This window comes from Trachypithecus francoisi, unplaced genomic scaffold (assembly GCF_009764315.1).
Source record: "Trachypithecus francoisi isolate TF-2019V2 unplaced genomic scaffold, Tfra_2.0 Lachesis_group20, whole genome shotgun sequence".
Classification (NCBI taxonomy): Eukaryota; Metazoa; Chordata; class Mammalia; order Primates; family Cercopithecidae; genus Trachypithecus; species Trachypithecus francoisi.
The window spans coordinates 5083327-5154972 of NW_022681466.1; the positions used below are offsets into that span (position 1 = coordinate 5083327).

Below are 71646 nucleotides of genomic sequence, written 5' to 3' on the forward strand. Positions count from 1 at the left end.
CCTTGTGAGAAACCCTGGCCAGAAGACCCAGTTAAGCCATGTCTGGGTTCCTGACCCCAAAGAACTGTGAGATAATAACTGTGGGTTATTATAAGGTAATACGTTATGTGGTAATTTTTTTTTTTTTTTTTTGCAGCAATAGAAAACTAATAAACCAATGAAGAGTATTTTAATGAAGGAAGGAAAATTGGTCCTCATTCAAGCAGTAGGGTAATTGGGGTTGGGTTCACGGCAATGTGGGACATGGTAGAGAACAACAACATGAAGGTGAAACTTGGGTGGGAACAGGGAGTGACCAGATGACTACCAGGGCCCTCTCAGGTGAGGCTGCCCAGTGATGGCCCTGGTGGCAGCTCCTGAAGATCCCTGGGGCCTTGGGTGGGTGACAGCTCTCCTAAGTCTCTGCTCCTGAGGCTGACAAGCCCTCACACTCCACATTCTGTCCATGCAGCTATAAATATTAAAACGTGCCAGAGGAGAGATTGCAAAATAGGGCTGTGGGCAAGATAGAGCTCTGAATTGAGAAGAAGAAATGAGAATGAATTTCTCTCTTCTGATTCCCGCTTCTGTCTGTTTATTGCAAAAGGCGCTGTGGGAGATAAGGAGCAGGCAGCTCGTGCCCTGCAGGCTGTGCAGGAGGCAGTTCCATTGAGGGTCGCATGGAGGAACAGAGTTGGGTGCCACCTAGTTCACGAGGCCGCCTGAGGAGTCAGAGCTCCCCACACCATCCCAGATGCTGCTACTGAGTAGAACTCTGGGGTTCAAGCCCTGCTGGTCCCACACCAGGGCAAAAACAAAATAAAGTAAAATAAAAGCAAACAGAAAAAGTACTCCTGTGTGGGTACGTGTGGGGTGGCTTTGGGGCTCCCCAGCCCAGAGTCTGAGCACTACAGCTGCCAGGCAAAGTCCCCCAGTCCCTCTCTGCTCCTCTGTCTCATACCTCGAGTCTTCCTGTCCATCGATTCTTCATCGATGAAGACTCATACCTCGAGTCTTCCTGTCCATCGATTCTTCTCCAGAAACTTCTTTCCCATCTACTGGCTTCTTTTCCATTCCTGCCACCAGCACTCTCATCTGCTCACTGTTCATGACCTCCCCAACCAATGACTTATCTTCTTTCCTCTATGCCTCTCTAATTCATCCTGCCAGCAGATTCACTTTGAGATACTGCTTTGGACATATCACTTCCCTGTTTAAAATCTTCTAGTTGTCCAAACCAGGGCAGGACCTAGTCTGGAACTGTTGGTCTCACCTAGAAACCCTCAGGTACCCTTTTCTACCATGACCTCCAAGCCTCACCCCTAAGCACCCACTCCTTACACCAGTTTCCCTGTCTGCCCTCTGCCCAAATGCACCCTGATTTCTTGTCTTTTTTTTTTTTTTTTTTTTTTAACTCCTCTCCCAGCCTGGCAGTTCCCAACCAGCTCTTCCTCTCATGTCTTCCTGTACAAGTTATATCCTCCTTCTTCAAAACTCAGGTCCAATCTTACCTCTCAGCAAATCCATCCCTGACAATTGAAGTCCTAAGTGCTTTCTCTGTCCTCTGAACTCTTATATAATTTTAGCCTGTGCAATTCGTTTGTTAATTAATCATGCACTGTGCTGCCTTGAGACATCTTTTTTTTTTCTCCTGTAGCCTTGTGCTGATAGTTAACTCTTCAAGGGTGATTTAAAATTTGTTTGCTTATGTTTTGGCTTCATGTCCCTTTGTGACATCCTTGGGCACAGATGCCACAGCTTTGTACTCCTTGCAGGAACTTCCCAAGGATCCCAGCACTGAGTGAGGCTGGTTCTGGGACTGCAGACTGTTTTTGCTGGTTTTTATTCTCTCCTTCCCTAGGTCCTGGGACACTATTCTCTCTGTTTCCCCATTTATTCATTCATTGATGTCTCCTTTTAAGGGGACTTCTTTCATGCTTGTCCTTGAATGGTATTTCCTTGGGGTTGGTCCTGATCCCCCCGCCTTTCTCACACTCCACTCTCACCCTGAATCATCTCAGCTAAGTTCCTTCTTCCCACTGCTGCTTGCATGCTGGTAGTAATCAGTGTCTCCACCCATCACTGCTTCCCTAAACTGCAGGTCTCTATTGGATCCGTCAAGCTGCACATTCCACAGGAACCTCCAAACCAAGGGACACAAACGGAACCTGCTGTTTGCAGTTGCCGTTGCAAAGTACTACAAACTGGGAGACTTAAAACAAGCGATTTATTCTTTCACAGTTCTAGAGGCTGGAAATCCAAAATCGAGGTGTTACAGGGCAGTGCTCCCTCTGAAGGCTCCGAGGGAGGATCGCTCCTTGCTCCTGGGGCTCCGGGCAATCCTTGGCGTTCCTCAGCTTGTGGCTGCATCGCCTCTGCCTCCGCCTCCGTTTTCACAAGGACTTCTTCCCTGTGTGTCATTCTGTGTTTTCACATGGTCTTTTAAGGACATCAGCTTTTGAGACCCCAGATTTAGGGTCCACCGTTATATATATATCCAATATAACCTCATCTTAATTAATTAGAACTGGAAGACCTCTTTCCAAATAAAGAGGTTCCGGGTGGACCTGCATTTTAGAGGGTCACCACTCATCCTGGTACACCCTTAGCTCTCCCCCTAACAAGTTTTCTTTTGGTAAATTGCATCCCCCCTCCTCCCCCAGCCCAGTTACCCAGACCCAAGAAGCATGGGGCTTATACAGATTCTCCTGTCTCCATTTCTCATCCTCTACCACAGTTGTGCCTGACACTCCTTGGCCACACCTTCCTATCCCTCATCTCCCCTCTGACTTGCGGCGGTGGCCCCAACCTGCACAGCATAGGTCAGTGTCGGCCAATCTTCTTTTCATTATTCCCTGTCAAGAAGTCTTTTCCTAATTGCCTGCCCCTACGAACTTGCAATGCCACAGATAGACTGCGTGTCTGTTTCTATGCTGTGTGTATTTTTATGCCTTTAAACATAAAGGCTAAGATTTCTGGCAGCCCCCACCAAGAACCAATTTTGCCACTTTGGGGGTGATGTCACCCCCTTCTGGAATGCATGGTGTGTGACAACAGCCTCCAAGTGATCTCCCTCCCTCCCTCTGCTCTGGTCCCACCCCTCCTCTCACCCATGCATCTTTCCTACTTTTATAAAACACAAAAAGGAGCTTGCTCCACCTGAAACGGAGAGACTGTCAGCATTGCCCCTGAGAGAATGTCCAGACCTCTTGGGACAGCATCCTTCTGCATCCAGCACAGCCCATGGCCCTTCCATCGCTGCTCCAGCCACACACGGAGCAGCTGCATTCAGGCCAATGTGCCTGGTCCTGGGACACCATCTGCCTGCACCATGCGCACCTCTTGCTTGCATATTCAGTTTGAATTACATTTCAAGATGCAGGTTGAGAGTCACTATGATGAGAAAGTGCTCTCCTACCACGCCCAGGAGACTGGATGCCCATCCATCCCCACTCGCCACACTCTCAAAGGTTAAGGGGCACTTCTTCAAAACCATGTCTCCTCAGGTAGAGCAGGTGCCTGGAGGGCAGTGCAACAGGGAGAGGAAGGGGAGGACAGACCTATTCACCTGCGTTGGTAGCCACTGAACCTGGCCAGCCTCCCACAGTGGAACTGGTAGCACTGCCATCTCTCTGCCTGGCTCAAATATCTGGAAATCACAGACTGTTTCTCACCCATCTCTGTATCTCCAGAGCCTAGCCCAATGCAGTCAGACCCCACTGAGTGTTTTGCTGGATGAATGAATGAATGAATGAATGATTAGTGAATGGGCTTCTCTGGACTGTGTTTCAGCTGCCCAGCCACCTCGCATGAACTCCACTGTTGCTCCCTGTTGCCAGGCACCTCCAAAGGCTGCCTGGTTTCTACCTGCCCATCTCCTCTGCAGACCACCTTTTCCTCCTTCGGGAGGGGTCACTACACAGGCACCTGATCATGCACTCCTGGTTGGCTTCTCTCTATGTTGAACTCTGCTCCTGTGGCTCTGGCCCTCCTTCTCCTCCTATTCCCTCACTCTTCATCTTCAAGCTGAAGATGAAGATGGAGCAATACTCCATCTAAAAAAAAAAAAAAGAAAGAAAGAAAGAGCCTCTTAACCATTGACTGTGTGTGTGTGTGTGTGTGTGTGTGTGTGTGTGTGTGGCAGGTGGGGACAGGCAGGAAAGAAGGGAGAGTTCACAAGACCCTGGGGCTGGTCCTGGGTCTCAGTGGGGCCTTGAGGAAGAAGCAGGTGAGCTGGCTTCACTCACCTCCCATGCAGGGAGGTGGTGGGGAGTGAGGCGGACACTTACCATCCATGTCGGACTTACAATGTACAGTCAGGCCCCCTGCTCCAGGCTTGGGTTCCTGGACAGACTATGGACTTAGCCTATATTGACACCCCGGGGAGAGGGCAGAAGCCCTGAGACCCATGGGTAAATATAGGGTGATGTGGTTTGAATCAGTGTTCCCACCCAAATCCCATGGGTAGATATCGGGTGATGTGGTTTGAATCGGTGTCCCCACGCAAATCCCAGGTTGAAATGTAATCCCCAGTGCTGGAGGTGGAGCCTGGTGGGAGGTGACTGAATCATGGGGGTGGATTCTCATGAATGGGTTAACACCAGCCCCCTGGGTGCTGTTCTTGAGACAGTGAGTGAGTTCTAGTGAGATATGGTTTTTAAAAGTGTGTGACACATCCCTGTTCTCTCTCTGGGTCCTGCACCTACCATGTAAGATGACTGCTCCCACTTTGGCTGCCACCATGAGTAAAAGCTCCCTGAGGACTCCCCAGAAGCAGATGCTGCCATGCTTCCTGTACAGCCTGCAGGACCACGAGCCAATTCAACCTCTTGTCCTTATAAATTACCCAGGCTCAGGTATTTATTTATAGCAGTGCAAAAACAAATACACCAGAGCAGCGGCAAGGTGAAGGCAAGTGGCCTCTAGGGAGGTAGATGGGGTTGGTGGGGAGGAGGCTGGATGAGGGTGAATAGGAGAGGGGGGACTGCCATGTTCAATTGGTACAGGAATGGAAGAACTGTTCATTACCTAATCACCACCTCCCTTCCAGATGTGCAGCCCTCTCCTCTGCATGAGGGCCTCACTTCTGGAACCAGGGCCTGGTCCGCGTGGACAGATCTGCCAGCACCCACGGTCACCACGAGTGCTGCTCTAGTCCCTGGTGTGAGTTTCCTGCAACTGCAGTAACACAGTCTTACACACAAAGTGTGTAAAAAACAGAAATGTATTCTGTCACGGTTCTAGAGGCTGAAAGTCCAAAATGAGTCTTAATGCCCAAATCAAGGTATCAGCAGGGCTGTGCTCCCCTGGAGGCTCCAGGGAAGCGTCTGTGCCTCACGTACTCTGGCTTCTGGTGGTGGCCAGCATGCTTTGCCTTGGGGCTGCTCCATTCCAGCCTCTGCCTCTGCAGGCGCTGCTGCATTCTCCTCTTCTGTCTGGGGTCAGATCTGCCTCTGCCTCGGTCTCGTGATTGCAGATGGGGCCCACTCAGATAATCCGGGATAACCTCTCCATTTTTAGAACTTAAACTTAATCACATCTATAAAATCCTTTTCTTGCCATATAAGGTTAACATTCACAGGTTCTAGGGATTAGAACATGGGTGTCTTTAGAGGGCTGTTATTCTGCCTGCCTCGTCCCCTTTGGCCTCTGAATTATACGAGTACCTGTCAATCACAGATCCAGGGATGGAGGTGGAGATGTGTCTGGCACCCCCTCTCTCCTGCACCTGTGCTCACTGACAACGGGTGCAGCTTAGCTCCTCCTTCCCCTCCTCTCTTCTCCCTCATTTTGGGAGCCAGAGGACTATTTGGGTTTGGAAATAGTGCTCTGCATCACTGGAGGAAGCAAGTATGAAACCTCAGTCCACCCCATCACTCGATCAGAAGAATTCCCATTGGAAAGCTGGCTTGCATGCGGGTGAGTTGTAGTTTGCTGACATGTTGAATCTCTGATCCCTGTCTCTTGGTTGGAGATGATGGGTGCATCATGTTAGGCAGCAGGATGTGGGGAATCAGGACCCAGGCCAATTGTCACATTCACAGGGGAGAGAACTGTGCTGGCCTCAGCTGGCTCCTGGATCTAACAGATCAAAGAAAAGAACTGGATCACTCTAAGCAACCCCCTCATAGCTCCAGCCTCGCTGATCCTGGTTGGTTATGATTCAGAGGAGGGGAGGGCAGACTCGCTGATGATCAATGCCTCTTCGGAGACAACCAAGGGCAGCTACAGAGATGGCCAGTCCCCCAGTCCATGCAGCCACTGAGATGGCCAGACCCAGATTCCATGCAGCTACAGAGATGGCTAGCCCCTCCCTCCATGCAGCCACTGAGATGGCCAGACCCTCCCTCCACGCAGCCACTGAGATGGCCAGCCCCTCCCTCCATGCAGCCACTGAGATGGGCAGCCCCCTCTCCATGCAGCCACTGAGATGGCCAGCCCCTCCCTCCATGCAGCCACTGAGATGGCCAGACCCTCACTGCATGCTCGGGACTAGGTATGGAAAGACAGACAGCAACCGAGAGACACAGTTTGAGGAGAGGAGGAATATGGGGAAGGAAGAATAGCTGCAACATAAGGAGTGCCAGGAGTGCATGATTTAGAGTCGAAAGAACTGGGTGCAGATCCTGACTTCCCTCGACTCTGTGTGACCTTGGAGAACTCACTTAACTTCTCTCAGTCTCATTCAGCTCAACTGGCAACTGGGGAATACAATCCCTGCCTTACAGGGTGGCCATAAAGATCAATGGGATAAGATACATGGATGAATTTTATAAATGCTTTCTACTTGCAAAGAATTTTTGCTATTCCAATCTCCATATCCTACCTGCCAAGGGTTGCATAAACTTATTGTGACATTTAGAGGCTTCTTAAACGGGATGAGGGTTGGTGACTTTTGCTGCTCCAGACCCTGAGGAAACGGACGGGAACTGGCTGGACAACATGGGGAAACCTGAAATCCATTCATCTGTAATGAAGGCATGGCGGAGAAGCAGGGGCTCCCTAACCTGACTTAGCTGCTGTTTGTTATTCTTGGGAGGAAAATCCCCAACCTGGTTCTGCTTGAAGCCAGGCTGTCTGGAGTGATGTCTTGACAGGATGATGGATGGTGGCCAGGCACAGTTTGTGACACCGAAGCACACACTCTGCATTCTTTATCTGGAGCTGCCGCTGGCGGAAGGCTGCAAACAAGCAATCCAGTTATAGGAATCCCTGATAAAATTCCATTATGGGCCCCAGAGACAGTCACGCTGGATTCAATAGCAGGGAGGCTGGGAGGCGAAGCGCATGTTGGGAGCAAAGCGCTGCCACTGGGGAAATTTTGCCTGAGCCCGGAGGCTCTTGCGCTGGGAATTCCATAAAAGTCAGAGACTCAAACCATCTCTGACATCCAACTGTCTTTGCTGTTTGAAATGCGACAACACTTCCACGGGGTGGTAGCTGAGGGCTGTGTTGCAGCCAGTGGGCAGAGACCTCGGGTTGGAGCTGACTTAGTTTTATTGAGATGCTGGTTTCCCCCTCGGACGTGTCTATGGGAAGCCGGCTCTGTTGCGTGGCTCACTTTTTTTGGCCTCTGGCTGATCCAGCTGAAGCCCAGTGGTGAATATAGAATCCCCCACCCCTTGGAGATTTAGGAAAGCTTGCTTCAAACTTCAGTGTCTGCCTGAGGCCACTGGGGACCTTACGTGGGCAGACGCAGATACAAGACACAGCCCTTCACCCTTTCCCCAGAACCATCCATTGGCCTGGAGAATTTTGTGAGTTTAGTGAGACTCGAGGGGTGCAGGGTGGGGACAACCTCCCAACCTTCTGCAATCCCTGGGCAACCTCCCAGCCTTCTGCAATCCCTGGGCAACCTCCCAGCCTTCTGCAATCCCTGGCTTTCCCACCCTCCTGACCCTGGCTCTGTGCTTCCTCCCCTTCCAGTGCAACCAACACACTCCTCCCTTGTCTTTTAGGGAGCAGTTCATCCCCCATCGGGTTATGAAGCCCTAGCTTCTTCCACCAGGGACCGGACCTTACCAACGAGTTTTCAAAAGCAAGGCAGTTCTTTCGATCTAAGAGGAATCTTCTACCAGCTGCTGGGAGGGCAGGACAACATCCGTCCCCTGCACGCACTGACAGCTAACGCTCAGAGGTGCTTGCTGTGGGCCAGGCAGGCTGGGAGGTGTTTGCCTGGGTTGACTCATCAGTGAGGAGGGTGCTGTGTTTATCACATTTTACAGATGAGAAAAGCTATAGGTAAGTAAGTCCCTTGGCCAAGGTCGTGCAGTAAACCCAGGAAGCCTGGCACTGGTCTCATTGTCATCATCATTATCCTGGACATAGATGGGCTAGAGAGAGAAAGCTCACTCATTGGCCTCGGGTCCCCACCCGGTTATTAGTGCCGAGAGGCCGTTCCGGAGGAGATATGTGATCCCCTCCTACTACAGCTCCATCCTAGCTCTTGTTAAGAACTTCCTTCCCGGTCACCCAACAGTGTGTTGCTTCCAAGAGCAACGGCTGGGCCAGGTCAGTGCTGGGTGACCTAAGTTTGCATCTTCAACTGCTTCTTGCTCTCTGCTGTGACCTGGCTGATCCCCGAAGGTCAGTGTCTTCCTTAATTGGGAGAACTTGAGACATTCAGGACTCACTTCTGTGTCTCCTTCGTTTGGACTCAGATCATGCTGCAAGCACAGTTTTGACCTTCGCTGCCTGGCCCAGGGAGCCTGCAACTGCGTGGGGTTAGGGCAGGACCTACTCAGACGCGTTTCGAGAGCACACCTCAGGGCTCCCATGATTGGGGCTTTGACCAAATTAGCCTTTCCTCTTAGATTTGGGAGACCACCTGTTCCTCCCAGCATTCTGTCATCCTGGGTTTCCTGGCTTTGGGCTCACTTCTGACTTCTGGTTTGTGCCGTCCTCTAAACCTTCCCTGAGGTCCTGGATTGCCGATCTGCCTGATATTGACATCTGGTAACCTCGGGGGCTCACCCTCCAGCTTGGGGACCTACCACACAGACACAGCCTGGCAGTGCAGGGTAGGAAAGGCAGCAGAAAGGGAGCTGGCCAGTCGGAAAAACCTGGGTTCAAACTACAAGTCCTCTACCTGCTGGTCATGGTGTTTGAAAGTCACCAGACCCCTCTGGGCCTCTGTTTGCTCTTCTGAAAATGGAGCCACTGATGATGCCGTCCTCATTCATGGTGGTGATGAGGGTCTGAAACACTGGAAGGCATGTGCAGCGCTCCACAGCCGGGATGTGGCAGAGATGGACTCGGTTTCCTTTCTTCTGAGCTTTATCCCTGGCCTTTTCTCCCTTCCTCTTCTCTTCACTTTCGGTGGCTTGGCCTCGAGTCTCCCCAACAATCATTGCCACTTAGGCTGAAGGTCCTGCCCTCTCCCTGCTCCCTGCTAAGCCCTGAAGACGGGAGAAGGTGGAAGGGGGTTGTTGACAACAACAGCCGGGTCCCCTGCTTCTTAGACCTCTGTCCCACTTGCTGCCTGAGACTTAGGGTGGCAGAACACAGCAGGCCCTGCCCAAGCAGGAGGAGAAGGAGAAACAGAAGCCACAGGAGTTATAAATTGGGGTCTACCCGAATGAAGGGCTGCCCACTTTCTGCCCTAGTGACGATTAGCACCATCACTTGAGGGCTTAAAAGAGGGTCTGTTTGTGCAGTTGGCCTCTGCCTCCTTTGTCTTTTCTTTCTTTCTTTCCTTCTTTCTTTCTTTCTTTCTTTCTTTTTCCTTCTTTTTTTTTTTTGAGATGAAGTAACTGGGATTATAGGCGCCCACCACCCTGCCCGCCTAATTTTTTTTTTTTTTTTCATTTTTAGTAAAGATGGGTTTTCACCATGTTGGACAGGCTGGCCTCAAATTCCTGACCTCAAGTCATCCTCCCGCCTCAGCCTCCCAAACCCCTGCCTCTTACCTTCCCCACCCTACCCTTGCTATGCATATCCTCTGCTGGTTGTTGCCATGGGCTGCACTGCAACCCCATCAAATCCAGATGTGGTCACCCAACCCCAGCACCTAAGAATGTGACTGCATTTGGAGATGGGGGTCTTTAAAAAATGATCAAGGCAGGGCACGGTGGTTCACGCCTGTAATCCCAGCACTTTGGGAGGCCAAGACAGGCAGATCACAAGGTCAAGAGATCAAGACCATCCTGGCTAACATGGGGAAACCCCGTCTCTACTAAAAATACAAAAATTAGCTGGGCATGGTGGTGCATGCCTGTAATCCCAGCTACTTGGGAGGCTGAGGCAGGAGAATCGTTTGAACCTGGGAGGCAGAGGTTGCAGTGAGCCGAGATTGTGCCACTGCACTCCAGCCTGGCGACAGAGCAAGAGTCCGTCTCAAAAAAAAAAAAAGGCCATCAAGCTAAAATGATGGTGGACCCTCATCCAGTATGACTGGTGTCCTTCTAAGAAGGGGAGATCTGGACACAGACAAACACAAAGGGAAGACCATGTGAAGACACACAGAGAAGACAGCCACTTCCAAGCCAAGAAGAGAGGCCTCAGAATAAACCAACCCTGCCAACACCTTGATCTCGGACTTCCAGCCTCCAGAACTGCGAGAGAACAAATTTCTATTGCTTAAGCCTCCCAGCCTGTAACACTTTGTCATGACGGCCCTGGCAAACGGATTCATGTGCCAAGCCCCATATCCCACTGAGGTGACCACAGGCTTCTGAAGCTTGAGCAGAAGCACAAGGAACACGGGAGGAAGCCCAAGGAACAGGAGAGAAAGAGCAAGGAACACGGGAGGAAGCAGAGAGGGGCCCCCAGGCAGAGCCAGATACCTGTTTCTACCGAGCAGGAATCCAGTCTGGCGCCTCCTCTCTTAGGATGAAAACACAAAAGAGGGTTGTGGAAGAATTTGGAATGTTATGGGATGTGCCTGGAATGTTATGGGATGTGCCTGGGTTGTGGCAGCAGAGCCCAGACCTGGCCCAGGCGAGGTCTACTCTGCCATCCACAGGCACTCCTCCTCCTCGCTCTTAGACCCTCTGGAACGAAAAGGAAGAAAGAGCCCCTCACTCATGTTTCCCGCTGTGCCCACCTGCAAGTGAGCGGCCCCCTCCCTGCTGGTCTCTTTCCCACATCCCAGCCCCTCCGGCTACAGCCTCCACGCGCTGCTCCTGCTCCTGCTCCGCGGCCCCATCTCCGCCTCCTCCCGCCCTCTCTCGCCCTTGGCTGCCCCTCCCAGGCTCGGCCTCCCCGCGCGCACCGGTTCATACTCACATTGGGGCTCCCCGGCTCGCTGCTGGTGCCGTTTCATTTCCCATCTGCTCACCTCCGGCTCATGAGTAATGAGAGTTTACAAGTTGAGTTTCCATATGTGGAGCATTTATATGTTCTTCTTCAACAAGGATGGGCGAGTTCCTCGGCTTCATGGTCTCCGGCACCCAGAGGCTTCCTAGCCTGTTGTCAAAGGAGCCTCCTTCCCCACCTCCTCCCTCACACAGCCCTGTCCCTTGGGATTGGCAGACCCAGTTGTGAGCATTCAGATACTACTTGTTGGGAGGCCTGGATACGATTTTACATTCTGTGTTTTTCATTTTTAAAAAACACATGTTCAGCAACATTCACACTATTTTGTTCTCAGATGGACTAGGGAAAAAAATCAAACGTTTCCTTGTGTTCTCTCTCAAATATAAAATTTAGCGTAAATTGTTTCTGTTTCCTCTCCCTCCTCCCACACTCTCCCTCCTCCTCTTCTTTCTCTTCCTCTTTCCTTTCTCCTCTCCCTCCTCTCCTTCCTCCTGCTCCTCTTCCTCCTCCTTCTCCTCTTTGCTTTCTCCTTCCCCTTCCCTTCTTCCTTCCCTCCCCGCTTTCTCTCTTCTTCCTCTTCCTCCTCCAACACTCCTTGATTCAAATATTTTTCTGAAGGTCAAAGGCCCTATATGAAAAAAGACTCACCGGCTCAGCAGGACATACATGATACATTTCCACTGGGGAAGGCCTTGCCCCACCCAATGCAGCAACAGCTGTCACTCTGACCTTTCCTACCTTGGAACAGATGGGGCACGGGGAGCAGGTGTCTGGGGGCGAGTGGAGATTGAGGCTGACAGTCACCCAGCTGTGGCTCCTGGGGTGCTCTCACTGGCCCCCCACCCCCGCCCCGTGGAAGGCAGCATCTCTGGGAGTTGGAACCTCTCCTTCTCTGCTTTTCTCATGCCCCCTACTCAAGTTCTAGCCTCTGGGGCTCACAGTCCTCAAGTGCCCTTGTCTAATGCATTGGCCATTGTTCCCTCTTCCCGCCTTTCGCTCTGAGGCAGCCTCACTGCCTGGTGCTCCCCTCCACCTGGGTTTGGTTCTGAGGCAAAACCACCTCCTTCCCCCAGATTGTCCCCCGAGGACAAGCAAATCAGCTGTCCTTCTGGTTCTCCATGGCCTCTTTCAGCCTCTCCATTTTCTCTTGATGGAAAGTGGAGAGGAGTCAGCCAGGAGGACAACAGAGGATGGTCAGCCCTGCTCTGGGCCCAGCCAGTGCTGGGGGATGGTGGTCTGGGCTTCGGACATGGCTCGGTAAGGACAGATAGGGCACTGCAGTAGGATGAGCCCAGATCTGCTCAGATGGATGACCTGCACGCTCCCCCATCCCGTCTCATTCTCCTTGTTCTCACCTGTCCTGCTGTCCTGCTGTCACCAGCTCTGCACAGCACAGGCGCTTGGACAGGGGATTTAATCAGTCTCTTGGCTATTAGTCCCCAAGTAGTAATTGAAGTGGGCTGATTGGACCTATCTGTTAGGCCCAGGGAGCTGTGGGGAGATGGCTTTTGGAGCGTTTCCTCCGCCTGCTAATCTATCTGTCTGGCATTTTATCTGGAGCCCAGAGCTCATGCTTGAGCACTGAGGCATTTTACAGTATTATTATTACTTAACACTTATAACATACTTCATCAATGAGAGGGTTGGCGGCCGCGCCGTCACTCTAAAGCACGGCGCTCCAGATAGAGAGATATGGATCTCACTCCGGGTGTGTAATATTTGATGTCTGTGTCTTTGGGTTGCTTGTGATCTTGTTATTAGTTATGTCTCCTTGAGGAGAAAACCTACCTTCGGTCTCCTGATGCATGGGGGTCAGGTGGACAGAAGGCACAGAGATGGGGGCAGGAAGGATGCACAGGGGAGGGCTTAGCTTGGGTTCCCCCAGAAGCAGACCCAAGACAAGGGGTTGCATGCATTGATTTCTTTGGGAGGTGATCTGGGCAAGTACTAGTAGGGGAGTGGGGAAGGAGACGGGGGCAGGAAGAAGTGAATACAGGATGCTGTGCTACTGAGAATGTTACTGCCATGGGCAGTGGGGCCCAATTCCACTGGGGAACTTGGCAGCTGGAGGTTTCATCCTCTGAGTCCATCTGACATTGGCCAAGGCTGCTTCCAGGGCCATTCACTCCCCAGTCCCTTGAGCTCGGCCCCTACCTGGGCTGAGAGAAGCCCTCAGGTGAGTCCCAGATGCCTGTGCCATGTGCTGCCCGCTGGGTGCCCGGGAGGTGTGGACGGGGCCCTGGCAATGACAGCCATGGCTTTGAAGCTGGACACAGGTGTTCTGATAAGGGAACGAGCCCGGGAGAACAGCCCTTCTCCCTCATCTCAAACCCTGCCAGCTCTGTGTGTCCCCTGCACCTCAGGGCCCGAGGCTGTGCCACAAAGTCCAGGACAGTTTGCAAAGGTCTGGGGACTGTCTCCAGCTGCTCCACCTTCCCTAACCAGAGTGGAACATTCAAAGAGAGGCACAGTGTATGGCATGGATTCAAATGCCGACTTTGGCCCCTTCTGGCTTTGCGACTTTGGGCGAGTGACTTCATCTCTCTGGCCCTTAGTTTTCTCATCTGTGAAATGGGAGTAGCAATGATAACTAGCAGGAAGGTCTTCGAAGGTTAGATGAGAGAGTGTCTATAAAGTGCCTGGTCCCGTGTCCAGCCGTAGAACAGGAGTCCAGGCCACATTCCTTCCTCTTCCCTTTCATCCAGGGCTCTGACCCTCACCCAGGACCCCGACCAGAACACCTGAGTCTGGTTTCCAAGTCTTTTTTTTAGTTTTGAGACAGAGTCTCGCTCTGTTGCCCAGGCTGGAATACAGTGGCATGATTTCAGCTCACTGCACCTTCCACCTCCCAGGTGCAAGTGATTCTTCTGCCTCAGCCTCCCAAGTACTTGAGACTACAGTTAGGTGCCACCACGCCCGGCTAATTTGTTTATTTTTAGTAGCGATGGGGTTTCACCATTTTGGCCAGGCTGGTCTCAAACACCTGACCTCATGATTTGCCTACCTCAGCCTCCCAAAGTATTGAGATTACAGGCACGAGCCACCACACCTGGCTCTTCAAGTCTTTGAGTTACAGGGATTTCCTCAGAGGCTCACGTTCCCAGGGAGTGGGACTCCTGCTTCCAGGACGCTGCATCTTTCCAATGCCGAGGGCAGGTGGGCACCCTGCTGACCACTCCAGCAGCCATGCCTGATGCCTGGGCTTGCAGATATCCCCATGCTCATCAGGCCAAGGCAGAGCTGCATGGCATCCCCTCAGGGGCCAATTTATACAGCAGCTTAAGTATTGTTTAAAACTCCTTCCCCTTACGGGAGATGGGAGAGGCAGCTGCTGCTGCTGCTCCGGCCGCAGGCTCTTCTTCAAAGGGTCTCGTAGGCAGATGGAAAACTTGCTAGGAAAAGCTTTTCCTTTTTTTTTTTCCATATCTATTTTTTCTTGGTTGCAATTCTTGTTCCTGCCTGATTCTCTACCTTCCACAGAGCCAGCAGGTACCTCATGGGGATCAGAGCTCTCAAGGCCCCTGGGGGCACCTCCTGCAGGAAGACTTCCCCAATTACCCTACAGGCTCCAGCAACACTTGTTTCTGCTCCCCCTGGTTTCCCGGCTTCGTTGTGGCCATGTGCTTCATGTGTGGAGCTCCTTTTTGTGGACTGATGAGTGTGTGTACTGGGAACTTGCTGTCTGTCTATCTAGGGGGATAGGACTATCAAAGGATAGGACTTGAGTCTCATCCTTCCTCTGGGCTGGGGGAGCTGCTGCCGACTGGTTGGGGGTGAGACAGTCTCCGAGCCCACCCGAGGGCGCCTGCCTGCCCAGGTAGGCTCTGGTAAGAGCCAGTGACTCTGCTATATAGGGGATCCGTCAGAGCTGAAAGGTCTAGAAGCCCTTCATCATATTAAAGACCAATTCCGTGCAGATTAAGAGGACACAGCATCTGTTCTCTTGGGCTTGGGGAAGCCATCCATCCTCCTGGAGCAGCTCTGGGCGGGCAGAGGAGCTCTGGGCAGGAAAGGGAAAAACTCAGGTGGTGAGATGGTGAAGAGCAGCCTTCTCCTGTGCCCCTGAAGAGAGGCCCCAGGTGCCCCGAGTGTCCAGGCTCTCGTGTGGCTCTGGTTCCCCCCAAGGTGCCGAGCACTCTGCCTCCTGCACGGGGTCATGCTTTCAGTCAGATCACCCAAAATGCTCAGGGGCCCTTGCTCTTTCTTAAGACAGACTCATCTGACTCCTTCTAAGGCTGAGAGCTCAGCTCTGTTGGGGCATTGTCTGCCGTCCTGCCTTCCCCCTTTTCCTGCCTGGCTGCATGGTGGTCCAGGGCCATCTGGGGATCAGCTGCATGGTGGGGAAGGGCCACTGCTTCCTGGTAGGGCTGGCCAGGAACAAAGGCAAGGGGACTGGGGAGGGGACTGGGCTCTGCTCTATTTATACTGTATCTTGGGGGAGGGCACATTGGCAGCCCGGAGCTCTGGATGCCTCCCAGAAGCCTGAGTGGTGGTGGCAGGGGCATCTGTTCACTGAAGGAAGGGCAGAGAGAAAAGAATGGGCATTTATTGATTTTCTTCTATATGCCAGGCACCAGGCCAGGCCTCTTTGATGCATGATCTCATCATGTAAATATAGGATGGTGGTCAGGAGATCAACTTCCAAAATCAACAGAACTGGGTTAGAATTCCAGCTCCCCCAGTTTCTGGCTGGGTAGCACTGGGCAAGTGGGTTCACCAGCCTAAGCCTGACTTCGTTCCTCTGTGAAGTGTTTATAATCAAAGTGTCTTCCTCCAAGAGGCCCTATCTCTAAAGCACACGGCAGCGTGCTGACCCAACAGGACGTACCCCGTGAACATTAACACCTTCTGTTGCGAACGACCACGTGATGCAGAAAAATATCATGTCCTGATTTTTGGAAGACGCAGCAGCCAAAGCCTAAGACGTGAAGAAACTCACCCAAGGCTGCTAAATTGGAAAGTGGCAGCGTGGAGATACAAGCCAGGCCCATGCCTTCCAGGCTCCAAACCCCAGGCCCTTCTCAGACGTCCTCCAGCCTCCACGGGGAAAGAGATAAATGATCGCAGTGCTAGCGAGGGGTCCGGCTGCTCAGCCACGCTGGAAGGGCAGGGAGACCCGGCTGCCAAGCTCCCAGCAGTTGCATAGCTGGGCAGGGACTTTTCCTTGGAGCCGGAGGAGAAGCTGCTCCAAGGTGGGCCCCCGGACATGGACGGTGGCTCTGCCGGGACAGCTGTAAACTCTTTAACCTTGTGTGGGGCTTCGTCCTTCAGCAGCCCGGTGAGGGATCAGTGGCAGGGGCGATGGCGGGGGAGCTGGAGGTGGCGGTGGAGGCGGCCCGGCACTCACTCACTCACGGCAGAATGGACTCTGGATAAACAATTATAGTCTATTTACCTCAGACCATACGGTGCTGGGGAACAGGTGTGCGGGTAATGAAGAGCCCAGCTCCAATTAAGCGTCTGGGAACCCGGCCGGATTCCCGCTGAATCTTGCGCTTGGGTTGAGGCCCACTTACAAATGAGAGCTAAAAGGACTGAGGCTCAGGGAGGCAGGAGCGGGAGCCTGAAGGGTGCGTGGCAGGGCCAGCCAGGGGCCCCCACCCGCCGCTCTGTACCTGCTGGCAAGCGGGTACAGCCCAGGGACCTCATTTGGGCCTTCTCCATGGCAATCTTGGTGCATCTGGGAGTTATGAGGGGGAATGGTTCATGGCCATGCACCTCTTGGTGAGGCTGTCCTGGGACCTGTCAGGGTGGGAAGTCAGGGGGTGATTCCTGTTAAGATTGGGGGGATGGGGCAGGCACCTGTCACTCTCTGTCAAGGTCCTTCCCACCCTGACTCTCCCTTGGCCTTCATTCCCAACCATTCAACACGTAGTTTTGAGTACTTACTGTGTACTGAGCTAGGCACTGGGGACATGCTGATTAAAAAGAAGTAGACAGAGGCCTTGCTCTCATTGAGTTTATGTTTTAGGGGGATGGGAAGACAAACAGTGAGTCACATTCATAAAGTTGTCACATGCATGAAAAAGGTGAGTCACATACGTGGATAAGGTCATCACATGCATGAAGGTGAATCAGCTACATGAATAAGGTCATCACATGCATGAAAGTGAGTCGCAAACAATAAGATCATCACATGCATGAAGAAGGTGAGTCATATACATGAATAAAGTCATTCACATGCATGAAGGAGGTCATTTCTAAGTTTGGTAAGTGTGAGAAAGCAAATCATTTCATCTGCCTGATGGACTCTTAGCCATCCCTGCAAGCCCTGCTCAAGGGGGCCCCCTCTTCTGACACCTCACAAATGCCTCCAGGAGTGGGTCACCAGCTGCCCCGGGCTCCTGGTCACTCTCCTGCTCGCCCCATTGCCCCATTGCAGCCCTCAGAGGTTATGTAAACAGCTGCTTCTGTGCCCTCTCCTTCCAGGGCACTGCCCTTCTCCAAGTCAGGGAGGACGTCTGGCTCGAGTGCTATTTCCAGCATAGCACAGGGTCAGGCCAGCAGATGAGAGGGTTTGGTGAGTGATAGAGCAGCTTCAGCCTCCTGGGAAGACATTGTCCACTCCGGCCTGTCCTGGCCTGAGCAGGTAGGTGAGCAACAACTGTGGAGAGTGCCAGCCTCTGGAAGAGCCCCAGGGGCCTCATCTGACCATGGCACCTGCAAGGTGCCCCTCACAAGTGTTCTGGAGGCTGCGAGCAGAGCCAAAAAGATGAACAGCTCCTGTCCCCGTGGTGGGCTGGTGAGAGTGGAACGAGGGCACATGTTCCAATGAATCTCTCGTGTCAGTTTTCACTGCAGCACAAACAGAGGGAGGTGGGGAGTGCATCGTTTCTTCTAGGAAGCCCGGGTTTCCGTCGCTGATGAGGAGAGAGAGACAGCAATGGGGATTTTTCACACTCCTTTGCCTGGTGAATATTTTTGTTTTCGTTTAATTTTGGATTAGTTCATTGCTTTAGGACTTGACAGATGAAATCAGCACCTTCCCAAACTTCTCCGCTGGGAGACTGTCTGGAATGTCTCCTCTTGACCCTCTGGGGGATGCTGCCCACTCCACAGCGCCCCCTGCAGCTCTGCCTGATTATAAAGGGAATACCTTCCAACAGAAATACACAGCTGGGTTATAGGAAATGGATAACAGACAATTCCCAGGAAAATCAAGGTTTCAGATGAAAAACCTGCACAATTTCGGGGGCGGGGGGGTTGCAAGGTTACCGGAGCCAGGATTCTGGAAGGCTCCAGCCTCCAGCCCTCCCTCCCCAACCCAGAGGACAGGAAGCAAACTAAATGGGTTCTGAAGTGGGAAACAAATTGGATTTTTAAAAAAATGCTCTGGTTCTAATGATCGAAGGGGTTATTCATAATCCTGGAGTAGCAAGTGTATCTTGAAATCTATGTTTTGTGTTGACAGCTTCTCCCTAATGGGCAAGATCTCACACATGATAGAGCCATAAAACGTGGCACTCCTGGCTGGCCCTGCTGCTTGTCTGATAAGGGAGATGGAGGGACTCGCCAGCACAGGCAGAGGGCCCCAGGTCTTACCCTGCCCCCATGCCTCCTCCCCACCCCAGCTGGTCTCGGCTTCCAGCATGTTACCAAGGCCTGTTCTGCAGAACACAAAGCCCATGCTTTGCAATGGCGAGGATTCCATGTTCAAGAAAGGGTGGGAAATGCCCCCAGTCTCTCCCCTCCTAGGCATTCAAAACACCCATGAGCACAGTCACGGCTGTGAGGGGGCTTCCAGTAAAGAAAATCTGGTGAGCTATGCTCGACCCAGTGGTTCTCAGATTTGTTTGACTGCAGAATCCTGTGTTTACACCAGCCCTGTTGATGACCTACAGAACAAATGCTTTCCAGAACCTACGATGGGTCACATAACGGTATCCTTTTCCTAGGGCTACCCTATCAAAACACCACAGACTGGGGGGCTTAAATAACAGAAATTCCTTCTCTCATGGTTTTGGAGGTTGGGAGTCTGAGATCAAGGTGTAGGCAGGGTTGGTGACTTGGCTGTGTTCTCCCTGTGTTCTCCTGTGGTCCTCCCTCTGCACATGTCTCTGTCCACATATCCTCTTCCTATAAGGACACCAGTCATGCTGGATTAGGGCCCACCTCAGTGGCCTTGGTTTACCTTGATTACCTTTTTAAAGACCCTGTCGCCAAAATGATAACATTCAGAGGTGCTAGGAGTTAGTGTGTCAACATACGAATTTGGAGGGGGCCCATTTCTGCTCATAACCGTAGCAGTGGGCCTTGGCATTATGAAACTTGGTATTGGGGGGACCATGAGGCGAGTAGAAAGGTGGTAAGTGGGCAGGGTATGGCTGTTGCCTGCCCCTTGGCATGCTTCCCATCACAACAGTAATGACATTAACACTAACTACATTTTCACACCCATAATCCCAGCACTTTGGGAGGCTGAGGCAGGTGGATCACTTGAGGCCAGGAGTTCAAGACCAGCCTGGCCAACGTGGTGCAACCCCATCTCTACTAAAAATACAAAAATTAGCCGGGCATGGTGGTGGGCACCTGTAATCCCAGCGACTTGGGAGGCTGAGGCAGAAGAATCACTTGAACCCAGGAGGCAGAGGTTATAGTGAGCTGAGTTTACATCACTGCACTCCAGCCTGGGCTAGAGCGAGACTCTGTCTCAAAAAAACAAAAACAAAAAACAAAAAACAAAAACAAAAACAACCAGCAACTGCATTTGCCAGGCATTTAGACATTACCAGTACTTTTCCATCTGTCAATTAATGTGATCCTTTTAACAACCTGTAAGGTTGGAGGTTCTATGGTTATTTCCACTTAACAGAGAAGGATGCCTGCACTCAGAGAGGTTGAGTCACTGGTTTCAGGTCACCCAGTACATAGTGAAATTAAGGACTAAACCCAGGTGGGCTTAAAGAACCAGTCCTGAGGATTAATGGAGGATTGATTCCCTGCCCTCCCTGAGATGGAACCCGCCATTGCTGGCAGCAGAAGCCAGAGTCATCTCAGAACGGCTCTGGGGGCCCCTGCCAGGCAGAGCCTGAGTTCCCACAGGTGGCGTTTACCCTGACGAATCTGGGCCCAGGCTGAGGCCCACCTCACTTCCCGCCAGCTTGGATGGAGAACCGTTCCCTGGAGCTTCCCAAGTGGTTTCAGATGAGCAGATCCTGCCGGCTGCTCTAGGCACCTGCCCAGTTGTGCTGAAAGTCAACCAGCTGTGAAAGGTTGCAGATTTTTCTCAGCTGTCCTGGGTGTCAGGTGTGGTGGAACCAGGGCACAGAGTGAGACCACCCCAGCTTTCCTGGCCTCATCTCAGAGACAGAGGCGGGCCCAGCAGCGAGCTTTCTTCAAGAATGAACAAGCCAGGTACAAGATGACTGTGAGCGGGACCAGAGAATTTGCTACTTGGAAGGCAGGAGAGGGTGGCGGCTGGGTTAGCAGTTCCACGAAACCAGCTGACTCACTTTGACTATGTCCATCCTGGCCTGGCCACTTGCTATTTGCTTCCTTGGTGCCTCTTAAAAAAGTTTGATGACCAGGTGAAACCCTTGCCTGCCAGGCCAGGAGGCTGGCTCTTCATGAATTCTTCCTCTTGGTCAGAAGAGGCAACTCTCTAGGTAACCAGGCCTGTGCCTGCGGGCCTGATGTCTACCCTGGACTCACTGGACACTCCTGCTGCACGTCTAGTCCAAGATGCTTGGCAAAGGAAGAGCAGATCACTGGGAGGGATGGACCCAGAGACCAGTCCTGACCCCAGATTCTGAGCTGTGGAGCCCGGGGCAGCAGATTTGTTGCCTTCACCTCAGGTTCATCATAGTACAATGGGCTCATGAATAAATGTCGAGGTCATTGTGAAGGTCCCATTAAAGGAGGAAGGCTGGGGGACCAGCCATAAGCTCCTAACTGCTGCAGTGCCAGTGGCTACCTGGATGAGGCTGGGTAGGCACCATGCCAGGCAGGACTCACCCTCAGCTTCCAGAGGGGCTTACAAGTGAAGGTCCATGAAAGAGTCTGAGTCTTCAGCGGTGGTCTGCCCAGAAATAACTGGAAAGACCGCAGACCCTGTACACCGGCCAACCCCAGGGGGCACGATCCCTGGATACTCCCATGCACGGTGAATAAGGGGCAGTGGCTGAGACCCTCAGGGAAGGAAACTCTTTACCGTATGCCATTTCTTCTTCCCAGGACTCTCCCTGACTCTGCCCCAGGCAGGGATGGGACTGACCCCCGGGAACCTGGTGTGGCAGCGGTGGGGAGCACCCAGCAGAGGTTCAGGGAGTCTTCCCTCACTCTCGCAGGAAGCTCACTCGTGTCGGTGGGTGGCTCAGTTCTGGAACGTTTCTCCAGAGAAGGGTCCTGGAAGTCCCCCAGCTGACTTCTTTAGGGCAGGCCGGGGCTAGGGAGAGGAGAGCGAGGCCCAGGGAGTGGATGTAAGCACTCACGCTCACGGGCCTGCCTGCATGAGACTGAAAGAGAGCAGTGCCTTAGATTCCAGGCAGCTCTCTTGCCTCACCCACGTCCCAGCCCTGCTTTTGGGAACCTCTTTTTTCAAGTTCTCTACCTAAGTGACACCACCGACTGCCCACCATAGCTCATCCTACCCTACCAGGTTAAAATCATTCAAGTCCTTGGCCAGGTGCAGTGGCTCACGCCTGTAATCCCAGCACTTCGGGAGGCTGAGGCGGGCGGATCACGAGGTCAGGAAATCGAGACCATTCTGGCTAACATGGTGAAAACCCGTCTCTACCAAAAATACAAAAAATTAGCTGGGTGTGGTGGTGGGCGCCTGTAGTCCCAGCTACTCGGGAGGCTGAGGCAGGAGAATCGCTTGAGGTGGAGGTTGCAGTGAGTCAAGATGGTGCCACTGCACTCCAGCCTGGACAACAGAGCAAGCCTCTGTCTCAAAAAGAAAAAAAAAAAGGAAAGAAAAAAGAGAAAAATTGTTCAAGTCCTTTGTCTGAGAGGAGACAGACATTCTGCCCAGGGCCAGGGGTGTCAGTCAGGCTGACAGTAGATCACATGGAAGATCTACGGAACGATTCTGGGATTTGTCTTTGCACGGAGAAGAGGCAATTGGTTGAAAGCGTGCCTTTAAATATTTGAATGGACCTCCTGTGGGTTGATTAGTGGCCCCCGAAAGATTTGTCCACGTCCTGCTTGCCAGAGCCTGTGAATGCGATCTTATTTGGAAAAGGAATCTTAGCAGATGTAACTGAGTTAAGGATTTCAAAATGAGATTCTGGATTCGGGGGGAACCCAAATCCAGTGGCAGGTGTCATGACAGAGGCAGAGAGAGATTTGGGAGGGAGGAGGAGAAAACCACAGATGACAGTCAGTGATTAGAGCTTGGCAGCCTCAAACCGAGGGACGCCTGGGAGCAGGCAAGGAAGGATCCTCCCCGAGAACCTTTGGAGAGAGCACATCCCGCCAACACCTTGCTGTTGGACGTTCAGCCTCCACAGCTGTGACAGGATCAGTTTCTGTTGCTGCAAGCCCCTCAGTTTGTAGCAATTAGTTACGGCAGCAACGGGAAGGAACAGCTGTGTCCTGTGAAAGAGGAGGTGGGCTAATTCCATGTGCAGCCAGAGACTTAACAAGGAAGGGTAAGAGTTCCAGGGGGGTGTCTTGCAGACCAACGTAAGGAAGAATTTCCAAGAACGAGGCCTGCACCGCATGGATGTGGCTGCCTGGGGCCATTCTGCCTCCTACACCATCTGACTGACCGTCTCTTGGGAACATAGTGGGTAGGACCGCTGTTCAGAAGGAAGGGTGGGTTAGTTCTTCCCTCCTCAGTGGACACCTGCTGACGAGGTCCCCCGTGCGTGTGCATCACGACAGTAATTCTCCTTCAAGAAAGCATGTTAGAATGCAGACTTAAGGGTGCTGTCTTGATAGGAATAACTTCGAGTCGGCTCTAATTTCCTTTTTCCAAAATGACATTATTTGCAAATGTTGGTACTGTAACTATTAATAATAATTTACTTGCAGGTAGCTCGCATTTCCCAGGGACACATCGCTGAGGCTTGTCACGGTGGTGAGAGAGAACTGTGGTCTCCTAGGAGGCATGGAGCCGCCTTCCCACACTCTCTGCATGCACACATCCTCTGGGGATCTGGTCCAGGGGCCGGTTCTGACTCCCCAGGCCTGGGCTGGGACTCCGGACGCTGTGTCTCTCAGAAGCCCCCGGGGGACAGTGATGCTGTGGGTCCACAGGCCACAGGGACCCAGAGTGGCTGCTGATGAGTTTCCAGAAGACCCAGAACTACTATTTAGAGGGGGCAGGGGAAGGCATTTCACCTCGCTACAACTTAGGCTGGGCCAGAGGAGAACACAGCTTTCCTTTCTGGGAATGCTGTTGAACAATGAAGTGGGACCTGGGGTGGCCGAGATGGATGTCCTGGAGAAGTGTGGGCCGGGAGACCTAGAAGCCACCTTTCGATAGAATAATCTAGAATCTCAAAACTTCCCGGGCTCCTGTCCTATCTGGGGTCAAAGGACTTGATGAGACGATGCCGAAGGAACCCCACAGCTGACATTGTGGAGCTTGTCTCCCGTGCCAAACTCTTGCCTTAGCTATCTGCTTTAGTGCTGACAGCAATTCCAGGATTCAATAATTCCTTTACTACTCCGTTTTGCAGATGAGAAGACAGAGTATAAAGAGGTTAAACCATGCCTACGGTCACCCCTGTCTGGTGAAGCTGAGATTTGAAGTGGCATTTGGACCCCAGAGCTGAGCTGATTATCGCCATGTCATTCAGCCTTCCAGAATCCTGTAGACGGTCAACAGGGTACCCTGCCCTCCTGTCCAGGCCTGGGCCTCCCAGGCCTAGCAGAGTGGTGTAGGACACTCAGGGACAGGCCAGGGCATCCCTGTACGTGGCCGCTCCCTAGGTCACCCCCTCTCCCTGCTCTGGTTGGCTCCACACTTTTACATGAAGCCCCGCTGCTCCCAGCTGGGGGATAATTTGACCAGGGGCTCCTGTTCAGTTTTTCACGTGGAAAGACTGCTGAGCAGGCGCTGGCTGTGGAAGAGAGGAAAGTTGCCACCCTCTTCTAAAACTGCCAGTGCAGGATGGAGGGGAAGGTTCCTGCACACCCAAGGAGAGGTTGAGGCTCCAGGGAGAAGGAGGAAGCAGCGCTGCCTGAATACACCCCCACAGTGTGTCAGCTGCTGGGCAGACAGCAGCATCCCCATTATTTAGGGCCTGAATAAACAGCCCTGTTTTACTCTGCTCTTTGCTGAGCCAAACAGGGCTCCAAACCCCTCCTGGCCATCCTCAAATCTCTTCCACTTCCCAAATCCTCAAACTCTTGCGACTGTATCCCTTTGGCCTGTCCACCATAGAAAACAAGAGGCTGGTCTCTTTCCAGGCAAGGAGAGCCTCCCTCCTGGTGCTCCTGGGGTCGCCACACACATCTCCATGGCTGACTCTTTATAGCAAGGTGCAGAGACCTGGGATGGGGGTTCAGATGTGTGCACAGCAGGGTCTTTGGGGTCAGGGAGCTCTTCGGAGCAGGCAGGGCACATTCTCAGGCCATTAGCTGGTCAGGCCGGAGTTCACCTGCCACCACCCTGTCCCCAAACCAGCATCATGGCAGGGTCCCTGGTCCCTCAGAGACCCCTTGAGAGAGCAACCCCCACCACGGTCCAGGAGGTAGCTGCATCCCTGGAAAACCAGGACAGACTCCAAGAGAAGCACACAGGCCAATTAAGAGCCCAGCCCAGCCCGGCGGCTCCAGCACCACCTGCTCTCATCTTGCAAGGTGCCTGAGGCTTGGGCTGCTGGGAAGGTACAGTGCGGCCTAATTACATACTCCTCCATGACAGGCGGTGTCAAAAGATTAAAGGAATCAAACCAAGTGGTTCTCCAGTGTCCCCTCCCCCAGGAACCAGAGCTGCTGCGTGAAGGTGATTATGGTACCAACGTAGTGGTTAGAAAGATAATTTTCTCTGGGCCCCATGCCTGCTGCCTCCTCCACTGAGCTGCGCTTCGGCACTGCAACTCTGCCACCTTGTATGGGCTCCACAGATTCATTTTCTTTTTTGTTGGCACAGCTGAGCAGGAAACAAACATATCTGAACCCCCATCCCAGGTCTCCAGGCATGATGGCTCATTCCTATAATCCTAGCACTAAGGGAGGCTGAGACAGGAGGATTGTCTGAGGCCAGGAGATCAAGTCCAGCCTGGCCAACATAGGAGACCTCATCTCTACCAGAAAAAAAAAAGAAGAAGAAAAAAAAAAGAAATTAGCCAGGTGTGGTGGCGCACACCTGTAGTCTCAGCTAATTGGGAGGCTGAGGTGGGAGGATCACTTCAGCCCAGGAGTTTGAGACCAGCCTGAGCAACATAGTGAGACCCCCATCTCTACAAAAAATAATAATAATAAAAAAGAAAGAGGAGGACCACCTGAGCCTGGGAGGTCAAGACTGCAGTGAGCTGTGAGCTGTGCCATTGCACTCCAGCCTGGGTGACGGAGCAAGACCATGTCTGAAAAAAAAGTCAAGATTGATAAGAAGGCACCTCTGCAAGCATCTCCTCCAGGCAGAGAAGACTGACCATCCGTGAGGGAGGGGAGCAGGGTACCAGGACCCCCACTCCAGACTCTGCCATGCCTCTGCCCGACTTTGCTGCAGTGACTTTGGGCAAGCGTCCCTCATTTACCCGGCTATGGGCCGTCACCCCTGAGGAGGGAATGCCATATCCTTCAGGTGAGCAGAAGAAGGGTTGAGAGCTGGTCTGAACCTTCAGTATGCAGGGAGGGGCTGGAGCTTCCGGAAGACATGTGACTTGCTCAGGGTCATTAGCAAGATGGACCCAGAGCTCTACTCTCCTGCCCTTCAGCCTGAGAGTCCTCATTCACTTCTCTGCACCTTCAGTATCTGCAGGGTCTCTGCCAAAACCCAAACCTCCACAGGGGTTCTCTCACATCCTTTCTGTGATGACACAGTGACCATCTGTGAGTGGGAGGAAAGATGCCCGGAGGGGTTGGTGGAAGTGGGCACTGGCCTTGACAATGACTTCTTCTGCTTCTGAGGGTGTGAAGACACGGCTTGGGATTTCAGGTGGAGGGTTTCCTAATGTCACTACAGCACACACCTGCTGGGAACGGTATCTTGGCTGGGGAAGGGGTGCGGAGGGGAAGAGGGGGATGCAAAACCCACCTCTTTCTGGTCTCTTCTCTCCATTTCCATCCTACTGCACTTGCAAACAGAGCATTAGGGAGGGATTAGGGATTTAAAAAGTGGCCATTAGAGGAAGGCAAGAGTGGCCCGCACCAGCTACTGTGGAGTGTCTCCATTACCATAATAACTAACCACTTAATAACTGGCTTCCCCACTAATCCTAATTGAAACACGTAATGATATTTCCAGGCCAAGAGTGGCAAGCTCAAGTCTCGTCAGACATCTCCAGGCGCCCCCCAAGCCAGTTTCACGTGGCGAAAACCATGGGCTCTCCGTGGGTATTCTGTTGGAATAGATTTGGGCAACCGACAGCAGCTCTTGTACGGCGGCCAGGAACCACAGCTGATGATAAAAGCCATTAAAGGTCAGCTGGGAATAGAAAACTATTTATGCTAAATGTCACAGATTAAGCTGCAGAGTGGGCCTCGGGCAGGGAGCAAAGGGTGAGGTGCGAAATGCTGGTCACTGTGCTACCTCTGTATGGTCTGGGGAAGTAGGGGGTATTGAAGGGTGGGGGTGAAGCCAGGGGCAGGGGGAGCACTTGAGTTCCTGCCCCCTCCAGCCCAGGGAGGCAGGTGGATGCTGGCAGGCACAGATGATTGGCCAGGCTGGCTGCCCTGAGGTTGCTAGGTGACCTGAGGGCAAGGTGTGGGGAGAGGATGGAGCGGGTCTGTGTAGCATCATCGCGGAAGGGGACCTGGGCCGTCTCCAGGGGGGCCAATGAGATGGAGGCTGCTTCTACTTACAGAGGGACCCTTGCAGACTCTTTCTGGAGCCACGCTCAGGGGAACAGTGGGGGTGTATCTAATCGTGACTGAGGATGAGTGTAACACAAGCCAACTGCTCTCTGCAGCCAGAGCCAGGAAGTCACAGAGACACAACCACCATGCCCCCTTCACCACCTTCCAACGGTCTCGGAAGCCGGAGTTTGAAGGACACAGGAGGGGCTTGAGTGGGAGGGGCTTCAGGGCTCAGCGGAGCCTGGACCAGGCCATAAAGGGTGGCTCCAAGAGAACTCGGGACTCTGGTTCTATCCCCGCCCCAAAAGTGCCCATGCTCCTTAAACCTGAACCTGAGTGTCCGGCGAGAGTTCCTCTGTGCATCTCGGCTCCGTTCTTTGGCAAAACACATCTGAGAAGCCGGTTTGTTGACAGGTCTGAGAAATCCCCTGGAAGTTCATTAGATCACTCAGATCCCATTGAAACAATGACTACCATCCTTGGTGACCTACCCGGGGAGTGGTTCACTTTGTGGGTTGAGGCAGAAAGACTTCATTTCAGTGTTTCTCCGCCTCCCACCTTGCCTCCAGATTGCCAAGCTGTTGCTGTGTGCACAGGGAATGCAGGTTCATTTTAATACTGGTGCAAGCAGACATCATTGGGAAGGTAAATCTAGTGGGAGAGGGGAGCAGGCAAAATGAATTTCACCCCAAGCCCTGTCCTGCAGCCTTAAGTCCAGTCACAGGAGGGTAGTTTGAAGCCGGGGCATCTTTCCTCCGGGAGTTGGGAATCATTCGTACCATTGGATGGGGCCTGAAGGAGATACTGAGGTTGTCTCCCCCGACACCCCTGCAATGAAGAACAGATCTCCATCAGCACAAGGGGGCCCAGGAAGGCCCTCGCCTTCACTCTTCCTATGAGCTGTTTGCCTGCAGGATGACTGGGCTGGAAGTGACCTGGCCTAGAAGCACTCACAGGAATACGATGGGATGGAGAGGGATCCCAGGAGGCCCTGAGGGTCCACCAGTGGGCACTGTGTCAAGATGGTAGGATGAGTGGGTTTGGAAGGATGGCTGGGGGTGAAGGTGGGATGTTGATGGACACTAGTAAGATTTATACTGATTTCTGCCGTCAATAGATACATATTGGCAACTACTCTGCACCGACCCAGTGGTTGACCATTATCCTTTCTTCTAGAACCTCACTGCGAATAGGGAAGATCAATATGTTCCGGAGTAATTATAGTATATCAAAACTATCTCTGGGAGAGAGACAGTACAGGGACTCAGAGCACCTAGAAGAACAACCAGGAGGATGGGGAAAGCTTCAGAAAGGCAACATTGGAACCACCGGGCCTTCCATAGTCTAAAGGAGAAGGCTGGAGAGGAAAGTGTGAGCAAGATGGTAAAGATCCTCCAATACTGTGGTTTTTTTTTTTCCTTGGAACGGAGTCTTGCTCAGTCGTCCAGGCTGGAGTGCAGTGGCGCAATCTCGGCTCACTGCAAGCTCCGCCTCCTGGGTTCACGCCATTCTCCTGCCTCAGCCTCCTAAGTAGCTGGGACTACAGGCACCTGCCACTGCACCTGGCTCACTTTTTTTGTATTTAGTAGAGGCGGGATTTCACCGTGTGAGCCAGGATGGTCTCGATCTCCTGACCTCATGATCCGCCTGTCTCGGCCTCCCAAAGTGCTGGGAATACAGGCATGAACCACCGTGCCCGGCCTGATACTGTTCTTAAGAAGGGATTTGAAAGTTAATTTTGAAGGCAAGAGAGAGGTATGTGCTGTTTTGGGGCAGGAGAATGAGAGGGCTTGTTCTGGATTTTAGAAAGAACACTCTGGAAGCTGCAGGGAGACTATGCTAGACTCATATTCTCAACCTTGACTGCATCAAAATCATCTGGAGGGCTGGTGAAACTACGGATCATTGGTCCCTCCCCCAAGAGTTTTTAATTCAGCAAGGCTGAGCTGCAGCTGGAGAATTTGTATTCCTAACAAGCTCCCATGTGCTGCTGCTTTGGGTCTAGGGACCACAGTTTGAGAACCACTGTGTTGGAGAGAGGCTCTGTGGAGGAGCTGGAAGCAAGGAGAGCAGGTAGAAAGAAATGGGAATAAAATGAGAGACGATGAGGAGACTGGCTTGAGAGACCACTGACGTCTTAGGGCAGGCAGATGGCATGATGTGGATGGGGAGAGGCAGGGCTCAGATGCAGGGAGCGGGTAGTAGAATCATGATATGGCCTTGGAGGAGCTGAAGCAGCAGAAGATGGTCAGGACAAGGAAGTACAAAGCCAGGAAACAGGAATAGGATCCCAGGCAGGGCGGAGGTCCCAAAGCAGCAAGGACAGAGCCGGAGACTGGGGCTGGGGTCAGAGTTCCAACTCATTTGGCTAAGGTGAGCAGTGGGCCAAGACTCCTACACTCTCTGCTTTTAGGCAATTAGGCCTCATGTCTGGGAGAACAACACAGCTACATACGGGCTTGGTTTTGCAGGTCAGGAGCACACAGGGGTATGAATCCCACAGAGCTGGCCCAGAAATAGCACGGGAGAGACTGATTCACTGTGTGCAGTGAGGTTCCAGGCTAGTTAAAGCACCCTGTTGGCCGGGTGTGGTGGCTCACGCCTGTAATCCCAGCACTTGGGGAGGCTGAGGCAGGTGGATCACCTGAAGTCAGGAGTTCAAGACCAGCCTGGCCAACATGGTGAAACCCTGTCTCTACTAAAAATACAAAAATTAGCCGGGCATGGTGGTGGGTGCCTGTAATCAGGAGGCTGAGGCAGGAGAATTGCTTGAACCCAGGAGGTGGAGGTTGCAGTGATCTGAGATCACGCCACTGCACTCCAGCCTGGGCAACAGAGCAAGACTCTGTCTCAAAAAAAAAAAAAAAAGAGAGAGAGAAAAGAAAAAGGCACCCTGTTGCTGGCCCCTGAGTGGCAGCCCAGCCTGGGAGAACCCAGTCAGATAGCCTTTGTTCAAGACTTAAGCCCCAGTGACACAGATGTGGCTCAGACCTCTCTTTCAGTCCCAAGGCCTGGCTGCTGGTCCAATTGCCTGTGGGAGGGAGACATCTTCCAGGAAGAGTGAAGGATCCAGCCCACAGGCAGAGCAGCTGGAAGTTGATTCCATTTCTTCTCAGCTGCCTAGGTGTAGGCAAGGGGGCTCAAAGGGGAGTGGGTGAGCAGACAGACCCCAGGAATGGGTGCTCCTGCGATTATCAGCTAACAGCCGAAATGATGTCTCCACCAATTTCCTGGTGCTGGGACAACCTTCAGCTCTGCCTCTGACCCCAAGGCTGTGTCCCTGTGTCTTAGTCCTGAAGTCTCTTCTCCCATGGTGGCCTTGCCAGTCTCATCCACTCAGCAGTTTATTTAAAGTACACAAAACATCAGACCATGATTTAAAGGAATCTGGTATCTAGACTTGAGACCACTTAGTTATGTTTTAAGCAGGAGGCCCTGAGGGTCCAGGCAGTGGGTGCTGTGTCAAGATGGTAGGGTGGGTGGGCTTAGTAGGACGGCTGGCGGTGAGGGTGGGATGTTGATAGACACCAGGAAGAGTTATACTGGTTTCTGCCATCAATAGATACGTATTGGCAACTACTCTGCACTGGCCCAGTGGTTGGCACTGGAAATATAATGCTAAATAAGACTATTGTCCTTGCTTCTAGAACCTCACTGTGGATAAGGAAGATCGATATGTTCCTGAGTAATTAAAACACATTAAAACTTTCTCTAGGAGAGAGGCTGTGCAAGGGACTCAGAGCACCTAGAAGAGCAACCAGGGAGATGGCGAAGGCTTCAGTGGGATCTGAGTGATCTCATTAACTTCCGGGGGATTTTTCAGATCTGTCAACAGACTGGCTTCTCAGGCTAGATACGGCCCTGACTCCACATATAGAGTTGTGGAGTGGCCTGACTCCGGGGCCACATATAAAGTTTCATTACCCACTTCATAGTGGAATAAATTCGCTGCTGGGCCTGATGTCTGTCTGTTCATCTGCCAGTCAAGAATGTGTGCAGACACTGCTCTGCCAGATCTCCTGCCCATCTCCATCCCAAAGTTCTCACCCAAGCACGGTTATTCCTGGTTAACCTTCCTGAGCATCTGGCTCCCCCAAGATCCATGTCTTGAATTGTTTCTGCTTCCAAACTCTCTGAACCCATGGCCCCAAGCTCCCTTGCACCTATTCTGCTCCACTCTCCTGCTCATGGCCACTACCGGGGTTTCTCTCCCCTCCCTGCCCCGGGTTGCCAACTCTGCCCCACCTTTGGCAGCTGGCCTGATGGGTGCCTGCACTGTCTCTCCTGGTACCAATATCAGCATGGGCATCTTGTCTCCAATGCCTGATCACAGTTTATGGACCACTCCTTCTAGACTGAGGTTTCTCCCCAGCCCATGGCAATGTTACAGGAGGCTGTTTGGGCTCCCAGGGGAGAGGGGAGTGTCTCTGGATGGGTGGCCTTGTCTGCAGGAGAGCTGGCAGGCAGGAGGCCTGGAAGGAGGAGAGAGAAGACACTGGATGACAAGGATGCTGGGGAGGGGGGCTCTCCAGCACCCACTGTGGGTAGCCTGGAGGATGGTCGGTCCCCGTCAGGATAATGTTCATTGCAGGCCAGGGCTACCAGGATAGCTAGGCAGGACAAAGGGTTGCCACAGGTGGGCGGGGTGGGGTCGGCTCACCCTGGCCAGCATCTGCCTCTGCTGGGGCAGCAGGGAAGTCAGGAACCCTGTGGCTTTCCACTTTCTTCTCTTTGACTCTTCAGAAGAGGCACAATCCCAAGGAAAGGTAGGATTGTGACGAGTTTGGAGGGGAAGAGGGAAGAGAAACCCTAAAACCTTCCTGCCAGGACTCTCCTCTGAGATCCAAAACACGCTCCCAGAAGCTGACACCCATACGCACTGACTATAGACCAGACTCAGCTTCACCCCACGATCCCTGGGCCCTGCCACCATGACCCTGAGAGGAAGGAACCATGATGATGATCAATTTGGAAATGAGAAAATGGAAACTCAGAGAGTTGAATACCTGGTCTAAGATCATATAGCAAGAATGTGGGCCAGAACTGCCTGCCCCCACAGCCCATATTTGCAACTGCAACAGCCTCACAGCTAAGCACAATCATTTCTTGGAGCTCCCTGGGCCTTGGTGGAGCTGGGCTGCCCACAGAGATCCTCTCCCATGGCACCGAGAACCCCCTAAGCCCAATCATTCCAGCTGCATTCCAACAGTTAGCCTTTGACAGGATCAGCAAACTCTGGCTCCAGGGCCACATATAAAGTGTTATTGGGACGCAGCTTTGCTAGTGCATCTCAGTATCATCTGTGACTGCTCTCATGCTACAATGGCCTCGTTGAGTAGCTGAAACAAATGCCTAACATGTTTGCTCTCAGGCTCTTTCCAGAAAGTGTGTTATCGTAGCTCCGGCTGCTATAACAAAATATCATAGACTGGGGGGCTTAAACAACAGACGTTTTTTCCTCACAGTTTGGAGGCTGTAAGTCCGAGCTCCAGCATGGTTGGGTTCTGGTAAGGGATCTTTTCCTGGCGTGCCGGCTGCCAACTTTTTCCTGTATCCTCACGTGGCAGAAAGAAGCAGCCTTGTTCTCTTCCTCTTCTCCAGAAAACATGAATCTCATCTTGGATGTCGACCTTCATGACCTAATCTAAGCCTAATCTACTCCCAAAGTCCCCACCTCCAAATACCATCGCATTCAAGGTTAGGGCTTTAACCTATGACTTTTGGGGCGGCACAAACATTCAGTCCATAACATGTGTCCGCCTCTGGACTTTGATAAAATCACAAGCTTGCCAATGTCTAGCAGAGCCCAGCTGAGGTGGCGGAGGCCTGCGTGTGTGTGTGTACGCATGGATGTAGGTGTGTGTGCGTGTGCAAGTGTGTGTGCGAGAGGCCCCTGACATCCCTCTCAGGTTCTCTCCTGCCTTCTCCCTGGAGAAGGAGGAGTAGGTGTTGGGTGGGCAGTGATCTCCTTTCTGAGGGAACTGGGTTTTAGAGGTTTTTGTAGTCAGAACGGCACAGTGGCTGCCACTGCTGCTGCTGAAATTTAAGTAATTTTCCCTTAATTAAGCAATTATCTCAGAGATAGCTGCTCCCATCCCCGGAAACTTTTTTATGGAGGGCAGGGAGCGGTGAGATGGGGGTGTAGAGCTTGGGAAGGCCCCAGATATAGAAACACGCTTGCTGTGAGCTTCCTGCTGAGCTGAGGGCAGCAGCAGTGGAGGAGCATGTGGACTCCAAAGGTGTATTTGAACATCACTCAACTGGTCCCAAGAGCCACTGTTGCTGGAGCCAAACACACCCATGGCAACAGACTCATTACAGGAGACTGGGGCCCACAGGGGACCCTGAGATCCATTACAGGGACTTACAGTGAGGAAAGAGAGTGAGCAAAGGCTGGGGCATTTTCAAGGCCAGAAAGAGAGGGAGGCTTCATTCTTCCATGGCAAAGGGAGAGCTGGACCACCCTGAACAGCAGCTCATCCCAGAGCACAAAATTTACCCCACCTTACCGTAAAGACTTTGTGCAGTCACCGGTGGGACTAGTTATAGACATAATCCTCTGTAGGCTGATAACCCACAGACCCCCATGATCGCTTCTGGGAGCCTGAGGCTGCAGCCCAGGGATAGGATGCCCAGCTAAAGTGGAACTTCAGAGAAACAAAGAGGAAAAATTATAGTATATCTCAAACATTGCATGGGGCATACTTATGCCAAAACCCTATCCACTGTTTAGTTTCGTTGTTAGGCATTCTGTGGTTTTGCTTGCTAAATCTGGCAGTTCTACCTAGAGCCTAAATACCTTCTTCTCACAATTCCTAAGCAGAGAAATGATCATTTGTCCCCAGGCAATTGCTGGATCCAGTCGAGGCAGCACACGGACTGTAGGCTACAGGCAAAGGATTCCCAGCTCTGAGGATTGGTACGAAAATCCAAAGGGTTCCTTGTAGATCCAGGTCGAGGTGAGTATATGGACCAGGCTACCTATCAAAGTGTTTTTGCCCTGGGATTCAGACACAGGAAAACTAGAAAGGGAAGGGAAAGAGGCCTTTATCTTTTTTGGTGTTAATGATTATTTACTACATGGAGACTTAAAAAAAAAAATGACTGGGATGTTTCTTGGTGAAATGGTGAAAGGGAAATGAAATTGATAGGGCCCTTTGCTGGCTTGTCCCTGCAGAGACTGGAGTTTCTCTCTTCCAACAGAGGATCGACTCAACCCACACACAGATCTTTCTGTGGGAACTAGAACAGAGATGTCCCCCTGCCTTCCTGATGAGAAACATCGTCAGAGTTACCGGCCTTTGATCTCAGACTAGCAAGCAGAGCATTGAGTCCAGGTCCCAATGGGACATGAGCAAGGTGGAGATTGTTCAGCCCTGACTGAAACTGGGGAGGGGAGCTTCACAGCTCCACGGTGGTCACAGACCCCACCACTTACATGAGGGACCCCCTGGAATCACAGGGCATGGTCTAGAAGCCAGACAAAAATATTCTCTGGTGCCCTTCCCTGGGGTGGGAGGGGATTTCAGCAGCTGGAGTCCCCAAACCCTGTGCCCATCAGCCCAGCCTTTATCAGCACTGGGGTTGACCCATTACTGAAATTCAGTGGACATTCCTTCTGCTGCTGCTAATGGCATCACTCTCAAGTGTGGTTACAGGTGCAAGAAGGGGGTGCAGTAGGGGGCAACAACTCCTTAAGGGAGCTTTGGCAGGAGGGGTGCAGCTGTGGACCACGACGGGGACCGTGCCTGGCTGGTGAAGACCCAGGGAGTCCCCACAATAGAGAGCTCTAGGGTGAGACACACAGAATCCTTCCAATGCCCCACCTCGCCACCCCCAGCTGCGGCTGGGGTTCTGGGTGGCTCCAGGCCCTGGGAGCCCTGAAGGCTACAGTGGATAAAGGCTGCTAAAAGTTACACTGTATTTATTTATTCCCTAGAAGTACAGAGAGACCTGCATAAAAGGAAAGGGCAAGGCATGTAGAGACCATAAAAGGAGTTGAGTTTTTATGCAGTGGGAACCTGGGGAATTAATTTCCGGCTATCAGAGGTCCTCGACAATAACTGAGTTTTGAACAAGCACAGTTCAAAACTCCCTGCGGAAGAAGGGAGAGGCCATTGGGCCTTGAAGGCAGGATGGAGATGGGTGAGGTGAGGGGTGGGAGATGGCCAGGGCTGGCCTTGGGGACATGGATGCTAGGACCTGATTTCAAAGCACAGTACGGCTAATAATTAAACGCTCGTCTCATTCAGACCACATTTATTGGGCACCTACTGTGTGCCTAAACCTGATTGAATAACATGGGGATTACAGTGATGGATAAACTGGGGCCCCCACTCTCAATACTGTCTTTGTCTTTCGGGGGTACCAGGAATGATGCTACCTGTGACTGGGCCATCAGGCATGACAGATAGAGCATGACCTGGGAATCAGACCCCATGGACAGGAATTCTGCTTCTTTACTATAAACTCTGCCACTTTGGCAAGATGCTTAATCTCTCTGCCTCAGTTTCCTCACATAGAAAATAAGGAATAATCCTACTTTCTGCCTCCTGAGATTGTTATGAAGATTTATGTGGACAGAAATGGCCTGGCATGTAACACCTTCTATCAGAACACACACTCTGAGAAACAGCTTCATTGAGTTTCAGGCAAAGTATTATGATGTGATCCAGAGTGATTCATCCAGTGGAGGGGTCCGGGAAGGTTTCATACAGGAGGTGACTTCTGATTTAGGTTTTTTTTTTTTTTTTTTTTTGAGACAGAGTCTCGCTCTAGCCCGGCTGGAGTGCAGTGGCCGGATCTCAGCTCACTGCAAGCTCCGCCTCCCGGGTTTACGCCATTCTCCTGCCTCAGCCTCCGGAGTAGCTGGGACTACAGGCGCCCGCCACCTCGCCCGGCTAGTTTTTTGTATTTTTTAGTAGAGACGGGGTTTCACCATGTTAGCCAGGAGGGTCTCGATCTCCTGACCTCGTGATCCGCCCGTCTCGGCCTCCCAAAGTGCTGGGATTACAGGCGATTTAGGTTTTAAAGCATGAATAAGATCTACATGAATGGAGAAGAGAGGCACAACGTCTAGGCAGGGGCTCCAAGGTGTGGCGGGAAGAATAGGAGGGGCCACGTGGCATTGAGTGCTTGATGTCCAGGGGATGTCCTGGTCAACTTTAGGGAGCCCCCCCTTAAATATGTAAGGCGGAGCTCAGGGTGCTGGATGGTGGGCAGGCAGTGACCACATGTGGGGAGGAAGCCAGAGCACCTGGTACAGCGCCCAGTCCCGGTCCTCTCGAGATACTGATGAGGGGGTATGGGGATATTTTGGCTGAAGGCAGCAGCCCTAAGCTCTGGAAGACGCCACATTTACCATGTGAGAGCCCTCGGGATGGGAGCCAATGAGTGTTTTCTAGGACTCAGCGAGAGAACAGGCCTGAGCTACTTGATGGAAAGACACCGCGACCCACACAGAATTACAGAATGTATGTGTAGCCTCACCTTTTCCAGCAGCCATATTTTAAAAACTGAAAAGAAACAGGTGAGATGGCTCACAATAGCATACGTCATTTAACCCAATATATGAAAAATGCCGTGATTTCCTTGCATAATAAATATAAAAGAATTAGTTATGAGGTATCTTGCCATCTTTCTTTCATACTAGGTCCTGAAAGTCCTATGTGTATCCCACCCGTCTGGCACCTCACTAGCCCAGTGTCCAGTGATCAGTAACCACATGTGGCTCAGGGCCGCCATATCCAACAGCACAGTGGTGAAATCAAAGTGAAACCTCTCCAGTCTCCAGTCCAGAGATGGCCACCTCCCCATGGCCTCCGCAGGGCATTCTCCAAACTCACACATCTGTAGCCAATGCCCACGGGCTCCTGGCTGGTCATTCTGTGTTGTCTGATACTGTTCATGTTGGTGACTTTAGTGCTGACCAGGGAGGGAGTCTGGTTGTCTTCTACTGGAAGTAATTGTGGAGTGGCATGGCTGTGGGGCCTCAGAACACCTTGGAGCTCTCAAAGACCCTCTCACATCTTGGCCATTCCCACTTCCAGGACCAAAGCAATGATTCTGGGAAAGAGCTGGGGCTACCATTGGAATAGTATGAGGCAACGGGGAGAACCCAAGTTGGGAAAATGGCAGCTTTGGTGATTGTGGGGGACATGAGAATCACAGAGAGGAGACCATGGGTGCCTCTGCCTGCCGCATATTTGAAAATGCACAAAGCGAGAGCCTCCCCTCTCCCCAGCACATGCAGGCACAGGGAAGTGTGACCATGGAATCAATTTATTTGTCTACTAATGCGCCAAGCACTGTGTTTTATAGGCATGAGCCCATGTCAGCCTCATGACAACCCTTGAGATAGGTCCTCTCAGTGCCTCCGTTTTAAAGGTGAGAAAACAGAGGCACAGAGAAGTGAAGCATCTTGTCTGGAGTCACACAGCTAGTGGGTGGGGTAGCCAGGATTTGGACCTGGGGGGAGCTCCATCCAGGCACCAAGTCCACTGTCCCCTGGAAATCACATCATGACGAAGGGAGAAGGCAGTGGGGAGATGGAAAAGTTGGGAGGCTGTTCAGGAACTGGTGACAAGGAGGGGGAAGGCTGCCGTCTGGCACCACCACGCAGGCAGTCCCAGATGGTGAAGAACCCACATCAACTGCCTGGCCGGGCTGGAACAGGATGGGGTGCAGACAGGCAGGTTCCCGGCAGACAGGCTCTGTGAAGAGGGTCTCATGCTTCCCCCATCCCACCCCAAGGGAGTGGTGAGGGAAGGGAAGCCTGTGACCTCATCATTTGGGCCAAGGCCAATGACATCACCAGGAGGGCAAGGAGCCAGGCCCAGCAAGTTATTTATGGAAACGGCTGGCGGCCAGGCACAGCTCCTGAGCTGTTTCAGATGTGGCTGGGATAAAGCCTCCAGCTGGCCCACTGGGGCCACTGGGGCCAGGCAGGCGGGTGAGGATGAAGGAGGGCTGGAGGGGGGCCGGGGGAGTCAGCCGGCTGATGGGGCAGGGCTTCTCAAAGGCTCACTGGGGCCCTGGCGGGGATCACTGGGGTGCCATGCTTCTCCTTCTTGGTGTCTGCTCATCCATGTCCACCCTTGCTCAGGGTGGACCTGTGGTCTCTGCGGCCTGCCGTCAGGGTCTGAGTCTGGATGAGCTCAGAAAAAGCAGCATGGATATTTCAATCACAAGCCACAGCTCATGTGTGCATCTATACTTGTGTGCATGAGGGGATGTACTGTGTGCACGGCTGTTGTGTGTCCCTGTCAATGGGTAGATATACTCTCTGGTCCCTTATATATTGATCCCATGAGTGGTCATATGGGCAGTTAACTTTGCGAGTTCATGGATATAGGCATCTCTGCATGGTGTGTGTGTGCGTGTGTGTGTGTGTGTGTGTGTAGGAGATGGGGAGAAGAGAGAGAGTGCACAAGAGCTAGCAAATAGGAAGAGAGGAGTCACCAGGGGAGAGAAATCACTGTAGGAAGTTGAGAAATATAATTTCTGTGGAAGATACAGAGGCACTTATGGAAGCTTCAGCAAAAGTAGACAAACCTTTCAATCCATTTATCAAAAATGCCTGCAGCTCTGCCGCCTGAGCAGGTGCAACAAGAATAAAATATTGAGCAGAAACCCGTGATTGTGGGACTCCAGGAGCCCAATAAATAAGAAGTTACTGAGATGCTCACCCTGAGTCCAGTGGGTTTGCTCTGGCACTCCCTCTACTCATCATGTCCTGTGGTCTTCTGGGTGCTGGCTGGAGCAAGCTAGCAGGAACCCAAGTGGCCAGGTCTCTGGCATTTTGACTTTACGACTTCTGGAAGGATGCCTGGGAGAATCAGGGGGAAAAGAGCTGCCAAGCCCCACTCAGGTAAGTTTAGTGTGGTGGTAACACAGGGGCCCTGCTTCTCATGCCTCTTGGCCTTGCTAGCTGCCTTCCCTTTAAAATCCTCCATGAGGGAACAAAATCTACAAGACCCTGAATGGAGCTTTGGTGGTTGATCTATGGGCTCTCGATGGAGCAACAGGGGTATGGGAATGGGAGCCAGGTCATGACCAAGGGGATCCCAAACCTAGACCCCAGCCTGTGCTATCTACAAAGACCTCAGCCTGCCTCCCAGATCTTAGGCCTTTTGAGTGTTGGGCAGAGGGATAACACCATGAAACCTCCGCTGAATGGGAACCCCATCCTTTGGCACATCCTCTTTCATGTCATGACCACTCACCCCAGAAAAGAAAATGAGCACTTTTTCAAATGCCCTTAAACTTGAACTCAGGATGAGTTGAAACAGGATGTCTCATTGATTTTTTTTTCACCTCCAAGTCCACAAAAGAGTAATGGGCATAGCCTTCCCCCTCCTCTCCCACACCCTGGCAACTGCCCCTCAACCCCCTGCCCAATCACCTGCTTCTCTCATACCCCCACAACACCCCCTCAATAACAGAACTAGAATCATTGCATCTTAATGCCAAGAACCATAATGGCAGGATAAACTGCCTGGAAGACCCCATCCAGGGTCATGGCTGTGGGAGTCACATTCTCTGACCTCCTCCCAGCTGCGATCAGCAGAATGGGAGAGGTCCAGCTGAGTGGCTCTCTGGGTTGCCAAGCTAAACACCCAGAAGGCAGGAAATAGGATTAACTCTCAGCAGGAAATAGAGGGATAAAGGTTGACTGGGGCAGTGGAGGTGCCAACTGGCTGTTTCAAGGGACAAAAAGGAGGACCCTGGCTCTGTGGGAGCAGCCTGAGTCACAGGATCCACCCCTCTGCTTTCAGAAACGCAGCAGATGGGAACTCCACTTTTTAAGAGTGTTCTGGAGAGGCAAATCCCCTATCCACAAGTTGCTCCTGGTTCCCCTGCCTCATTGCAGAAGGCCTATCTTAGGACCCAAGCAAGATGCAGTGTTGTTAGGCTAATGGACCTGGAAAAGGTCCTGAGCCCTCCACTGCCCCACAGCCTCCACTGCACTCTCTAGGTATTTATAACCGAGTATGACTGCATGTATATGGGTCTGCCCAAGCATGGGCACCTGTCCCTTCCACAGGCACCCTCCTCCTTGGGAGGGATGGAGGTGGAACAGCAGGACAAACTTCCCAGCAGTCAATCAATCTAGAATTCTAAAGCAATTTCACCCCTAGATGGCAACAGAATGAGCAGGATCAGGGGAGCAGCACTCTCGTTCGCAGGGCTGGTACTCTCTATCGCATTTCTAGAGCCTGTGAAATGCCATTGCAGGCTGCTGGTCCAAGACTGCTCTCCTCTCCTTGTTTCTCAAGCCCTGCTTCCATGCTGGACAGGCCTAAGTGTGTGGGGGGCGGTGGCTGAGGAAAGTGGCCAGGGCAACCATCCCAGCTTGGTCTTTCCTCTGCCTTTGTAAAATCTGTCAGAAGAGGAAGCAGTTGTTTTCCTGGGGTGCTGGGGTATAGCCCCACAGGATTGAAACTATGCAAGGCACAGCGCCGAACAGAAAGACTTGGTTTCCATCCCGTCATCTGCATCCCAGCTGCTCGCATTACTGGCTCCTTTAAAGACTGACATCTGGGCTTTGGCCAGTGCTCAGATTGCAAGAGCAAGGAGCTGTATCTCTAGTGAGATGGTCGGGGGTGATGTCATTGCACCAGCTTTCAAAGGGCTTTTCACCACTGTCATACTTTTTTTTTTTCAGCCTTACTTAAGGAGATGTGTTCAAACAATGATGATGATGATATTGCCGTGTGCTTACTCTGTGCTAGGTGCTTCACTTTCGTTGTCTCTTTAATTCGCACAATGATCCGATGAAGTAGGTATTATTATCTCCACTTTTCATATAAGGAAACTGAAGCTGAGAAAGGCTATGTGACTTTCCAATGGCCACAGGTATCCTGAACTCAAACTCGGGGCTGGATGACTGCCAAGCCCATGATCTCGCTCAGGCACTTTTCTGCTTCTGCAAGGGAAGCGGTTTCAGGCTCTTCTCAGGGTACAGAAGGACCAGAACTTCAGGCAGAGGATGCACAGCCAGTGAGTGACTCATCTCAGTTTGCTTGGAACTTTTTAGCACTGAAAGTCTTGCCTTCTGGGAACCCCATCAATCTCGGGCACACTGAGATGACTGGTACCGTAGATGGAGTGCACACCGAGGACAGTGTGGACCACGTACAGCGGATGGACCCTGGACAACCACTTGCTCTGCATGGTTGAAGGTAGTGGGCTCAAGTCAGAGGGCAGAATGAGATCTGCTGGCGAAGGCTCTTCTTTTTTTCCTTTTCTTTTTCTTTTTTCTTTTTTTTTGGGGGGGGGGCAGATTCTCGCTTTGTTGCCCAGGCTGGAGTGCAGTGGCACGATCTCTACTCACTGCAAGATCTGCCTCCCGGGTTCACGCCATTCTCCTGCCTCAGCCTCCCGAGTAGCTGGGACTACAGGCACCCGCCACTATGCCCAGCTAATTTTTTGTATTTTTTTTTTAGTAGAGACAGGGTTTCACCGTGTTAGCCAGGATGGTCTCGATCTTCTGACCTCATGATCTGCCCGCCTCAGCCTCCCAAAGTACTGGGATTACAGGCATGAGCCATCGCTCCCGGCCAAGGCAAAGGCTCTTCTGAGCAGCTTGTCTGTGGGTCTGAAGGTCACCAGCTTGATCTACTCCTGTCTCCACTGGAAACAATGTACAAATCCTTCACCATGTTCATACCTGGCTACAAGCATGCCCTGTGCCCCTGACATTGCTACGCCTGGCCCTGGGGCTCTGGCCCCATCTGAATCTCATTTCCCCATAGACGGTAAATAAAGAGAATGATGGTTTTCTCAGCCTCTCATACCACCAACAATCTCCACCCTCTGTCAGTCAAGTCATAGAAGGGTCATGGAAGGGCTGAACATTCCAGGAACATTGCCAGTGCTGGGGGCCCACACTGTCAGATGCAGGGTTCCGGGTCACTGGGGACCTAGTGAGATGGGACAAGGTGAGAAGACGAGGAAAAGGAGAAAGGCAAAATTCCCAGCCAAAAAAAAAAAAAAAAAAGTTCAATCAGATTTGTAAAGGGCACAATTTACAAATCCGTCACATATTTTACTAGGCTGGGATTTACGGATTAGCCTGTAATACTTAGGCGGCTTTTTGTAATAAAACTCTGAGCTGAGGCAGCCTTGGGGAAGTGAGGAGGAGGAAGGAGCCTTCTCTCTCTATCTTGCTTTCATTTTCCCAGCATTTTTTGATCTAGGCAGTCCCATTAATCTGTGCTTTATCTGCCTATGGAGAAGGATTGAGCTCTTTATTGGATTTTTGTCAAGAATAAATGATTTAGTTTGGGATATTGTGGAAACGATTTTTGTGGTATTACACCACCTAATAAATGAAACAGCAGGGATCAATTCCTTTCTTGCAATGTGTTCAACAGGCAAGGTGAAATATGCCCCACAATTATTTGGTATTGCACTCTACAGATATTTATAACCGAGTATGGCTGCATGTATATAGGTCTGCCCAGGCATGGGCACCTGTCCCGGACGATGTGATCCATTAGCCCCAGAGCATAAGACAAGAGACCCAAGTGACAGGTCGGTCAGAAATGCAGACCAGGTTCACTCGAACAGTCAAGGCTGAGGGCTGGAGAGAAGGAATCAGGTTGGAGGGTGAGGGCTGTGGTTGGGAGACTGTATTTACCAAGGCCATTGGCTTGAGTGCTTTTCCAGGAGCTTTGGAAGTGAGAGAAACTAACAGAGTGGGATGTCATTGCCACAGCAGACCTGGCAAATGCCTGGTGCGGGGGGACTCTATGCAGAGAACTGAGGTCCCATCCCCCACCCATCTTGGGTACCCCGGTCCATGTCCCACTGGCCTCTCTCCCTGGACATTGCTTCGAGGGAAAATGTCTGGAAGTTCTTGGAGATGGGACCTGGCTTTCTGCCCAGGTAGGCTCATAAGGTTTATATCCCTGAAGACTCACAGATATTTATTGAGAGCCTGTTACATGACAGCGCTTAGCACAGGCCTGGCCTGAAGTAAACTGGATATAGATATTTGTTTACAGATCGACAAACAGAAAGCCTTACAAGATGCCCTTCCCAGGCACAAACCCACACGGCCCTCACAAGCAGAAACAGGGAACAGCAAAGGTGAGGGACAGATGATCACCAGGAAACTGCAGCCTTCCTCCGACCCCTAACTCCAGGGGTAAAAACAGAATGACCATGAAGGCAGGGAGCGGGGACAGGTGGTCATGAGCAGCGTGGCTCTTGCCCTGCTCATGTAGATGCCTGTGTTGGAGATGGTTGCTTACCCAAGTATCACACGCTGGACATCAGCACCTTGGCTCAAATTGTCGAAAACAGTCCCTTCAGTCTATCAGCACCATCAGAGACAATAGCATGTCTGACATGACGCCATTGTGAGCTTTGTACACCTCAATATTCATCAAATGATGGCCCGAAGAAATGGATGTCAGTATTAGCAAGATTCTTTCACCCAGAGCTTCGTGGTGTGATCTCCTTGGCTGGTCTTGCCTCCAAGCTGCGTGCTCTGTAAATGTTTGTAGTGAGCGTGAGACACTACAGCTCTCTGTCTCTCTGCCTTAAGCCCACTCTATTTTTATATTATTTGGTATTATCTTTGCTGGCTGTTTTTTCTCTGCCACAACCAGAATTCTTCGTGCTTGGTGCTGATGGGAGGGGTTTTAACTGTCTTTGGCAGGAAGAATTTCTTCTGTCTGTAGTTCAATCTGAAGTTCATTCACATGCTCCTTGCAAAGAATGGCAGATGCTGTGAGAGTCCCTGTACAAGCGATGAAAAAGGCATTGGCAATCCTTAACACATGCCTACATCGGCAGCTCAGAGGCTTGACTGCTGGAGCAAGACGTGGCCCAAGGCGTCCCGGTGGAGGCTAGGTTCCTCATGGTGCCATTTGCCCAGCTCCCAGGAGGGGGCAGTTAGGAGACGGTTTCCTCCCAACTTCCCAGGTGGCTTTAGGATGTCAACTTGGGGCTTGGCCTGGAGCCCTTAGGGTTCTCTCATGTTTCTCTTGACTTGCTAAGTGTGCTTTCCATCAGCTGGATATGGAATGCATCAAAACAATCATTGCTATTTCAACCACAGCCTCCTCTGAAAACGCTTTTTCTTAGATATAACACCTCTGTCTCAAGTCAGTTATTGCCATTCCAATGTGTTACGCTGCGATTTCATCCTCAGAGGGAGTTGCCACACTCGGAAAGCAAACAGACTCTTCCCACATCTCGGCATAGAGCAACCCTGTCCTTCCAGTTTGTTCTTCGGGCCACACATCTATGAGGCAGGACAGATACATCTCTTTCTCCCACACTCCACATTCCATCTATTGGGAAACCCTGCCGGCTCTACTTCAAACTGTCCAGAATCCCACATAATTCTTCCCCATTTCAACTGCTTTTCCCTGGCTCCAGCTGGGACCCCTGCCCCATCCTGACCCTGGTAGCCCATGCTCAGCACGGCAGCCAGGGTGAGCCACTCACGGCTCAAACTCTTTAGACCTCCTCCTTTTCCAAGAAGAAGAATCGAGTCTTCATCATGGCCTCAGGGCCCTTTGCAATGTGGCCTGAGTGACCGCTCTGACCACGCCTCCCCCGGCTACCCACCCTGCCCACCCCACAGCAGTCACACTGGTTGCCTGGCCCTATGACCAAATAACCCAGGCACTCTCCTGCCTCAGGACCTTTGCACTGGCTGTTCCTTCTGCCTGGAAGTCTTGTCCCACAGAGACCTGCATGGCTGACTCCGTTACTGCCTTGAAATTCTTATTTCAAGGTATAAGGCAGCATTGTGCAGAGGATAAGAGCACAGATGGGAGCCCCAGAGCCTGGCCTTGAGGGCCTTTGCTGACACTTACTGACCACCTGACACTGCAAATGGTATTTCACCTCTCCCTGCCTGTTTTCTTCTCTGTAAAATGGGGAAATAATCACATTAATTTGTACTGTTATAATGAGGAGTAACAATTTAATATTTATAAAGGACTTATAGCCAGAATGCATGTGAAATAAGCAACTACTACAGGAATAAATCAAATGAGCTGACATCAGGCACCCTATTTAAACATGCTGGACAGGGCCAGGTGCATTGGTTCATGCCTGTAATCCCAGCACTTTGGGAGGCCAAGGTGGGTGGATCACTCGAGGTCAGGAGTTCGATACCAGCCTGGCCAACATGGTGAAACCCTGTCTCTACTAAAAATACAAAAATTAGCTGGACTTGGTGGTGCACACCTGTAGTCCCAGCTACTTGAGAGGTTGAGGCAGGAAACTCGCTTGAGCCCAGGAGGCAGAGGTTGCAGTGAGCTGGGATGGCACCACTGCACTCCAGCCTGGGTGATAGAGCGAGACTCTGCCTCAAAAAAAAGAAAAGAAAAGAAAACCAAACATGCTGCTGGCTTCTCACCTCCATCCTACACTCCCGATCTTTCTCCTCTCCCGTGCTTTTGCTTGTATTCCATTGTATGTATCCCCTCCTACTACATAATTTACTTATTTATTTTGCTTGCTATTTACTGTCTCCCCCGACCAGAAATGCTAGAATATAAGCTCTATGAGGGCAGAAACCTGTGTTTTGCTCACTGCGGTACCCACATGCTTACACAGTGCTTGGCCTATAAGAGTTGTTTAGCAACTTTATATCCCCTCACCTTCACATTAGAACTTTTTGCTTAAAAAGTGTGTGTTTTTAAGGAAAATACGTAGAAAGACTCTCATTATCGAAGCCAGGCCTGGTGGAGGCACCATACTGAACATGAGAGAATTAAGTGAAATCTGGGTCTTAGGGTAGATTCTTCCAGAAGGTAAGCTGAGATACGGTGTATTCATTTTCTTTTTTTTTTTTATGAATTTACTAAAAACTATATGAAAAAGAATGAGATGGGCTCTTGCTATTTTGCCCAGGCTGATCTTGAATTCCTGAGCTCAAATGATCCTCCTACCTCAGCCTCCCAAAGTGCTGGGATTACAGGCATGAGCCATTGCGCCTGGCCAGATAAAGTGTCTTAGTTTTCTGTTGCCACTGCAACACAATATGACTTAGTGGCTTAAAACATCACAAATGTATTGTCTTACAGTTCTGGAGGTCAGAAGTCAAAGTGGGTGTCTCAGGGGGCTGAGCTCCATCAGATGTCAGCAGAGCTTTGTGCCTTTCTGGATTCCTCCAGGAAGAAGCCACTCCTTGACTTTTCGAATTTCCACTGGCTGCCTGCATTCCTTGGCTTATGGCCCCTTCCACCAGCAACTGCCTCACTCAGGTCTCTGCTTCCTTCATTGCGTCTCCTCTCTGACTCTGACCCTCCTGCCTTCCTTTTGTAAAAACCTTTGTGATTACATTAGACCCATCTGGATAATGATAGGCCACTCTCCCTGGGTAATACGGGATACTCTCCTTGTTTTAAAGTCACATCTGCAAACCAAAACTTGTGTATTTAGAAAAAAAAGTTAGTCCAGGCACAGTGGCTCAGGCCTATAATCCTGAGACTTTGGGAGGTCAAAACAGGTGGATCACCTGAGGTCAGGAGTTCCAGACCAGGTTGGACAACATGGCAAAACCCTGTCTCTACTAAAAATACAAAAATTAGCCTGGCATGGTGGTGGGCACCTGTAATCCCAGCTACTTGGGAGGTTGATGCAGGAGAATCGATTGAACCCAGGAGGTGGAGTTTGCAGTGAGCCGAGATCGCACCACTGTACTCCAGCCTGGGGAACAGAGTGAGACTCCATCTCAAAAAAAGAAAAAAAAAAGGAAAAAAGATTAAACAATTCTTAGTATAAAAAGTAGCCTGATATCCCCAACATAAAAAATCGGAATAGTGTGTATCTAGATAATCTTGTTTATGTTAAAATTCATATACACATACATATTTGTGTACATTTGTGTACAAAATACATATACATTATACATACATTTCTGGAGACTATATACCAAATGATTAATAGGAGCTAATGGCAGGGTACAGCTTTCATGTCTACATAATTTGAATTTATCTTTCAGTATAATTAGCATTTATTTCTACATGGGGAATGTCTTATTTTTGTACTTCAAAAAGGTTTTAAAATGAAAAATTTAAGCTAGACGGGGGCTGGGCATGGTGGCTCATGCCTATAATCCCAGCACTTTGGGAGGCTGAGGCAGGTGGATCACTTGAGCTCAGGAGCTCAAGGCCAGCTTGGGCAACATGGCAAGACACTGTCTCTACAAAAAATACAAAAATTAACTCGGTGTGGTGGCATGCACCTGTAGTCCCAGCTACTGGGGAGGCTGAGGTGGGAGGACTGCTTGAGCCTGGGAGGTCAAGGCTGCAGTGGGCTGAGATCATGCCACTGCACACCAGCCTGGGGGACAGAGTCTTGCTGACTCTGTCTCAAAAATAAAATAAAAATAGAGAGGATAAAGGCACATCATGGGAAACAGGGAGAATACAGACATGTATAAAGAAAGCAATCTTTGGTATATTTCTTTCCAGTCTTCCATCAACATATAACATGGGCTTGTGCTAAATATGTAATTTTAAACCCTAAATTTTTTTATTTAATTTTATATCACGAGCATCTTCCATGTCATTAACGATTCTTTTCCCATATATTTTTAATGGCTGTATAATGTTCCTTTACAGATATGTCATTATTTATTTATCCATCCATTCCATCCACCATCAACTTTCCTCCCACCCTCCCTCCTCATCCCCCATTAATACCCTAACTACTGAGATGAGAAGTGGTGGCTCTCACAGTCCCTGCTGAATGAATGTATGTCTGGAGCATTCTGGAGAATATCAAAGTCAGGAGTTCATTCTTATAAAGAGGGCACAGATGAAAGCAAATCAATATCTCCATGACGCATCTTCCTTCAGGGAGCAGAAGCTCTTAGCATTGTGTTTCAGGGAGTAAGGTGACCTGCCCTGAGCTCTCTGCATCATCTCACTTGGTTCTCCATGTCCCCTGGCTTTTTCCTGGCAGATGCCCTGAACAAAACTACCTAAACTATAAGCTCATGAATAAATAAGTTTGGGATAAAAATAAGGTTGGGATACAAGCTTAGTAAGCTTCCAAAAATAGACCTCCCTAGGACTTGCTGCCTGTCCTTTGTTTTTATTTTTTTATTTTTTGTTTTTGAGACAGCCTTGCTCTGTTCCCCAGGCTGGAGTGCAGTGGTACAATCTCAGCTCAGTGCAACTTCCACCTCCCAGGTTCAAGCAATTCTCCTGTCTCAGCCTCCTGAGTAGTTGAGATTACAGGTGCGTGCCACCAGGCCTGGCTAATTTTTGTATATATATGTATTTTTTTAAAGCAGAGATGGGGTTTTGCCATGTTGGCCAGTCTAGTCTTGAACTCCTGACCTCAGGTGATGCTCCCACCTCGGCCTCCCAGAGTGCTGGGATTACAGGTGTGAGTCACCGTGCCTGGCTGCTGCCTGTCCTTTTGTGTGAAAAGGCACCATTTTGGCTATCAAAGATGGTTTGTGGGTTGGACAAGAAATGTAGGGGAGTCAATGGATAAGAAGAGAAAGTGGGAGCCTCATCATCTTAACGGGTTTTCTAACCAAAATAACAACACCTCTCTTCAGCTGCCCTTGTGGACAAGGGAGGGAGGGGTCAGGAGGCTGAGGAGGAACAGCCAGGACAGCCTCTCCTGCTGCATGGCATCTTCCATCCACTTGGTGACTGTGATGACATATTTCTGGTTGCACAGGAAGCTCACTGACCTATTCTGGTTTGGTATCAGTACAATAACAGAGGTAACCTTAAAATAGTTTTTCTGCCTTTGGAATAAAATATTTTGCATTGAACAGAATCTAGGAGAAGAGGTTAATTGAGAGTTGACTCACAATCTTAGATTTACAGAAAAGAGGGTCAGATGGAGTCCTTTTGCAGGAGTTATTTACCTCAAAGCTTCAACCTCTCTACCCTGTGGATTAAGCTGCTCAAGGCTGAGCCCTGCCCTGGCTCAGTCCTGGTACCCAGGAAACGTGACCCTTGGTCTTACCCACAAAGAGTTATAATCTATGAGTGTATCATGAAAAAGGAATTCAGTCCAATATTTTGGAGACTCCTACTTTGACATCCCCTCCTTCCCTGGGCAGGGAAGATGATCTTTTCAGCAACGGGATCCACTGGAGTTTTAGAATTTGATTGGGTTCAACTGAAAACAAAACAACGCCAGCCCTTGTTCTGGGAACTATGTATACAAAGATAAATAAGACTCTGTGTGATCACAGGGGTCTCAGTCTAGAAGGAAAACAGATGTGAAAATAATCACAGTGGGGGTGTGAGCATCGGTGAAAGAACACCAATGTTCTTTCATTTGCTCATTCATTCGTTTGGCAAATGTTAATTGTCTACTGTGTGCCAGGCACCTTGCTAGTGTCGGGGAGACGCCACGTCCCATGACAGATACAGCCCTTGCCATCATGAAGCTTATGGTGAGCAAGATAGACATTGAGCAAATAACATAATACATCTTTGATTTGCATTTGTGACAGAGGTGTTGAAAGAAGTACAGGAAGCGGGCCGGGCTCGGTGGCTCAAGCCTGTAATCCCAGCACTTTGGGAGGCCGAGACGGGCGGATCACGAGGTCAGGAGATTGAGACCATCCTGGCTAACACGGTGAAACCCCGTCTCTACTAAAAAAATACAAAAAACCTAGCAGGGCGAGGTGGCGAGCGCCTATAGTCCCAGCTACTCGGGAGGCTGAGGCAGGAGAATGGCGTCAACCCAGGAGGCGGAGCTTGCAGTGAGCTGAGATCTGGCCACTGCACTCCAGCCTGGGCAACTGAGCGAGACTCTGTCTCAAAAAAGCAAAACAAAAAACAAACAAACAAACAAAAAGAAGTACAGGAAGCTGTGAGAGTTTAATATCAGATAACTTGTGAGCTTAGATAATTCCCCAAAGTCAGCTTCCCCACAACTTCCTGTCTGTCCTCCCCTCAGCCTGATGTGTGCAACAGCCTCCACCTCCACCAGATTCTGACCTTGGACCTCGCTGATTCCCCAGGTCCAGGCTGTCTGCCTCTGGAGTGCAGTTGCTACACCTGCAGAGCCAGCCCAGGGCACCTCTACCTGATGCACGGCTGAAACGTCTGGGCGTGGCAGGATAGGGAGACACAGGAAACAGGGCTCCAGACTGGACACTGGTCCTCCAGCCAGCTCTGTCACAAAGTGGCCATGTGGTCTGGACTCCCCCTACACACCCTGTTACCCCCAGTCCCCAGGCTCTCCCTACCCACCACTGCTTGCCCCCACATTCTCTGCATATTATGAGGAAGCACCACCCACAGCCTCTGGAACCAGGAGGCTTGGCTTCAGATCCTACCAACTTGGGCACATCACTTTACCTGTGTGTGCCTCAGTTTCCTGCTCTATAAAATGGGCATGACACCAGCACCTAACACTCAGGGTGGTCGTGACGATCAACTGTGTTAATGCAAGAGCACCTCACACATGGGCCCATGGTACATGCCATGTAAGTGCCAGCTGCTCTGCTCACTACGTGTATCATTTTCCCACCAAATCGATGTGACTTTAAAGGAAGGACACAGAGACTCATGACGTATTACCTGTAACATTTAGCTTCCACACCCTTGGTTCTCAAACTTGAGCATGCAACAGCGTCACCTGGAGGGCTTGTTGGAGCACAGCTGGCTGGGCCCCTTCCAGAGCTTCTGATTATGCAGGTCTGGGGCAGGGCCTGAGAATGTGCACTTCTAACAAGTTCCCAGATGCTGCTGCTGGACCAGGGACCACACTTTGAGAACCACTGGACCAACTACTCAGATTTTATTGGTGTCCATCTAGAAATGAACACATATTTGAGCACCTACAATGTGCCCACCACTGTATTAGGAGCGTTCCCATATTTCATTTTATTTTCACCACAAAGCAGCAAAATGGGCCTCATTCTGCCCATTTTCCACCGACGTTACCAATGCTCAGAGAAGCTATGTGACTCTCCTGAAGTCCTGTGACTTGAACTCTGACCTCTGGGTGTCAGTTTCAGTTGTCTACTTTTCCATTGCTTTTTGCATCCAGTTTTGGGATAGAAACAGTACCAGGGGAACCTGCAGAGGAGAAAGGAGCCCTTGGGAAAAGGTGTCTCCCAGGTGATCAGAAGTCTGCACGTGTCTGATGTTTACTACGGAGATGCCAGAAATCCACTGAATTAGGAGGCCCAGAGAGGCTGCACCTTCAGCCACAGCTCCTGCCCAGTACGTGGCTCTCTAGGGCCACAAAAAGGACACCCAGAGCTCAGTCTGGGCAGCTCCCTGCGGCTCGTGAGTGGCACCCCATGGTTTCCGTCCCAGCGGAATGAGCTGGGCTCTCTCTCCACCCCTCCTCCATTCCCTGCTCTTTCTCCCACAGCCTGGAAAACAGGTGCTGCCCATTAACAGGGGAACAGTGCCAATCAGGAGGAAACACTCGGCATTAAGCCCTTGATGCACGCTACAATTTTGACAAATAAGACACAAAAGCAGGAGGTGCCAGGAGCCCCAGAGTTCAGGCCTAGCTGCTGGCATGAATGAAGGAGGGCAGGAGTGGAGGCTTTGGCTGAGAGGAGCTGGGCACAGGGAAGGGGAGCTGGGAGGGGGCCCACCAGGTGCCATTCCTCATAGCCTTTCATCTGCCTGGGAGCCTGGAGATAGACGCTGCATGAGCCAAGCCTGAGCCAGCAGAACTGTTGGCCTGGAGAGAGGATGCAGAGCTCTGGTGAACCCCAACCTTACCACCACTTCTTAACCTCACTGCAGGGTTCCGAGATTCTCCCCAGCCCACATGCTAAGAGCCTCCGGGATGCTGATTTGCATGTGATTTGCATGCTGGGTCTGAGGTTCCCGCTTCTCCCTTCCCCTTTGTCTACAGTTCCTTTCTCTGCAGGGTTGAGCTCCAGCAGGTTGACAACTAACCTGGGAGAAAGGGGTGGCTTCCTCTCCTATACTGGGGACTTGTGACCCCCATGTACGGTACAGCGAGGCTGAGGGAGCAGAGGGAAGAGGTGACAGGACCACAACTCTATAGGGTGACTCCTTCAGGGGATTTCAATGTCTATGAGGAAGGATACTCAGCTGTGCCCTGGGGATCTGGTTAAAATGCAGATTCCAACTCCTCAGGTCTAGACTAAGACCCAGATCTAGCATTCTTAACAAGATCCCAAGTGATGCTGCCTCCCAGGCTACACTTGAGTAGCAAGGGTGTAGGGCCGTGGGTGTGTCAGAATCCCCTGGGGGGGCTTCCATACTGACACTGGGTTCCACCCCAGAGATTTCGATGCACGGGTCCAGCCTTGGGCATCAGGAGATTCTAACATGCGGCTTGGGCTCCACTGTGGGACACCTGTATCCGTGTGTAGAACAAAGTAATTATAATGATGCTGACCCCCGTGAGAAGAAGAGATGGAAAACTCATTATAGGACAAACACTGGCTGTTCATTCAGCCCTTAGAAAACTAGACCACCAAAGGAGATGCCCCTCACTCCTCGCACTCCATGCACACCCCAGGCCATTTACCAGACAGCAGGAACAGGCCACTGGGCTGTCAGTTCCAGGAGGAAGGATCACAATGGCTTTGTTCACGGATACACCTAGTGCCCAGCATCTGCAGCACGGTAGGGGTGGGGCGGGGGGATGATGGACAGGGGGACCTCAGGAATGGATGTTGGCCAGTGAGGGGAAGAGCACGCTATCCTCATTTCCAGCCTGCCATATTTCCCATCAGGAGGGGATCTTTTCTGTGATGCCAGAAGGGATTTGGGAGGACTTTTTCCTTGTGAAAAACATTGTCACACCCTCGTTAATCAAGCTTTCTTCCTTGGCAGAGAGGATGGAGAGGAAGAGGAAACTTTCATTCCACAGAAGGGCATCTGCCAATTTCCCACTTGGGGAGGAGATTGAAATAGCTTTTTCAGATCCTCCAGTTAAGCTGACACATGTGGACCCTTCAATCCCCCACTGGGTTCCCTCCCAGGAGCAGTTATCTCGGCTCCAGCAGAACGGCTCTATCTCACCACAGCCTGCCAGCTGTCTCATTTCACAATAGAGAGAGGCTCGGTCCCCAAATACAGTTCTGGTGCAAATAGCATCGGAGAAGCAGACCCTGGAGCATTGGGGAGGGGAGGGAAGGGGAGGGGAGGGCGACCAGGTCAGCTGGGCCACCCTTCACATGGTCAGCCAGTGCCTGGGAGTTGCGAGGTCTGGGGGGGCCACGTGGAGCTGCAGCCAGATAACGGGGCCAGGGCTGAGAGTGATCTGAAGATGACACAGCTAAAAAAGCATCACTTTAAGGTGAGAAAGGTAAATGCCACTTCTGGGCCGGCACTGTTCCCCAGGCTGGGAATGAGATAATGAATTATTACCCAAGGAAATGAAACCGCTAATAAATTCAAACGCAAAGGTAGGGGAGGTTAAACTCCATTTTTAAAAAAGAGCTGGTGATTTATAGAGTGCCCTCTCTCCTTGCCTCCTAGGGCACCAGCAGCTCCCCCTGTCCCTCCCCCCTCTTCCCCACCTGCTGGCCCCTGACACTCTAGACATACAGATCCCTCGCCTCCCCGCCAGCTCTCCCCCAGCCTCTGGCTGTTCTTTATTCTCCATCCCCCTTGTAAGCCACTCCCACCCTCAATGGGAAATTAAAGGCTTGATTTGTGCTGAAATTTGGGCCTACTGATTTTGGGAGCTCAGTCCCCAAGGAATGGCTACAAGGAAATCTGTTTTCCTTAGGAGTCCACTTCGACCTTTGAGCCAACAAATTACAAGTAGAACCAGCCCCAAATGGCAATCAGGTTTTGGAGCCTGGTGCTGGACAGGTGTGGCTCATACAGTGAGTGACTAATTGACGGGGCCTTTGAGCGGGAACCTGGCCCTCTCCCCATTGGGGGAAGCTCGCTGGCTACAGCATTTTCCTTCTCGAGGTGTCTGCTCTAATCCCTAGCAAGCTCCGTTCCTGAAACCCTGGCCTCCTTGGTCTTGGCTCCCCTCCTTCCCTGCCTGAAGCCATCAAGCCCCTGCTGTCTGACCTCATTGCCCGTTTCCGCGGCGACGGCCCTGTGATGTCACTGGTGGCGGCCTGTGAGCCTTCAGGTGGGTAGGATGAGAGCAGCAGGTGCCCAGGAGGAGGGGAGGAACAAAGATCTTGTTTTTGTGCCATCATCCCTGATACATAATGAAAACCCGGGGTGGGGGTGGGGTGGGAATGGAGTGGGAAGATCTGACTCTGCAGCCATCCCTCAACACACCCACTTGGACATCGCCGGGCTCAGCTAGAGAAGGCAGACACAGTTCCTCCAACCCCTTCCCCAGGCACCTATGCAGAGCCCACACTCCTGCCTGAACGGCTATGATTTTAAAAGCCGTCCAGTCACGAAGGGAAGTGTGCCAGTGTGTGCTGGACTCAGTTTCCCCCATGTACCATTTTCCCCAGTCAGCCCTGCACCTTCCAAGAGGTGTGACCCAAAGGCACACCCTGGTCAACTCAGGCCCCGCATTCCTGCAACAATCAGGCTCCAGGGCTCCCTCATCGCAGCATGGGTTCTGCAGGAAGCCCCAGTGCCAAGTGGCTTTCAGAACTAGCCTCAGCTAGCAACGTGGCTGCTATTTCAGTGACCGACAAAAGCAGCTCCCCCAGCCTCCCTTGGTGTTTGTGGTCCCTTTTGTTCCAGCCAGGCACCAAGAGGAAAATGCAGCATCCATTTGGAAACAAAGGCTCAGGCAGGCTCTCTCCAGTCTGAAAAGCCCACTTTCACTTGAGTTTCAGGTAATTTGCTGTGCAGCCTGAATTCGTTAGACAAATTAGGCTCACTTGGACTTCAGGTGTCTCAATTACCTGGGTGATTTGCATGTTTATGAGTGAAGGGGACTGCACAGTCGCAGAAAGCAAATTTGAAATCCTGACTTTGGGGGCCCTGGAGCCCCTCCACTGCACCTTTACTTTCCCTACCAGAAAGGAGGAAGGACAGAGCAGCCCCCAGCAAGCGGATCAGGGGATGTCACATAACCACAGGGCAGTCATCAGGGAGCACGACCCCCTCCCTAGGGCCTCGCAGGCCTTACTTTCTCCTTCTGGATCTGCCAGCAAAACAAAGGTAACTGCCTAAGAAGAGCTTCCAAAGGTGGAAGAAGGAAGTGAGAACATCTATATTATTGATCGTTCATACCTAAGGAAAGGAGGAAAGAGGATTCCCATAGCCCAGCTGGGAGGTGAAGAGTTAATCCTATAATCTAGTCTGCCAGGGAGCAAGGCAATGACTGGAGCTATTTTCAACCCAAAGTGTGCATGCAGAATGCTTGATGCTTGGGGGGAGGAGCTGGAAAGCCTGAGACCATTTGAAAGCATTAATCGAGTGCCCAGGGTATATAAAGCCTAATCTCAGGCCATGCTGGAATTCTGAAGGACAAGGGGGCTCTCTCCTATCTTCTATTAGAGCATGGACCACCTTCCCCTCTTTCAATTTCTTCTCTGTGCCCACTACCCCTCCCCAGGCCACAGCTCCTTCCTGGGGTCCGTGAAGTACCTACAGATGCCTGATGACCTTTTTAAAAGTTGGCTCAATTACTCAGCTGAAACAGCTTAAGCATTGCAAAGTCACACGTGCAGACTCTGCTAGTTGTCTAAGTAAGAGCTCGAGAGCCGGGCCCTGGCTTATATTGGACTCACCTGGAGAATATTTTAAATAATTGGAGCCTGAGTCCCACCTCCAGAGAGTATGATTTCATTGGTATTGGATGCAGTAGCATTTTTTAAAACTCCTCTGGTGATTCAAACATGCCACAAAGCCTGAGAGCTCCTGAGCTGGAGGATTTGGGATTTTTGAATTAATGATGAGTCGCTGGGCTGAAACTGATCAAGTTTGATGGGATCAAGACAGGCTTAGATTCTGTGCACCAGGTGGGCTGCTGTCTTGAAACAAAATAGTGATGCAAGGTTTTCATGAGTGTGATTGTAACGGATCTACGTAAGAATTGGTTTGAGTATAGATTTGCCTGGAGTAAAGTCTTCACTAAGCTGGCATTAGTTGAGGGGAGAGGTGGCAGGAAGAAGTAATCAATATTTCTTATCTGTTGTGTGCCAGGAACTGTACTTGGAAGACTATACTGATATTTCATTTATTCTTTCCAACCACATGGCAAATGAGCATTACTCCTATTTTACAGATGAGGAAACTGAGACTCAAATTTTGCCTGAGATTATACAGCTATTGAATATTGGGAAGACAAATTTCTGAGGACCCCTCACATTCTGTGTGTCTTGCAAACAGAGACACTGACTGCCTTTGAACTATCCTTATAAGGATGCTTGCATGGTGAACAGCTTTGGAAAATACAGTATCTTCGTCTGGAGCAAAGGGTAGGCATGCTGACTGTCCGTTATAAAAGATTCCGATTCCTTAAGCTCAGGATTCCTCTTTTGCAACACAGTCCACTCTGTGAGCAGGTATTGCCTAGAGCCCTCTTTGTGCTGCCTTATGGAAACCATGGCTTGGAGAATGGGCACAAAACAATAACACTCTAGCTGCTACTATTGTGTAATAAACTGTCCTTTGTCTCTGATCTGTGAGTCTCATGTCTTCCACCAGCATCCGTGAAACTGTGGCAGGCCAGGCTAACTTGTTAACTTGCAAATGGGGCAAGGTTTCAGACCTCACACAATTCTTGACAATGTAATCCAAATCTATTTTCCTCTAAAACCTGTGCATTTCAGAGATGGGTAAGCAAGAGGAGATATTAAAACAAAACACTCCCCATCAATGACCACTTTCCCTCTAGATATACAATAACATAAATTAGTTCCCTTTCTCCTTTTTTGAGATAAACAGATTCAATCTGTATCAAGAGTTAAAAGAAATATAACACTTGGACACCATGAGGTGCCCTCTGGGTTCCTGGTTCCACATGATTTTTAGTTCTGAGCTAGCTCCTGTTTTCCCTCGAGGACGTTTCACTGGACCTCATCAACTGGCTCTCGGTCTTGATAAGCAAATCCGGGTCTAGCCTCGCCTCAACACCCATACCCCACTCACTCTGTGGCTGTCAGGAGGTTATTACCCCCTTTACCTACTTATCTTTCAAATGGAAGAGAAATTATCTTTCTTCGGGTGCTAATGCTACCAGCCTGCGTGCCCCTTCATCTGTGACCATTCCTCTTTGAGATCAGAATTTTCAAAAGACTGATTATAATCACAGTCTCGTTCTCAATATTTGCAAATGGCCTTTCCTAACACAGTTCTTTAAAAACAGCTAAGTTACTAGGTAAGTTAATTTCGAAAGGATGGCTTCCTTTCAGTGCTAATTAGCTTCTCTTCTGATGGAAGAGAAGTTTACATGCAATGGTGATTTCTAGTAGCAGGTTCGCATAATTATCAGCTGTTAATTATTAAAAATTATTAAACATAATGACCCTTTATGTGCCAGGAACTTTTAAAGGTGCTTTATAAAGTATCCTAAATCTACTCAGTAACCCTAAAAGTGAAGTATTTTCACTCAAAGAAGCTGAGATTTCAAGGTTAAATGTCTTGTATGCACAGCTAGTAAGGGGAAGAGCTGGAAGCCAAGATCACGTCTGTCCAGCCCCAAAGCCAGACCTTTCTAATAACCAACTGCCCCCCCCTTTTAAAACAGCTTTATTGAGATATAATACACATACTCTACAATTCACCCATTTAAAATGTACGATTCAATGGGTTTAGTACATCCTCAGATATGTGCAACCATTGCCACAGTCAATTTTAGAACATTTTCCTCACGCTCAAAAGAAACCCTGTAGACTTTAGTTATCACCCTCCATCACTCCTCCTCCCTAGCCCCAACCAGCTGCCTTTTATAAAGTCTCTTTCTAAAAAAGCCAACGCTTTTTCTTCTCTCTGTATTAAATATTGCAGTATATTCATATTCATTTATAAATGGGTTTCCTTTCCAGGTTACTGAGAGGTTAAGAGTTGCCAAAAAAGACCTGTGCCTTCCCTCTGATATTCCCTGGGTTAGTTCTTCTCTCCTCCTTCTGCCCAGAAACCACTGAGAAGGACCTCAGAAGAGCTAAGGGCTGTCCCAGGTGGTTTTGTGGGAGGTGAATTTGGGTGTGAGTTGGAGATGAAAGGGTTGGGGATCCTAGAAAACTTCTTCCAGCCTGGACTCAAGCCTTGTATCTCATGAACAGGGAAGAGACCATCTCCTTTCAGATACAGCCGATCCTCCTAGAGAAGCCCCTCATTCTTCCTTCTACAGAGGCACCTTGGGGAAAATTGACTTTGCCCAAGAAAGGCTTTGCTAGAGTGGCCTCGGGTCAGCCAGACTTGGCAAGGAGTTTGGTGTGCAGATGTTTTCACTTGGTTTTCCCCAGAAGCTGACCCTGAAGGACTCAAGTGCTTGGAGTTTGGATTGGGAGGTACAGGGATCACTGGTGGGGTGGGGTGGGCAGGGCGCTGGGAAGGGACACAAGAAAGGGAAGGTGTCCACTGAAGGGTGGACTCTTGAGCCCACTGCCCCAGCAGGAAACCAGCTCTTACTCTCCAAGTCAACTCTAGGAAACGCTGTAAAACACCCAGCTCAGAGTTACACCTCCCCCTGTCCAGGGATGCAGACACTGGGTGTGGAAAACACCAACTCCCAGCAGACTCTGGTAGAGGCTCCTCCAAGGGGTGCAAAATTCCTTAGCTGTCCTGGCGAGCTACACACATGTGGGCAGAGCAGCCTCTGCAGTTTTGGATAAAGCTCTCAGGCAGAGAAATAGACACTGGTAGTGGGAGGTTGGCTGAGAGCACAAAATGGTCAGGCCTGGGGGATATGGGTGGGGAACGACCAGAGCATCTGCGACAGCCTGGCCCCATCTGAACCCCTGCATGTGCAGGTGCACACACATGCACGCACACACACACACACACACATTCGCAGTGGGATAGGAATATGGCTGCAGTAGAGCACCTTCCTCTACCTCTGGGCTCCCCTCTTGCTCTCTGTCCATAGTCAGGGTGCTCCTTTGCACAGTAATGAAGTTCATTAAATGAGGTTTATTAGGAACCAGCTAGTAAAGATCTATGTCTTTTCCACCGAAGCTGGAGAATTTCCCACTAAGCTTCATGAAATGCTTGAAACCCCAGAAGAGATCCCTTGGGGATGGGAGTTGCTCCAGGACGGAAGAAGCAGTAAGCTCCACCCACCCCTTTGGGGACACACGGGAGGCCTTGGATGTACAAAGCTTGTTAGAGAGCTGGCTTTCTTCTGAGCTGCAGCCTGACCAGCCTCCCCCGCACAGGCCCTAGAGGCTCAGGGGCTGCAGGGCAGCCTGGAAGTGCTGTCCATGCCCAAGGGTCTGAGCGAGGAAGGCCAATCACCTTCCTCGGTTCAACCTCTGAAAGGCGAGAGCACCTGGGGCTCCTCTCTTTCAGGAATGGGATGGAATAGAACTCTTGAGTTCTGGGCAACCCAAGGCTATGTCTACTTCATTGCTACTTGACAGAATATCCATTCATTCACTTCTTCACTCATTCATTCATCTATTTATTCACTAACTTATTCATTTATTCATGATCTATGAATCGGGGATTACAGCAGTCATGAGACACAGTAATTGGAAGATGTAAACCCTTCACCTTCCTTCAGAGGCTTAAGAGCACACGGGAGTCTAAGGTGGTCTAGAATCCCTGGCACACCTCCTCAGCAGCCCCAGCCTCTGGCTCCAGCTCTGTGCACTTGTAAGATCATGTCTTGGCTATGCCAGTGGGCTGTAAACACCATTAGGAGAGGACACAGGTCCTGTTCACCACCACATCCTCATAACCTAGCCTCATCCTTGGCACACAGGAGGTAATAAATACCTGTGAATGAATGGATGGATATGTATGTGCCTTTGAGTAAAAGGCTAATTTCTGTACATATTTGTAATGCAATCCTATATGTGTTTGGGTATCAGTACACGTTTCTGTATGTATATGTCATGAGTTTTGTATGACTATATAGGTGTTGCATCTGTGTGTCATGTGTGTATGTGAGAGAGAGTTCTTAATAGACATGGGCTTTCTTTCACAATGTTTCAAGAGGATGAACATTTTTACTTCCTGGTATTTGACTTTGTAAGTCCAATCTGAATTTTCCACACATGTACAGCTCTCCAGACTTTCAAATATTTATACTCCTATATTTAAAATCTGTGAAATGTCTTTCTCTCACCCCTTATGTGCTTGTACGCTCTCTCCTCTCTCTTCTCTTTCTCTCTCTGCCCTCAGCCCTTCCCTCCACCTCATTTCCTCTTTGTCCCCAGATATAGATATATATAAGGGTGAATACTCCCAAACTGAGCCACACTTTTCACTTCTGAGTTGGAGATATGGAGGGATACACGGGAGCCACCAACCCGGCCTATGACAAATCCCTAATGATAAGCCCAGCCAGGGAGGGGAGCAGTAGCTCTAGAGCCTGTGTCCCAAACCTCAGTGCCCCTTGAAGAGAGGACCTGCCCCGGGAGAAGTTTCCTCCGGCTGCAGCAGAGCTTGGAAAGAGGTGGAACTAATTGATGTTTGCCCAGAGCTTCAGAGAAATGCACTGAGTAAACATCAGCATCGCCTGGGCTTAGGCGGCTTAGGGTCTTATCTCTGGGAGGTTATAATGTCATGATGCTGACCAAGAGGAGAGGAATCCCCCCAGGATTTTTCAACCTGAGATAGTCTGTGGACCTTCTCCGTCCCACACCCTATGACTGAGCTATGAACCACCTGCCTCTCAGCGACCAGTAGAAAAGACCTCACAGCTCTCTGTGCTTTTTTTTCTTTTGAGACAGGGTCTTGCTCTGTCACCCAGGCTGGAGTACAATGGTGCCATCATAGCTCACTGCAGCCTCTACCTCCTGGGCTCAAGCAATGCTTCCACCCCAGCCTCCCAAGTAGCTGGGACTACAGGTGCACACCACCACGCCCAGCTAATTTTTTATAGAAATGGGGTTTTGCCATGTTGCCCAGGTTGGTCTTGAACTCCTGAGCTCATGTGATCCACCCACCTCAGCCTCCTAAAGTCTTGGGATTACAGGTGTGAGCCACCAGGTCTCGCCTCCCTCTGTGCTTCTATGATTCCCTCTACCCCAAATGCTTCCACTCTGTGTGTCTACCTGCTCATCTTTCGTGATTCAGCTTAAACATCTTTTCCTTTGAGCTCCCAGACTGAGACGGAGTCCCAGCTTCTAAGCTCTGAGAGAAGCCTGCACCAACTTCTATGGCTATGGGAGAAGTTTCTCTGTGGATGACCTATGTAAGTGTTGGGCTATCCTGCTGAGTGTACAGAAGGTGCAAACTGCTGTATTGATCTTTGTAACCAGAGCCCTTGCAGTTGGGCTGAAATGAACTTAGGGACCAAAAAGGGTGGGCCAAGGGTATAGCTGATGATGGTGAGAAGATAGGCAATGTGTTGATAAGGTACACTGATAAGTGATTTAGATGTTCTCATGTTTCTCATAACCTCTGCGAAGATGGGATTATCCCCGTTGTACGTATGGCAGAACTGAGGCTCAGAGATCCCTGGAATGCATGACAGAGCTGAGAGTCAACCTAAGTGTGTCCAATTCCAAAACTAGGGCTCTTGGTCACAGTGCGGTATGTGTGAAGCCATAGCATATGCACGTATTATTAATAAAAGAACAAGCCAGTTAGAAAACAAATTTTCCATCCATTAGCTGAGTCAAGGCTTGAGGATTTGGAGACTAAGCAACTCTTGAGAGAAAGTTCTGCTGGGACCCCTCCCTTGGCCTTCCCTTTCTGCCCCCTCTGATGCCCACTTCATCCATCCCTGCCTGCCTTCTGGTCTGTCCCTGCAGTGTGAGTGCCAGACAGAGGCCTGTTCTGGTGTCCTGACACGCTACAATTATGTAGATTTACACAGCAAGCATAAGGTCTTTTTCGCATGTATGGGTTTCCCGTTCCCAACCAGACCATGAACTTCCTAAGGAAAGTGATCAAATTCCCAGCTTCTCAACCCTCACGGTGGGGCAGGGAGATGGTAAGTGACTTTGGTTGGGTGCTACCACCTGTCAGGCCCGATGGCGGGGGTCCTTCCATGAGTTTAAGAATTTGGGCTCTTTGAGGTGTGTTATCCCCATTTTACACAGGAGAGCCGCCCTGAGGCTCACAGAAATTAGTTTGCTTGTCCAAGATCACCCAATTCGTACGATTAACCTTAGAAAAGCTTTCTGCCTTTCTTGGAATGGATATTTTGAGCTAGGAAAGAAGTAACCATTTCCTGTTTTTTTAACCTGAGAGGAACTAATTGGTGCTTTCCCAGGGCTTCAGAGAGAGGCACAAGTGGGTTTCTGGAGGCTGAGGGTCTTATTTCTAAAAAGTTATAATGTCTTTACATTCAAACCAGGAGGCAGAGGCATCCCTCACTGAGGTTTTTCCTGGTTGAGACACAAAAACCTGTGGACCTCTGCATCCTGACCCTGTATCTGAGCCATGACTCACTGACCAGGGAAGATCTACCGAGACCAGTACCAATAATGGAGCCCAGTTGACTAGAACCTTGAGAAGCCCTAAATGGAGTGAGAAACATTTGACTTCCAATGGGAAATCCAGATGCTTAGGGCATCATTTGAAATACCGTGGTGGGCTCCTTAAGGGCATGACCTCAGCTCTCATTTCCTGTCAGGGGATCAGTGATTGAGCAAGGCTGATACTGTCAGTTCCACATTTGGGCTCTTATGGAGCTGGCCATTCCAGAGTCAGGCGTAGCAAAACAAAAGCACACCCCCGAAAATGCAACATTCTGAAGAATGGGAACTGGAAGGGGCAGTGAGGAGGAAGTCACCAGGACACGTGCAGCCCTGGGTTCGAGGTCCCCCTTGCTCTCTGCCCCTCTCTACCTGCACTGGGCCCTGGTGGTTGACCTGAACGGACCATAGCCCTGGGCTCCCAAGCTCTGTGGCTTCCAGCTGTGTTTGGCCAATGAAAGCCCTGGCCAGAGGTCAGGGGGAGGGAGGAGATGAGGCCAGACAGGCATTCCGTCTGGCCACCGCCTGGCAGGGTCACCTCAGGATGGCTGGGTCCCACTACCCATGGCTGCTGCTGCTTTCGTGACAGCTTGTTGCATGTGACTTCCCCTCCCCACTCTGGGTTGGGGTTACTGTTCCCTTTTCTTATCCTCTTGGGCATTGGGTGGGTAACAGCCAAGCGGCTGCTAGCCTGAGTGACTGGCTTCCATTCGGCTCTCCTCTTTGGAATCTGTCCCTTTGTAAATAAACCCACCCCAAATTATCTAATTTAAACGTGTTTCCAACTTGGACCATGACTCATAAATATCAGGGTAGATCAGGGGACATTTTCACCCTGAATTCATAGGAGACTTTGTGCCAACCCGTGGACCCTCATTGTTGCTGGTGAGTGAGTGGACATAGGAGTTTTGTCTCTACCATATTCAAAAGCATCTCCTGAGCACTGTCCCTGAAATTATGAGTCTAAGAGATTGCCGGACCCTCTATCTGGTTTCTCAAACCAGTCATTGTCCCTGAGGGGCACGAGGAGTCTTGACAGGGGTCTTGTTGGACCCTTCACCACTTGGACTTCTTTTTCATCTCCAGGAGAATCTGCTGAGAAGAGCCTCTGATCATCTGCAGCTTTTATTGACCTACGGTGACTTCTGACTTCATGGAAGGAGTTGGTTACTGGCCAAGAGTTATGAGCTTAACGTGGGCCACTTGCTGACCTTCTGCACGTGATGTGATTAGTCACCCTGCAAATCTGGTGGAAATTCTGAGTTATGGGAAATGAGACTGTCCTGCCTCTTTCTTCTCAATGTACAGTTTAATGACTTGAAATTCCTCTTGGATTATCCGGAGAGCCTTCTTCTTATAGAAAACAGAAAAAACATCAGTAGCTTCTCCTTTGTTATGTTGTCACTTCATTGTCACAGAGCAGCGGTAGACTCACCAGATTGCAGTCCCTGTTCCTTAACATCTATGAGGGTGACTGACTTCGGCATAGCTACTCTAAGGCTGGGCATGGTTGCTAACGTCTGTCATCCCAGCACTTTGAGAGGCCAAGGTGCGTGCATTGCTTGAGCCCAGGAGTTCAAGACCAGCCTGAGCAATGTGGTGAAACCCTGTCTCTACAAAAATTATAAAAATTTCTGCCTCCGTCTTCACGTGACCTCCTTCTTTCTCTGTGTTTGTCTAAGGACACTGACCACTGGATTAGGGCCGACCTACTCCAGTATGCCCTGATTTTCATTTGATTACATGTGCAAAGATGCTGTTTCCCACCCAATAAAGTTACATTCACAGGTGCTGGGGACAAGGATTTCAACATACCTTTCTGAGGACCCTTCATCCCGTAAGAGGTACTTAACATCTACTCAATTGGTTTTCTCCAAACACGATTACATGGTTTGGTTTTGCTTTGCTTTGTTTCTGGTGTGCTCTTCAAAGCATCTGAAAGGCCCTTAGCAACACGAGACATCCACACTGCAGTCCCCTGACCCCTCAGCGAACAGACCCATGAGCTTCTACTGCTTGAGTCATATCAAGAGCTGGGCCGGGAAACACCATAGCCCTGGAGGCTCACTGGAAGGATGCAGTGCACTGCTGTCTTATGTCGGCTTAAGCATTTTGGGGCTTTGGTTTTTGCTTCATTTTTAGCTGTTGTTGTTGGAGCGGAGAAAACCCTTTTCAAATGAGGTCTTAAGGATTCCCTAGCAGCCCCAGTATATAAGCCCAATAAAAGTTGAGCTTCCCTGTTTGATGTGGGTGTTGCCACCGTGGGAGGAAATTCAAAGTGCCTTCTGGTTTCTCGGTCTTCCACTCCGTGGGCAGAGTCGCAGTGTTTGTGAGCGTGGCTCACTGGCCATTTCTCCCTTTCCTGTGGCCAGGACCAGGAGGGCCAGAGCCTACCCTCGGCTCCTCCTGTCAGTGCCCGGCTATGGATGTGGGAGCTCCAGTTCTCCAGCCTGCTGCTTCCTCTCTGGTTGCCGATGCCCCTGAGTGTATGGGGACCTGATCTCTCCTCCCAGCTCAGATCGCAGATCTGAGACTCTAGCCCTGGAGAAAGAAGAAAGAATGAGTTAGTCCAATAAAACTGTGGCTTTATTTTCTTTTGAAAAAGAGAGACTTGGCCTGGCCCAGCCAATCCTCTGCACTAGGATTGGTGCAACCTTCATTGCTTGACTTCCTCCTGCCCAGCCATGGTCTTTTTTATGCATCTCCTCCCTTGGGGGTGTCCTGGATGGGGCAATAGAGGACCCAGGCATTTGTGCTTTGTCCTGGCCCCAAATGCCATCTGGTCACACCCACAACATCCCCAAGTCTTCTCATGGCCCAGATAGAGAGCCCAGAGGCCACTCAGTAGCTCTCTTTTCCCTGGAGCAGCTCCCAGGACTGCTGGCAGGTTCCTGGGGGCTTTGCGGAACAATGTAAGAATCCCTGGTGGAGATCAGTGTTTCTCAGCATTAGGTGTAGATCAGAAATGGCTGCAGAGCTTTGGAAATATACAGAGGCTGAAATCTCTCCAGTACCCAGCAGTACTACCCACGAGGGAAAGGCCCCAGGGCCTGGATTCCAGGTGACTTTGATGTCAGGCAGGGTTGAGAACCACTGACCCAAACATTCTGGGCTTTATCCCTGGGTTATATCAGATCATTTCCAGGCCTTGCAATACCTGCTTACTGTGTTTACTCTAGAAACCATGGAGTTGGTTGGGTCTCTCACTATTTTAGTCTGTGTCCACCACATGAAGATCCACCCCACAATAGCTTTGTTTTCTTAGACAATGAGAATTTTTGTAAATGATCATGTTTGTCTTCTGTATTGGCTGCTTGGACCCACAGGCTTAAATGTGCAGTTTAATTTTAGCAACGACACAGGTCCTGTGACTCCAACAGCTGCAGATAGCCTTTGCCTCTGACCTTAGGTTCCTCTATTTTCCTTGGTCTTAATTTTTTATTATACTTCATGGAATTACCTATCAGTACCAGGAATAGTTTAGGGAATAAAGTGGCATTTGCACTTATAAAGAACAGGCCAGGTATGATGGCTCACACCTGTAATCCCAGCGCTTTGGGAGGCAGAGGCTAGCGGATCACTTGAAGTCAGAAGTTCGAGACCAGCCTGGTCAACAAGCGTAAAACCCTGTCTCTACTAAAAAATACAAAAATGAGTTAGGCGTTGTGGTGGGCGCCTATAATATTAATACCAGCTACTTGGGAGGCTGAGGCAGGATAACTGGTTGAACCTGGGAGGCGGAGGTTGCAGTGAGCCAAGATGGAGCCACTGCACTCCAGCCTGGGTGACAGAGTGAGACTCCATTTAAAAAAAAAAAATTAGAAAGAACCAAACAGAAGTGGTGAGTCTGATGGTGATGAAGCTTGTGTCTGTAGCCACAGGACACCAACTGCAGGTTAAAGAGAGCTCCTCTAGCTTTAGATTTCCTCGTATGTGCCACCTGCTCCAGGAAGCCTTTCCTGGTCAGCTGAACCAGATGAATCACCTCATGATAAGTGATCCTAACTCTTGTTCCCCATTAAAATGACTTGTTCAGCCCCAGTCTTCCCCACCAGACTATAATTTTGACACGAGCCAAAAGCATGCCTGTCTTTCTCCGGGTATAACCCCAGTGCCCAGCACATGGCCCACTGCAGCATAATCATCTGATAAAGATTTATTGGATGAGCAAATGGAAATAGCTGCAAAACTCGACTGCTGGGTGAAATATACAAGAAATAAATATAAAGGCTGTGTGATAAGAAGGTGACTCACAGAGCGAGGAGAGAGAAGGATAAAGAAAGGCAGGTGGGAGGGAAGAAAGGAGCAGCTGGTTGAAAAGAAGACAGAACAGGAGCTGGCAGCGTCTGAGCAGCTATTTACCCAGATCCCAGTGAAAGTCTCTACAGACTGTGTCCCATTTTATCTTGACAACACTCTTGGAATGCGAGCCGGCTACCCCCACTTTACAGATGAGGAGACTGAAGCTTGAGGCATCTAAGCTGCCCGAAATTCATAAAGCCCAGGAGTAACTGAGTCAGATCTGAATCTGAGGGTCTGTGGCTTCAAAGCTGGGAGGCTGTCCCCTGCAGCACAGGGACAAATATCAGGATCCCAAAGTGGCCATGCCTACTACTCACCCCTCAAGGGTCCCTTACACCTGCCCCATGAACAGGGTTCTCTTCGCAGAGGGTTTACTTCTGTGGCTGGCTGGGCGAGCAGGGATCAGCGGAAAAGGAGGTGACAAGACTTCAATTTTGGCACCCCATTCAGTGAGAAGAATGGAGCACCCAGATTGTAACAGGGCCAACTGGGGGACTGAGTAAGGAGGAAACACCTCCATTTCACCTTGCCTGTGAGCTGGGGAGGTGGCAGGGGTTGGGCAGTTGCTGCTCCCATCCCTACCCTCCCAGCCTCCATCCACACCTCCTCCCCGAACTACCTGCAGAGGAGCCAGCCAGGCTGAGCTTGAGGATGTCAGGCCAGGAATGGCCAGGGGCCCAGGGGATGTCAGGCCAGTGGGCACCAGCTGGGGCCTTGCTTCGGCAACGCAGTCAGAGCTGCGTACACCAGGGCCAGTGGTGGCCCTTTTTCCAAGCTGCAGTGGCTGCTGGGCCAGAGGCTGTCCCTGTGGATTCTTGCCACCTGCAATTCCCAGTCTTCATGGTGGGAAGAAGCCTCATCTAGACACCCCAACCCAAGGAGAAGGGTAGCACCAATGTGTGCCCCTGGGATAAGAGGACTTTATTTGCCCTCACCTGTGTCCTTTGATTTGGGGACTCTGGGGACCCTGGCCAACATACATATACTCCAAAGCCTGAGCTTCCACTCTAGCCATCGGTCATCCAGAGCTTAATTCCTCATGTGAAAACAAAAATGCTAGCAAGCGAATAGAAGCCTTGGGGAAGTTGCCCAGAATAGAAAGGCTTTAAACCTCCAGAAAGCACTGAGCATTTCAAATCACTATCCTGAGTCAATTGGTGCAGAATCCTCTTTCAAGCTTTGAATCAACACTGTGCAGCTAGCACTGTTGACTCAGAAGGGTCCAAGGGTTGACCAGGGGAGACATAGCTGTGTGGGACCTGGGATCAGAGCTCCCCAGTCCTGCTTTCTGAAGCTCTTCCAACCTGGACTTCTGACTCAGGCTCTGCAGCAAATATTCTTGTTTTCACTGATTTTCCTACATGTGAAGAATCTGAGTGGTTTGGATCCCACCCATTTAGATGGATGACTGGACTTACAGCCCTCCTGGCCCCTTGCCAACTATGATTCAGCCATTCTTCCTACCCCAAAGGGAGCGGAGCAACAAATGATATACTGCAGTTTTTGCCTGATAGATGCAATTTACACATCAGCAAAAGCTTCCCAACAGGAAGGTCTGACATGGACGATGGTGAACAGTATTCCTTGGGCCTGGCATAGTGGCTCATGCCTGCAATATCAGTGCTTTCTGGGGGACCGAGGGAGGTGGATCACTTGAGCCCAGGAGTTCCAGAACAGCATGAGCAACATAGCAAGACCCTATCTCTACAAAAAAAAAAAAAAAAAAAAAAAAAAAGGACAGTATTCCACTTGTTCTCAAGAGGTGTTTAAATTCTGAAGAATTTATCATCAACTTGCACAAAGAATGGAACCAGGGTTATCCATGGTTCTTCTGTGCCCTCGGATTCTCCAGTGACTTTATCTTTAGCTAAAATCTCAGCAGAATGTGGAGGAATGGCTACTCCTGAGCAGTTTTCTCTTGGCTTCCTGAGATCATGCAGCAGAGGTCTGGCTTGGTCAGAAATATTATCCCTTCCAGAGATGTGGTCAATAGGCAATAGTGAGGGAGAGAGGGAGGGAGAGAGAGAGAGTAGGGCTGAAGGGGGTTATTTCTATAGAGTCAGAGAGTCACATGTCCCTATTCAATTCCACACAAGGAGGCTCAGCTATAATCACCACCAACCCACTTGCTTCTCTACAAGGTAACCATGTCACAACCAGTTCCTTCCAGAGGATTCAACATCGCTGCTCATCCCCTCAGACCAATCTAGAGGACTGGTCATTGGGAAGTCATCCTGAGCTGTGACCACTCTCTGGAACCCTGCACTTCCCGCTTCACATGGACTGGATGAATGTCTAGGGGCACAGCTGTTTCTGGACATCTGGTTTGTCTTCAGAATCTCAAATCTTAAAGGCCTTCTGGTCCAACCATCCAATGCATGGTGAGGCCCCTTCTGGATTGCCCCTGCTGGCAGCATCCTGGTATATGCCTACATATTTCCAGGGAAAGCCAGAAAGATTCCATGCAATTATGTGGTCCCTGTTCCAGGGGAGCCTACAGCTTGGTCAGGGGACAGACTCTATCTTACATCAACTCAAGAACTGAGACTCAAATAAAAACATGCAAGGTTGGGGGCCAGGCCCGGTGGCTCATGCCTATAATCCCAGCACTTTGGGAGGCTGAAGCAGGCAGATCACCTGGGCTCAGGAGTTCAAGACCACCCTGGGCAACATGGTGAAACCCTATCTCTACCAAAAATGCAAAAAATTAGCTGGGTGTGGTGGCGTGTGCCTGTGATCCCAGCTACTCGGGAGGCTGAGATGGGAGGATCACTTGAACCTGGGAGGCGGATGTTGCAGTGAGCTGAGATTGTGCCACTGCACTCCAACTTGGATGACAAACTGAGACCCTGTCTCAAAAAAAAAAAAAAAGCGTAAGGGGATCTGAAAAGCCTCTATACTGTATGCATCCTACTATCTGACATTCTGGACAAGGCAAAACCATGAAGACAGTGAAAAAAAAAGATCAGTGGTTTTAGAGGTGGGGAGGAGGGATGGATAGGTGGAGCATAGAGGATTTTTAGGGCAGTGAAGCTTTTCCAGATGGTACTGTCATGTGGATACATGCCACTCCTTTGTCCAGTACCACAGAATGTACAAAACCAAGAGTGAACCCTAAATGGAAACTATGAACTTTATGTAATAATAATGCATCAACATTGACTCATCCCTTGTAACCAACGTACCACACCAATGCACGATGCTAATAACAGGGGGTGCTGGAGTGGGAGTAAGAGGGTATACAGGAACTCTGTGTACCTTCCATTCAATTTTTCTGTAAACCTAAGACTGCTTACATAATAAAGTCTATTAATTTTTCTAAAGTGCAGGATGAAGAAATAAAGAGAGGGTGAAATCATTCTGGGAAGTTTCCTTGAAAGGGGTGAGTCATAAAGAGGGGGTGGGTGCAGGTGAGGAGGGGGAAGATTACAGACTGCAGGGATGAGCAAATATCATTCCCCAGGATTTCTTGAAGTTTTTCTCCCCTCCCAAAGCCCAAATCTGCCTCTTTTGGGGGCCCAGCAAGGACCCTGGAAGACAGAGATGCTAGAAAAGTAGAGGGAAAAGAAGAGGAAGAGAACATGGAGAAACCGCCAGGGAACAGAACTCTTGGTCCAGGAGGCGCAAACCACAAGTGCAATTAGTCAAAAGAGAACTTGAAATTAAAAAATGATTCCAAGCTGAGGAGGGGAGTACATAAGTTACTGCAGCCCCAAGACATTTATGAATAATACAAATGCCGCGAGGTGCTGAGCCCGAGCACAGTTAATTAATATGTACAGGAGCAGAGATGCACTTGAAAAACAATAGTGCTGCTTCCCCCTCACCAGAAGTAAAAATATTTTCAGAAAGACTGACACGTTTATTATTTTCTAACATAATTACCTTATTGTGGAGCATTTGTAATGGAACACATTAGAGACGCTAAGCACCTGCCTGGCTTCCCTTAATGCAGTTTGGTTCACCGGTGCTGGGCACTGGAGGTGGGAGGAGGCTGGCAGGGTGGCACCGGCGGTGGGGGCATCACTGGAGAGCTGTGCACACACATACATACTTGATGCCCTTTCTCTCTCCTTCCCCCCCTCGCTTTCCTTAAACCAAGCCAACATCCTCCCCCTTCCTCCTTCCATTCCCTCCCCTGCCTGCCTTACTGCTGCCCACTTCTAGGGACCTCCGTGAGCTGGTGACAGCCCTGAGGGGCAAAGCTGAGAGATTCGGGGTGCCCCGATGACTGCTGAGAGGAAATATCTGCAGAAGGAGGAGAAGCAGAAAAGCCTCCCTCTACTGGAGGAGGGAGGAGGGATGAAAGGGGACTGGCGTAGGGCTTAAACATGTGCCCCAAGACCCAGAACAGACCAACACTTCAGCCTTTCTGCTACCCTTGTTTTGCAAGGACCTAGGGTGAGAATATTGGTCTGGGAGTCTGGGACCCTGGGTTCTAGTCCTCACTCTTCTAGCCCAAAGACCAAAAGTCACTTTGTCTCTGAATCTCCATATCCTCACCTGTAGAAGGGCACCAGTGGAGGACAGCTGGGCTGGCTGGCATCCAACGTCCCTGCTGCCCAATGTTCTGAGCACATCAGCCACTCAGCCAAGAGGCAAGCATTGTCATCCTATCCAGCCTTTTTCCTCCACAGTTAAGAATGCCTCGCCTAACAGATAGATGCCCAATTTACACTTTCCCGGGAGAGAAATGCCTGTCTTCTCCCCTCCACTCCCATTGGCTCCCTGCCGTGCCCAGCCTCCCTTCTCCTCTCATCGCCACA

The 71646-nt window shown here is 50.6% G+C and overlaps 1 pseudogene; it reads left to right on the top strand.

Annotated features, from left to right (window-relative positions):
• The first annotated feature begins 299 nt into the window (after nucleotides 1-299).
• On the top strand, nucleotides 300-23957 carry LOC117066570 (annotated as a pseudogene).
• Nucleotides 23958-71646: the final 47689 nt, after the last annotated feature.